Raw genomic sequence first — 58,321 nt, forward strand, 5'->3', positions numbered from 1 at the left:
GAGGTTACGTGTTGTACGAAAGCTAGATTTTCATGTACAAGGTGGAAGTACAGTCTTGAAGAGAAGGTAACGAATGTTAGACAACATGGACAGTTTCAAATAACTAGATAAATACTATTATTACTTGGTGTTGTATGAGAAAAGGGGCGGACTTCAGAAGGTGCATTGTATTTTTACTTACGGAGGTATAAATTAGTATTGCAGTACTCACATGGTTGATAGACTGCTGATATTCAAATTTTATCAATTGGAACGGAAGAACTTTTAAAGTATTTCTCGTGGGATGATCGTGTATGAGAGAGTTATTAAGCATTCGGGCGGTGGAGATGGAATCAAATATGGTGATTCGCGTGTTCTATGGATTTGGAGATTGGGAGTTCTCCAGGAGCGGATTGTTTCATGGTAGTGGACTGTGAAGTTGTGTCTGGAGCTAGCCATATGATAGAATGGGTTATGATTCAGTCATTATGGATTTTTGGAAGAATTTTTATCTAATTGTGGGTAACCCGAGTTGATTTGGGAGTCCATAGGTAGGCCCAATTAAGATGTGTATTCTACACCGAGCCGGAATGGTTGGCTCCATACTGCTATTATTGAGGGATGTGTCATTTGGTTGATGTTGAACTTATTCGTGTTCTCAAATGACCTGTGAGTTATTCCTTTATGCTACAAGGAGTTGTGATTCATTGGTTATGTGCACAGATGGTGCGGTTCTATTTGAGCTTTATAGCGGAATTTGAGTGTGATGAGTAATTGGGTATTGCATGATCGATAGCGTAATGGTTATGTCCTTTCAGGTTTTTGTGTGGTATTTTTGTCATTTGCCTCTCCGTCGTTATTAAATTGGAGCAGGGTGGCTCGGAGTATATAATATGAACCTCGTGTTAGAATCGGGTGATGGTTCTATGGTGTATGATGAATTTTCAGCGTTTCGTTGTGGAAGTGCTTGTTAATCTGGCGGGGCAGTTATCTCATTTGAGTCATTTTCCATGACTGGGTACATTTGAATTGTTGCGTATTAGTGCACGGATGGCACGAGTTGTGGCTCCGAGTTATATTGGTGCGGTATGTCCGTGGAGCAGTTATGTTTAATAAAATAAGGTCATTGGACTGGAATGGGTACTATCAGGCTTGATTATGATATATACAAAAGGGTTATGGTTTTGGTTGGGCAAGAGAGCTCCATGGCTAGTTGATCTGATGAGTGGTTATGAGTTTTTGATTGTTTCTTTCATCATTGGCAGTATATGAAGGTTTTGGAACGAGGTTTGGCTTGATATGAGGTTTTATACTAGTACTTGGTTGATTTGGAGTAATTACTGTGATCGGGAATGGTGCTACGAGCATGCAAGTTATGTAATATGCTGGGTGATTATATCTGTGGTTATAGTTATAGCTCGATACAACTTATTCGGACTTATACAGTGTGTAAACGTAAGATTCGTGTCTTGAAAGAAATTTTTAAGGTTGGAAATTAAAACTCCAAGGGTTATGGGCTAAGGTTAAATTAATGATTTTCAGTTGCATTGTGTAGTCAAGCCTATGTGGGATAGGGTGACTTGGGTTCACCCCCGGGTACGTGTGTGGTAAGATGGAAAAATGATTTGATGGCTTGGAAACAACTCTTGGCACATTCGAGGACGAACGTATGTTTAAGTGGGGGAGAATGTAATGACCCGGCCGGTCGTTTTGAGTATTACAACCCCCCTTCCCCCTTTACTTCTCAAATTGTACTTTACAGTTGTTGTGTGAATTGCCAGGGTAATTGGTTCGGGTCCGGTGAGGTTTTGGAATGAATTGGAATATTTAGTTTCAAGGTTTAAAGCTTAAGTTAAAATAGCAACCGGATGTCGACTTATGTGTAAACGACCTCAGAATTTATTTCTGATGATTCCAATAGCTCCGTATGGTGATTTTGGACTTAGAAGCGTGTCCGGAAAATTATTTGGAGGTCCGTAGTGGAAGTTTTTTTGAATTTTTAGGAAGTTTAACCTGGGGGTTGACTTTTTGATATCGAGGTTGGAATTCAGTTCTCAAACTTTTCATAGCTTTGTTATGTCATTTATGACTTGTGTGCAAAATTTGAGGTCAATCGGACGTGAATTGATAGGTTCCGGAGTCGTTTGCAGAAACTAGAAATTTCAAAGTTCATTAGGTTTGAATTGGGGTGTAATTCATGGTATTAGCATTGTTTGAAGTGATTTGAGGGTTCGACTAAGTCCGTATGATGTTTTAGGACTTGTTGGTATATTTGGTTGAGGTCCTGAGGGGCTCGGCTGAGTTTTGGATGGTTGACGGATCATTTTTGGCCTTGGTGAGATTGCTGATATTTGTTGTTACATTTTTCAGATTTTTCTCTTTCGCGTTCGCGAGTGGGCCCTCGCGTTCGCGAAAAGGAATTTGTGGCAGGCAGGATTTACTCTTCGCGTTCGCGAGGGGGTCTCGCGTTCGCAAAAAAAAGCTGGGTTGTGCATCGCGTTCGCGTATGGCGTATCGCATTCGCGAAGGGAAACATACTGGGCATGGGTTTTTGCCTTCGCGTTCACGAAGGGCAGCTCGCGTTCGCGAAGAAAGGCTCCGTTAAGCATCACGTTCGCGAGTAGTGTCTCGCGTTCAAGAAGAACAAATGTTGGGAAGCACATTTTGTGCTTCGCAAACGCGAGGGACCTGTCGCGTTCGCGAAGAAGAGAGGTCTGGACAGAAAGTTTAAGTTCAGAAAATGGGGCTTCGTCCCATTTTCCATTTTTAACGATTTGAAGCTCGGATTGAAGCGATTTTTGGGAGATTTTCAGAGGAAACAACGGGGTAAGTGTTCTTAACTCAATATTGGTTAAATTACCCGAATCCATGGTTGTTTTAATCATTTAATTGGTGAATTAAGTTGGAAAAGTTTGAAAACTCTCTTAGTCTGAAGGCCGAGTTGTGGTCGGATTTGAGTAATTTTGGTATGGTTGGACTCGTGGTTGAATGGGAGTTCGGATTCTGTGAGTTTTATCGGATTCCGAGACGTGGGCCCCACGGGTGATTTTGGGGCGTAATTTCGAATTTTGTGAAAATATTAGTATTTTGATATGGAATTAATTCCTATAAATTTTGTGGGCTGAATCAAATTAATTATGACTAGATTCGAGCCGTTTGGAAGTTGATACACGCATAATGGGATTTCTGGATCATTGTTTAACTTGCTCGACATTGGATTCGGCTTGTTCGAGGTAAGCAACTCTTCTAATCTTGGAGTTTAGGGTATGAACCCTGAATATATATATTTTGTGAATTGTTGGGAGGTGACGCACATGCTAGGTGACGGGCGTGTGGGCGTGCACTATAGAAATTGTGACATAATTATTTCTGTGGAATTTGATAGTTAAAGAATCTTGGCATTTTCCATGCGGTTTTATGTGTTAAAGAAATTGAGCTGAAAAGTATATTAAAAATTATGTTGAGGCTATGTGCCAGTATTATTGGGACCCACATAGGTCATATTGCTGTGAATTATTGTGTTAAATTAAAAATTCATACTCAGTCATATTCATTTCATTGCATATCATAACTCAGTTTTATAACTCTATTTTGATGCATATAAATGTTTTGGGCCGAATGCCCTGTTTTACTGAAATGCCCGAGTGGCTTGAGAGATTTATGACTGAGTGAGGCCGAGGGCCTGATTTGTGAGGATGAGGGTGGATCAGCGCTGCCCGCCTGCAGCATATTTATGACTGAGTGAGGCCGAGGGCCTGATTTGTGAGGATGAGTGTGGATTGGGACTGCCCGCCTGCAGCATGCTTTATTATTATAGCATGTGAGTTGTCCGTGCAGCACGTGAGTTGTCCGTGCAGATTATAGCGCTTGAGCTGAAGGAGCCCCTCCGAAGTCTATACACACCCCCAGTGAGTGCAGGTACCTACTGAGTGCGAGTGCCGAGTGCTTAGTGACTGGGAGGCATGAGTGATTGTGAGGTATGCCCGAGTGGCAAGAGTGATTGTGAGGTATGACCAAGTGGCACGAGTGACTGTGAGGTTTGCCCGAGGGGCTGTATATGAGTGATGTTCTGCCCGAGGGGCTGTTTATGATTTTTAACATTGAGTTGCATCGCATTGGCAAGTACACATGACATACATGCATAAAGATGTATTTTCTCATGCTGTACAACATCACATCATTCATGAGTTTTCACACATTGTTGACAGATGGGCATAGTGATGCATTTGTTTTACACGGGTTATCCGGAAGAAAAATGAAATATCTTATTTATTATTGACAAGATTTTGGGAGAAATTTATTATTTTCAAACTATTTATATTATTGGAAACTTCGGCAAACGATTTGGATTTTCACTGAGATATTTGGAAGGAAAAAAAAAACTACAATTTTTGAAATCATTATTTGGCTGAGTATTTTATCCCTGAGTTATTTATGGTATTATTTGCTTTATGTTGTAATGAATTGTTGTGGACTATTGGTTTTGGACCCGACCTTGGTGGAAGCTCGTCACTACTTTCAACCTATGGCTAGGTTTGTTATTTACTCAGTACATGGGGTCGGTTGTACTGATACTACACTTCTGTACATTGCGTGCAGATGTTGGCTGATGTTGTTGATGTGCTCGATGGTTGCGGGACTTGAAGATGTACCTGCGTTCCTATTGTAGCTGCCTTTTGTTCAGGGTAGCCTTAGATTTATAAAAGCTCTATTTATGTATTATTCAAACAGACTATGTATTTATTTCATTTTCGCTTTGTATACTCTATTCTTTGAAGCTCATGATTTTTACTACCAGTTCTTGGGGAATGTATAAGGTTAAGATAATTATTTACTTAAATTTCTTTAATAATTATTATTGGGATTGGATAGTTGAAAGTTGGCTTACCTAGCGGGTTTGTGTTAGGTGCTATCACGACTAGTTGGATTTTGGGTCGTGACAATACCCATTCTACGGTCCATTATGCGACCGCAGACCTGCTTTCGGAGGGTTAATCTTTCTATTTTCATAGTCCGACCCCATTTTGATAAATAAGCTTTGGGGCTTATTTTGGGGTAAGTTTCTGATAGTTTTAGAGAGAGGTAAGAGCATTTTAGAGAGAGAAGGAGGGAACCTAACATTCTAATCATCCAATCTTCAAGAATCAAAGAAGCTAATCACAAGATCTTCATCAAAGAAGTAAGATTTAACCCCTAGTCTTCAATTTCGAGTTTGGGGTAAAAGATTGGTGATTGGGAGTATGATTCTTGGGTGTAAGAGTATTATATATATATATATATATGCTTGTACCAATAAGGTTTGTGGAGAGATTGTTGAGATCAAATAAGTAAATATTGGGTTGTGGAATGAAGGAAATCTTGTAAAAGAACCTTGTAACCAAATTTGTACACCTAGTGTTTGATAAAATGCTCAAATGAGCTGAAACCATGAAAATCTTCCTAATTATGGTTCACTTTTGTTATGTTTATAAATAGATTGAAGTTGCTAGGATTTTCGAAACCTCGTAGTAATGTAAGGAAGGCTCAAGAAAGATTGGAGCCGTCCGGAGGTCAATTCACGTGAGAAAGCTATTTTGGAATATCGACCTAACTTCAAAAAGGTAAGTGTCTTGCTTAACCTCGAGTGGGGGAATACTCCCTTAGGAATTGAGTCTTATTTGCAATTTGTGTAATTGAAAACCATGTACGCAAGGTGACGAGTAGGTACTTGATTTATATGTGCAAATTTTATTGAGTTAAAGTCTTGAGCATATTGTGTAGTAAATTGGATAATTGTTGGCATATATTTAATCATCTATTTGTCGTCCCTAAATCCTTGTTGTTGACTCTGTTGTTATATGACAAGTTGATGTGATTGTTATTTGATTATTTATGAAATTCCATGAATTTACTGGTTTGATAAATATTGGAATTTAATTTCATTTTGGATTTTTCCCTCTGCAAATAATTAATTAAATGAGCTTAAGAAGAGGTGATTATATAATTATTGAAAATTTGGAGTTAATAAAGACCTTGCTTTATGTTGAGTAATTTCTATCTCTGTTGATTATTTTTGGGTGTTGTACACATTGTGTGGAGCCTTCAACTATTTGTTGTGAAATTAATTGACTTGGTTGTAGCCATTGGGCAAATTATGATATGAATTGATTTTGTTATGTTGCCGTGATAAATTCCCGTATAAATTGTTGTGTTGTGTTAATTATTATTTTGAAGATATAAGGGTGGCATTTCACCGTTGATATTATGTGGGTATAAGGGTGGTATTTCACTGTGGTTATTTTTGTTGGAATATTGTCTGGGCGGAGCGATAAGGGTGAAAATAGGAGCGATAAGGGTGGAAATAGGAGCGATAAGGGTGGCTATTGATATTGTCTGGGCGGAGCGATAAGGATGGCTATAGGAGTGATAAGGGTGGCAATAGGAGCGATAAGGGTGGCTATTGTCAGGGACGATATGTGATGATGTCGGGTTGATGATTTTCATGTGATGTTGTGATATTCTTGTATTTATTTTTATACCCTGTACAATTTTTTTTTGTTGTTGGTAAATTGATGACAATCTGATTTATGTTGAAATTGAGAGCATATGGCTATTGCCAGGCGGATTGTAAAATGAAATGTGAGCAAGAGGTTCCGTGAGTAAATAATGAGGATATTGGCACGTGAATTGTCCGTGCAGTTGTGATATGAATTGTGGGCACGGGGTGCTATGATTAAATGATAATGATATTTGGCACATGAATTATCCGTGTAGTTGTGATATGAAATGAAGGCACGAGGTTCCGGAAAAAATATGATGATTTAATTATGGGCACGAGGTGCCGCAAAAATATAAAAAAATGGGTTGAGACCCGTGTTTACGAAAAATATGGAAATGGGTTGAGACCCGTATTTTTATAATTATGAAACGAGGTGTCACATGGTGACTTTTTAATTGAAAGAATTATATTCAAAATATTTATTTGAAAGGATTTTTTATGTAGAAGGTATTATATGAAAGAATTATATTTGAAAGGTAATTGTTTGAGAAAATTATATTTGAAAGAGAGTTATTTGAAAGAATTATATGTGAAAGATATTTATTTGAAGGATTTGATTTATTGTGTGTAATTGTATTTATTAATTGTTAAGCGATATTAATGGTATTCTTGTTGTCTGCTGTGCATATTACTGGTTGTTTTATGTTGCCCTTATTGTTATCTGCTTCCTATTATTTTGTATGTTATATTGCACAGGCTATTAGACTAGTGAGTGTCTTGACTGTACCTCGTCTCTACTCCACTGAGGTTACTCTTGATACTTACTGGGTACTGACCGTGGTGTACTCATACTACACTTCTGCACATTTTTGTGCAGAGCCAGGTATTGGAGTTTTTGGGCTTGAGAAAAGTTAAAGCGGGATCATAAGGATTCAAGGTAGAGCTGCTTGGTCGTCGCAGTCCCTTGCAGTCTTTTTATTTCATTGTACTGTTAATTTTTAATCAAACAGTATTGTATATTCGGTCCTCTTGATCATTCCATGTATTCAGTTAGAGTTCGTGACTTAGTACTACCAGTCTTGGGAGCTTGTACATTCATATTTGTTCCGCTGTTAGTTTTGGTTACTTATTTAATTTTAAAAAATGGCTCTAAAAATATAATTGAAATCGTCTTACCTAGTCTTAGAGACTAGGTGCCATCACGATGCCTGTGGTGGAATTTTTGGGTCGTGACAGCAGCTCCTCTCTGCGAGACTGCGACACGAACTTCTCCACAAATAGAACGGAGAATTCCTGCCATGTAAGTGGTACTGTACCAACTGGCATGCGCATCTCATAAGCCTCCCACCATCTGAAGGCAGCCCCAGAAAACTGAAAAGTAGTGAATGAGTCCCCGCTGGTCTCCAGAATACCCGTTGTCAGAAGCATCCGCTGACACCTATCCAGAAAATCCTGAGCATCCTCTAACTCAGTACCGCTAAATAGTGGAGGTCGGAGCCTCTCAAACCTCTCAAGTCTCCTCTGCTCATCATTTGCCATAACAGGAACTACCGGGGCCTGAGCAGCTGCAACCGGCTGGGCTGGTAGTGCCCCCAGTATCTAAAGTCCTTGTACTACCTGGTTTGGGGTATGGACAACAGGGGTATGAGTACCTCCCACGGCCTGAGAAGTGGCAGGTACGGCCTAAGCCGAAACCACCTGAGCAACACCAGTGGAAGCTGCCAATATCTGGGCCAAAGTCTCCTGAAGGCCTGGAATCTCAACGGGCACAACTGGTGCCTGAGCTGGTCCTGTCGGCTCAACTACATCTGAAATCTGCTCCTAACCTGGAGCAACTGGTGGTACTACTGGTGCGGGTCCAACTGTGGTACGAGTTACACCTCGACCTCTACCTCGGCCCCGGCCTCAACCACGGTCCCGGCCTCTCGCGGCCCTAACTGATGGCACGGGTGGTTGACTGTCTGATCCGGTAGTACGTGTCCTCACCATCTGTGAGAGAATAGAATAAAAGAAATTTAGTTTCCGGAATCAACAAATTCGCATGATAGAATACAAGAAAGTGAAATTTTCCTAAGGGTTTTGTAGCCTCTCGAAGATAAGTACAGACGTCTCCGTACCGATCCGCAAGACTCTACTAAACCTGCTCATGACTCGTGAGACCTATGTAACCTAGGCTCTGATACCAACTTGTCACGACCCAAAATCCCAACCTGTCGTGATGGTGCCTATCTCAAAATTAGGCAAGCCGATAATCTCCATAAACCACAATTTCTCTTTAAGTTTAAAAATACAATAATTAAATACAATACAAAAATCCCACAAAAACTGATACGAACACTCCCCAAAACCTGGTGTCACTGAATACATGAACATCTAATATGAATACAAGTCTGGAAAATACGGTCCATAATAGTCTAAGACCAAATACAGTAAATAAGAAGATATGGAGGGAGAGGCAAGGTCTGTGAAACACGGAAGCTACCTCAGAATCTCCGGAAAAATCAACTGCGCGAAAGAATCAACACTCGCTATGTCCGGGAATACCTGGATCTGTACACGAAGTGCAGGGTGTAGTATGAGTACAACCAACTCAGTAAGTAACAATAATAAATAAGAAACTGAAGATAATGACGAGATACACAGTTACAGTTCATTTTCAGTAATTTCAACAAGGAATAGACATGCTTTCAAATCCGGCAGTTTAAGTCAAATCAATTTTATACAGTTCAAGTTCATGTAATTCGAATATAAAATCTTTTAGAAAATTTTACAACAATGACAGATAGCAACTAAGTGCAACAAAAAATGAAAAGCAAGTACAGTCTCTTAGGCAACAGATACTCAACTCGTCACAACAGCTCAACCACTCGGCTCTTAGCCCTCAGCACTCACACTCAATAGGTACCCGCACTCACTAGGGGTGTATAGACTCTGGGGGGCTCCTAAATCCCAAGCGCTATAATCTGCACGGCCAACTCACGTGTTGCACGGACAACTCACGTGCCATAGTATCAATATCTGGATCCGCACGGCCAACTCATGTGCTGCACGGACAACTCACGTGCTATAGTATCAATAACTGGATCCGCACGGCCAACTCACGTGTTGCACGGACAACTCACGTGCTATAGTATCAATATCTCACAATCAGGCCCTCGGCCCCACTCAGTCATAAATCTCTCCAGTCTCTTAGGCTCTCAATAATCATGAAATCAGCCCAAACAATAATGATATGATACATCAATAATGAATAATAGAGACTGAGATAAAATAAATAAGTAAACTATGATTGAGTACCAAACAACAATTTAGCAGATAATTCAATGTATACACGACCTCTGTGGGTCCCACCAGTACCAACATATAGCCTAAACATATTTTCTAACATGTCTTACAGTCAAATTTCCACAACACATAAAGAGCATATATCTAACAACAAGTTATTCAACTTTACAGTTTTACGGGACGGACCAAGTCACAATTTCCTTGGTGCACACCCACACGCCCGTCACCTAGAATATGCGTCACCTCCAAAATAATCACATGATATAAAAATCCGGGGTTTCATACCCGCAGGACCATATTTAAAACTGTTACTTACCTCAAAACATGAAATTCTTTACACTGCTATGCCTTTGCCTCGCAAATCGGCCTCTGAATGCCTCGAATCTTATCACAAATAATTCGTTTCAGTCAATAAAATTTACTAGAATTAATTCCATATGAAAATATAATTTTTCAATAAAAATCCAAAATTTAGCTCAAAAATCGCCCGTGGGGCCCACGTCTCGGAACCCGACAAAAGTTTAAAATCCGAAAGCCCATTCAACCACGAGTCTACCCATACCAATTTTACCAAAATCCGACCTCAACTCGACCCTCAAATCAACAAATTTTATTTCTAAATTTCTAAGTTCAAATCTCCGATTTACACTTCAAAAACATGTAATGTAGTCAGATTATTCGATGATAATTCAATATAATGGAGTAGAAATGATCACAAGGGATTTACCTCAAGTTTTTCTTGAAAATCTATCAAAAATCATAACTCCTCAAGCTCCAATTTGTCAAAAATGACAAATGGGACGAAGTCTCCTGCTTTATACTTCTGCCCAGACAGCCCTCGGTACTGCCTCGATCTTGGCCTTCGATCATGGTACTCGATCCTGGGCCTCGATCCTGGCCCTTGACCCTGGCCTTCGATCCTGCCTTCGATCATGGCTTCGATCGTGGCCCTCGATCATAGCCCTCGATCTTGGCCTTCGATCGTGGCTTCGATACTGGGCTCGATCATGGGAGATTCTGAGCTCGATTCTAGGAGATTCTGGCCTCGATTTTGGGCGAAGAAATTTGCAGCATAAGGAAATTGCAGCAACTATTTTAGTCCGCTTTTTGATCCGTTAACCATCCGAAACTCACCCGAGGCCCTCGGGACCTCAACCAAATATACCAACAAGTCCTAAAACATCATATGAATTTAGTCGAGTCTTCAAATCACATCCAACAATACTAAAAACACGAATCACACATAGATTCAAGCCTAATGAACTTTGAAACTTTTCATTTCTACAAACAACGTCGAAACCTATCAAATCACGTCCGATTGACCTCAAATTTTACACACAAGTTATAAATGACATAACAGGCCTATTAAAATTTTCAGAATCGGATTTCGACTCCGATATAAAAAAGTCAACCCCCCGGTCAAACTTCCCAAAAATTTAATTTTCGGCATTTCAAGCCTAATTCCTCTACTCCAAAAAATTTTCGGACATGCTCCTAAGCCCAAAATCACCATACGGAGCTATTGGAACCATAAAAATTCAGATCCGAGGTTGTTTACACCTAAGTCCACATCCGTTCAACTTTTCTAACTTAAATTTTCAATTATGAGACTAAGTGTCTCGTTTCCTTCGAATTCCTTCCGGACCCGAATCAACTAATCCGGTAAGTCATAAAACAACTGCAAAGTATAAATTGAGCAGTAAATAAGGAAATGGAGTTATAATACTCAAAACAACTGGTCGAGTCGTCACATTATTCAACCTTCAAAATTAATGGATATGATAACATTTTAGTATTTTACCACATACGTAAAACCTTGAGATCAACCTGAAGACAATGTTGAGCCGTTCACGAGTTTGGCATATTGAGAAAATTGCTTGTTTTTTAATCTCTTTCCCTTTTGAAATTCTGGGGAAAATTACTTAATGCATTCTACACACACCTGGTTAAGTAATTTGTCTTGGGAGATCTCGTTTCTTAATAAGCAAGATTACATTTTCTTTTCTTTTCTTTTGTTCTTTTTGTTTGTGCTGGTCAAAATATAGAGTTCGAAAGGGTTGGGTTGATTTTATTAGTATTCTGTATTCGAAAATATATTCAAAACCAGTATCAATGAAAAAATCAGAAATGTAGAAGAACAGAAATTAATCCGAGCCCACTGAATTCGCAGTGTTTTCTCAAGGAACTTAATCCCCTCCTAGTACCCGAGTTTCCTTAAGGAACTTAATCCCCTCCTAGTACCCGAGGTTTAAGATTATTTCCTTTCAGGATAGAACGGATAACCTCACTGGTATAGCGGTACTTCAAACCCCAGTTACCAACGAACTCAAAGAACGGTAGCAAATCACACTCCTGTTAAATGGCTATTTACGCAAAATCGAAGGGAAACTTTAAATTACCGTTACAAATCGGTCGATTTGGATTAAATATTAATATTTAACAAATAAATTTGGTCCAAAAATTTAATCAACCAAATCATTTGACCGAAGTCGAGCGAGCGACGACGATGACAGTGCGAGGCTTGCAATCTTCTCAACTCTTTAAGAGATAGAAGAAGTATAATCATATATATATATATATACTCAACAAATGAACTCCAATATGAGACAATATTCCTTTGTAAAGAAGGAAAAATCAAAATTTTATTTTTTCCTTCCATTTCCCATCACTTTTAAGCTAAACCAAGCTTAAAAATCCTGCAACTCTTACGTAGTGAACTTATCTATCGTAACAATAAAATGATGCGAATATTCTTTCTCACATAAAGTAATTGAATTTTTATAGTAAAGCTATGAAGTTGATCAAAGAAAAAAGCCATGAAGTTATTCTTTAATTATATTAAAGTAATTGAACTATGTCTGAATTGCTTAGAAAATAGAAACGTGACAAAAAATAGTTGTATAATTGTAACATTATAGTGTGTAAAGTTTAATTACTTTAATTTGATATAAAAACGTTTTGTGGTTTTAAAATTATTGTCAGCAAAATTTCGTGATCATACGTGAATGCAACCCTTCCAAGTAATTGTGTCGACTTGTCAATTAAGCAAATGTCGACTAGTCAATTAAGCAATGTTAAATTTCATAAACTATCGATTAATAATATTCAACTATAAGTTGTAATAAAATACTGATCAAGTCTGCTACAACATTGTGTAACATACGGATATCTCGAAAAATAAATGTGTATATCCAAAAAAAAAAATAAAAAAAATAAAATATATATATATATATATATATATATATATATATATACTAGTTTCTCGTCACGTGCGTTGCACGTGTATACCGAGTCATATATACATGATTTTATAAATTAATATCAATAAAATTTAAAAACAATTGAGGAAAACATTATACATGAAAGAATAAAATATAAGTTTGTGTAAATAATCAATGTGTATCGTCACTTATTTCTCGAAGTCAAAATGATTGAATATTATCTAAATCTATAAAGATGAACAATCAAATTTTAATTAAATACATATGATTTTTTTACTCATTTTGATTTTATGATAATCATGTAATGAAGTATATACTTCATTATATATGATACTCTAGTTGTATTTTCTTTTCTACCGTTCCAAATGATAATTATATTGGATCGCCATTGTTTTCTTCAAAAAATTTGGCGTTCTCGATTATTATCTTAGTGTTTATCTCTTTATCTTCAATTTCGATTGCACCAACCTTTTCAACTTCATGTGTCTTCTCTTTAGTTAAATGTCTTGTAACTTGATCTCCTCAATTTTTTGTTTCAATTTTTATAAGCAATGTGAATTTTTTTTATTCTTACTCAACACCAATTTGCGATATAATTAGAATTCTTCTTTTTGTACTAAAAAAGTTAGTAGGTTATTTTAAAAGGATCATTACAATATAAGGAAAATATTATTACTTGATATGTTTTGTAAAATAAATATTAAATGAAAAGGTGATGTAACATTTTGAGAGATTGATTGTATACGTTTTAGTATCACAACCAAACAAATATCGTATAACTTCAAAGAGTATAATATTACTCCTCCTGCTCTAATTTATGTGATGATGTTTGTCACAACCCGAAATTCCCATCTTCGGGACCGTGATGGTGCCTAACATTTCACTTGCTAGGCAAGCCAATGTTAGAATATAATTTTTCATTTTAACACAATTTTAAATTAATTAATAACAAAGAAACAAATGCGAAAATAAAGTCTAAAATAAAGTGAATATTCCATAATAATCACGATATGTAAATACCATCCCAGAACTGGAGTCACAAGTGCACGAGCTTCTAGAATAATACAAATAAGGGTCTGAATAAAAAAAACACACAGCTAAAATAAAGTAGACGGGGACTTCAGAACTGCGGACGCTGTGCAGTTATACCTCAAGTCTCCTCTGGGTAGCTGTAATCAGAGCAAGTCTATGGTACGCCGCTGGGACCAACTCCGAAATCTGCACAAGAAATGCAGAGTGTAGTATGAGTACAACTGTTACACCCCCATATTTTCGTACGTGAAAATATGCCATAAGTGAGTTGATGAAAACTCAGGAATGAGATGTTACATCCTGCATTTTCATATATTAAAATTTCGTCGTAAGTTAATCGACGTAAGTCCGGGAATGAGATTATTTTGAGGTTATTTTGGGATTATAAGCATTATGCTATTTCGAAAAAGTGATGAGTAAATTCGTGAAGGTGGGAGGGTAAGCAAATCGAAGAAAATGAATTTCGTCGAAGTTTGACATTTTGGGATAAAATATGGCCCGAGCTAAAATATCTGGTATTTATGAACTAGTGTCGTACAAGGTACCATATGACCATAATAGTATGATGTATAAGGGTGTATTAAAAATAAATAGTATTTTAAGTAATTTGAGATAATTCTTAATTATATGAGAAATTGGTTAATTATTGGATAATGAGAGATTACCTAGTTAATAAAAGAATTATTGGTTGATTAATTAAGCACATTTGGATAAGCATTGGCAGCAAGTAGAGGAGGATTGGAGATGACTTGACTTTGAGCAATCTATTAAGATAACACATGGAAAGAGAAGGCTTAATACTTATCCCTACACTTGCCTTGAATTAATACAAAATTCATTTGGAAAGTGGGTGATACAAAATGCTAAATGCAAAGAACTTTTATCTTGAATGAATATCAAGAATTCATTTTGTAAGTGGGTTATTCAAATGCAAAGAACTCTTATCTTGAAGGAATACCAAAGTTCATTCGGCAAACGAATTATACAGAATACAAAGCCAAGGACGATAGTCACTCCATATTATAATAGCAACGGGATTTTTTGATTTTAAGGGAGTACGGTATAATCCTTCTCAAGAATATCACACAAATTTTTTTTTCTACTCCAGGTATGTTAAGGCTATCCCTTCTTTCTTTTGGCATAATCCAAATGATACAAATGAAACGAGCAAAATACACAACTTCCATAAATGACTCTATTCATAAAAATATTAGGGGTGTCTATATTCTTGATTTCCCATGTGAATTATTATTATATCTTTTGTTCATTGGTCTCAGAAAAATATGTATTTGATAAAGTTTATCCGACAGGCATATTGATTTTTATGGCATTCTGAAAAAAAAAATAATTAACGTATTTCTTATGCATTTATACATGTACATTGACCCATGACCAGATGGCGTTATATACGCGTATATATATATATTATATTTATATGGGATATGGGGAAAAGGTTACAGCGATATATACGCACCACCACCTGATCAGCTGGTATACGTTGATGATTTGCCCACAGTGGCCGAGATGATGTGATGGGATGCCCTCAGAAGGTTGATGATGTTATGAACGCATATACCTATGCATGGTATGACATTTATACGCATATGCATGGCATTGTAAATATTATTTATTCACAGAGTTATTCAGATTTACATGTTGAGTCTTTTACTCCATGTTCCTCATGTCTATTATTTACTGATTTTCATTCCTTACATACTCGGTACATTATTTGTACTGACGTCCCTTTTGCCTGGGGACGCTCTGTTTCATGCCCGCTGGTCCTAATAGACAGGTTGAGAGTCCTCCAAGTAGGCTATCAGCTCAGCGGAAGGAGTTGATGCGCTCCATTTTGCTCCGGAGTTACTTATGTGGTCAGTATGATTAGGACATGTACTGATTAGTATGGTGGGGCCTTGTCCCGACCTTTATGATATTTCTGTACTCTTAGAGGCTTGTAGACATATGTCGTGTACATATAAGATTGTACGGCCTTGTCGGCCTATGTTTTGAGTTTATAAATGATCATGTTGGCCTATTAGGCCCATATGTCACGTGTATATGATGATGTAATAAGAAAGGTACGTTACGTTGGTACTAGGTTGAGTAAGATACCGGGTGCCCGTCACGGCCCATCGGTTTGGGTCGTGACAACAACCGACCCCATGTACTCTGTAAGTGCCGAGCCTAACCTTGACGAAGTAGTTATGAGGCTAAGGCTGAATATCCCAAGATTAAATAATAATAATAATAATAATAATAATAATAATAATAATAATAATAATAATAATAATAATAATAATAATAATAATAATAATAATAATAATAATAATAATAATAATAATAATAATAATAACAACAATAATAGGAATAGTAGTAAGACCGGTAAATAATATCAATAATTGAAGTCAATTCAACAGTCATAATCCCCCAATTTATTTACATTGCGACGGGCAACCCGCTCCAACAATATAACATTTCAATTAAATTCGTTGCGGCGTGCAACCCGCTCCAACAATATAAACTTTAAATAAATCTGTTGCGGCGTGCAACCCGATCCCCCAATATATTCATTTTCATTTCCGTTGCGGCGTGCAACCCGATCCCCCAATATATTTTAACAACGCTTAAATATAATTAAAAAAAAACTCCAATAAATACCACGTTCAATGAGAAACTATTAAGCATCAAGGCATACAATAATTATAATTTATTTATGAAATAAATAATGACAAGTAGCAATTAATTATGAAAATCAGGGAGAAAATAGGCAATTTCATATTTAATATGCTAAATATCAAGTAGCAATTAAGACACATAAATCAAATAAACATGTAACAATTATTGCATGAATTCAGGAATTAATAATTGACGAGGAATATGAGAGAAACAACTATTATAACAATTAATTCGTGTCTTAAAACAATCTATGATGTTTAAATAATTATGCAAACAATTAATTTGATAAAGTATAGGCACTCTTCACCTTGCATATACATCGATACACATGAAATTCATGTAGCAAATAATTCAAGGGTTCTATTCCCTCAAATCAAGGTTAACCACGATACTTACCTCGATTTGCAACCAACTCAAGATTCCAATAAACTTTTCCTCGCTAATTCATGTCCGGAATCCTTAAATCTAGTCATAAATAATTCAATATACTCAATACAAATCGTAGGAATTAATTCCATATGAATTAACTAATTTTCAATATTAAAATCTGAAATTCATCTCAAAAATCATCAGTCGGGCCCACGTCTCGAATCTCGAAAAACTTATAAAATTCGAACACGCATTCCGAGATGAGTCCAACCATATAAAAAATATCAAATTCCGATGTCAAATGGACCTTCAAATCTTAAATTTTCGTTCTCGAAAGTTTTACAAAAATTTTAAATTCTTCCATCTAAATCTGAAATAAATGATGAATATAGACTTAGATTTATGAAATATAATTACTATATGATAAAGAACACTTACCCAGCTCGAAATCGTGAAAAACTCCTTTGAAATCGCCCCTAAACCGAGTTCTATACACTGTCGCGTTCGCGAAGGGCAGCCCCCCTCCACTTCACGTTCGCATACAGCCCTTCGCGTTCGCGTAGGGTAAAATCCCACTGTGATGACCCAAAATATCATCTTTAAATTTAATAAGTAATTTTGTATTTTAAAACCTCGAAAAGTACCATTTATCATTCATCGACTTGCGTGCGCAGTTCGTACAATTTTTCGGAAGGTTTTTATGTGAAAAATGGATTAAAATGTGAAATAGAGCTTTAAAACTCAACTAAGTTGACTTTGGTCAACATTTTGAGCAAACGGATCCGGATCAGTGTTTTGACAATTTCGGTAGGTCCGTATCGTGATTTGGGACTTGGGCGCATACCCGAAATCGAATTCCGAGGTCCCTAGCCCGAGATATGGAATTTTGATGAAAAATTAAAAGCTTGAAAGCTTAATGATTTCTCAGAAATTACTGATATTGGATTTATTGACCTCGGGTCCGTATTTTGGTTCCAAAGCCCGGTATAGGTCCACTATAATATTTATGACTTGTCTGCCAAATTTGGTGAGAATCGGAGTTGATTTGACGTGATTCGGACGTCCGGTTGTAAAAATATAGGTTTTAAAGTTTTCTTGAAAACTTCCTTTGATTTGGTGTCCGATTCGTAGTTTTAGGTGTTATTTTGGCGATTTGATCGCGCGAGCAAGTTTGTATGATATTTTAGGACTTGTGTGCATGTTTGGTTTGGAGCCCCGAGGGCTCGAATGAGTTTCGGATAGGCTACGGGATGTTTTGGACTTTGAAAATCTGGTATTTTGCTGCAGCAGGTGTTCTGGCATGTCCTTCTTCGCGATCGCTAAGGTACTCTCACGAACGCAAAGAGTAAACTGGGCAGCTGAAGTTTTCTTCTTCGCGAAAGCGAAGGCTTGGTCACGAACGCGAAGCGATGGAGGCATTACCCTTCGCGAACATGACCAGCTCCTCGCGAACGCGTAGTGTTAGGCACACCTGGGGGAGGGTTGAACATTCCTTCATCGCGAACGCGAGCAATGCCTCGCGAACACGAAAGCCACGGGCTTCTACTCATCGCGAACGCGACAGGCCCTTCACGAACGCGAAGAAGGCCTGACCCCTATGACTTAAAACAGAACCAAAACGGGATTTTTCTCATTTTTCACAAACCCTCAATTATAACTCGGCTTAGGGGCGATTTCAAAGGAGTTTTCCACGATTTCGAACAGGGTAAGTGTTCTTTATCATATAGTGATTGTATTTCATAAATCTAAGCCTATATTCATCATTTATTTCGGATTTAGATGGAAGAAATTGGAATTTTTGTAAAACTTTCTAAAAATGAAAAATTAAGATTTGAAGGTCCATCTGATATCGGAATTGGACAAATTTTGTATGGTTGAACTCGTATCGGAACGGGTATTCGGATTTCGTGAGTTTTTTCGGGATTTGATATGTGGGTCCCAGTGCCGAATATTTTAATGAATTTTGGATTTTTATCCGGAAAATTTATAAATTCATATGGAATTAATTCCTATGATTCGTATTGAATATATCGAATTGTTTGTGAATAGATTTGAAGCTTTCGGAGGCAAATTTAAAAGGAAAAGTTGTGGTTGAATAATTGATTAGAATTTCCAAAGCGAGGTAAGTGTCGTGGTTAACCTTGACTTGAGGAAATAGAACCCTTAAATTATTTGTTATGTGAAATGCATGTGAACGACGTATAGGCGAGTTGACGAGTGTCTATACGTTGTCAAATTAATTGTTTGCATAATTACTTGAAAAATCATAAATTATTTTAAATCATAAATTAATTATTATAATAATTTGTCTCTCCTATTCTTTGCCAAATATTAATTCTTGAATTCCTGCATTAATTGTTACATGCTACTTGAATTATGTGTCTTAATTGCTATTTGACATTTAGCATATTAAATATTAAACCGCCTATGTTCTCCTTGATTTCTATAATAATTTGCTATTTGACATTATCTGTTTCATGAATAAATTATAATTATTGTATGCTTGTTGTCTTATAATTTCATATTAATTGTTGCATTTATTGGAAAAATTCCTTCTATAAGAATTGGTAAATGAATATACTGGAGGAGCGGGTTGCACGCCGCAACAGACTTATTAAAAGTCTATATTGGAGGATCGGGTTGCACGCCGTAACAGACTTATTAAGAGTCTATATTGGAGGATCGGGTTGCACGCCGCAACACACTTGATTAAGAGTCCATATTGGAGGATCGGGTTGCACGCCACAACAGACTTGATTAAAAATGAATATATTGTGAGAGCGGGTTGCACGCTGCAACAGAATTGAATGTGAATATATTGTGAGAGCGGGTTGCACACTGCAACTGAATTGATGGAAATGATAATTGGTTATGACTACTGAGTTGGCTTCAATTATTATAAATGAGTTACTTGATTTATTTCTATTATTGTTGTTGTTTCTAATATTGCGTACAGGTAATGTAAGTGACCCGCCTTAGCCTCGTCACTACTTCGTCGAGGTTAGGCTCAGCACTTACCAATACATGGGGTCAGTTGTATTGATACTACACTCTGCACTTCTTGTGCAGATTTTGGAGTTGGTCCCAGCGGCGTACCGTAGACTTGCTCGGATTTCAGCTATTCAGAGGAGACTTGAGGTATAACTGCACGGCGTTCGCAGTTCTGAAGTCCCCGTCTACTTTACTTTAGCTGTGTGTTTGTTTCCAGACAGCTTTATTTTATTCAGACCTTTATTTTTATTTATTCTAGAAGCTCGTGTACTTGTGACACCAATTCTGGGATGGTATTTAGACACTGTTATTTTTATGAATTATTCACTATATTTTAGACTTTACTTCCACATTTGTTCTTTGTTATTAATAAATTTAAAAATTGTTTTAAAAAATAGATAATATTATTCTAATGTTGGCTTGCCTAGCAAGTGAAATGTTAGGCGCCATCATGGTCCGAAGGTGGGAATTTCGGGTCGTGACAGTTGGTATCAGAGCACTAGGTTACATAGGTCTCACGAGTTACGAGCAAGCTTAGTAGAGTCTGAAGGATCGATACGGAGACGTCTGTACTTATCTCTCAGAGGCTATGAAGTTTAGGAACAATATCACTTTTTCTTATTCTGTCGTGCGATTTTATTCTATCATCGATGATTGAACCATTCTACTCTTATTCTCTCGCAGATGGTGAGAACACGTAATACCTTTACCGATGGACAGGGACCAGAGCCCCCGGTGGCAACTATGGCCAGGGGTAGAGGTCGAGGCCGAGGTCATGCTAGAAGCCGAGGCAGAGGCCGAGGTAGAGCTCAGTCCAGAGCTCGAGCAACTACACCTATTTTAGAACCTCAGGTAGACCTTCAGGAGGAGGTCCCAGTTCAGAATATACCAGTTGGACCAGTTCAGGTCCCGGAAGGATTCATAGCCACTGCAGTACTTCAGGACGCTCTAGTCCGTTTGGAAGGTCTTATGGAGGGTGTAGCCCAGAATGGTACATTTCCAGTGGCACCAGCCGTCTCACAGGCTGGGGGAGGAGCACAAACTCCCACTACTCCCGCTCCGGAGCAGATGGCTCCCCAGAATCAGGCTCCAGCAGCCCCGCTAGTTGGGATAGTTCAGCCGGTTGTTGTGGTACAGACCGGTGATAGGCCCGCCATGTCTTTTGAGGCCTTATTGAGACTGGATAAGTTCACTAAGCTCTTTCCAGTTCACTTTAGTGGTACACCTTCTGAGGATCCACAAGATTAACTTTAACGCTGCCATGAGGTGCTGCGAAACATGGGTATAGTTGAGACCAATGGAGTTAATTTTGTTGTATTCCAGATGACGGGTTTTGCCAAGAGGTGGTGGAGAGATTATACATTGACCCGGCTAAATAGATCACCTGCACTTACCTGGGAGCAGTTCTCTCAGCTATTTCTAGAGAAGTTCCTCCCTATCATACTAAGAGAGGAATTCCGCAAGCAATTTGAGTGTCTACAGTAGGGCAGTATGACTGTTACTCAGTATGAGTCCCGTTTTGTAGATTTGGCCCGTCATGCTCTCCTTTTACTACCTACGGAGGGAGAGAGAGTGAGGAGGTTTATTGAGGGACTCACTTACCCTATCAAACTTCAGATGGCCAAGGAAACCGTAAATGAGATTTCTTTTAAGGCGGCTGCTAATGTCGCCAGGAGGATCGAGTGGTTCTTGCACAGGAGAGAGGGCAGAGGTCTGATAAGAGGCCTTGTTAGTTTGGTGGTTTCAGTGGTGCCTCGTCTGGAGGCAGGGGTAATTTTGGTATGGGTCATCCTCCCAGACCGTTTCATTCAGCACTTCATGCATCTCCCGGTGCTTCAGGGAGTCACGGTCCTATTATGCCTTACTCTGGGCAGCCAGTATTCAGTGCACATTCAGCTCCTATCAGTGCACCACCACTCCAGAGTTACTACAGTGGTTATCCAGCCCATTTAAGTCAGCTTCAGCTTTAGCAGCCACGGCATCAGGATGGGTGTTATGAGTGTGGGAACATTGGTCACATCAGGAGGTATTGCCCTAGATCGGCGAGTAAAAGATCTCAGCAAGATTCTCGTGCCATCATACCGACATCGGTTGCTTCACCGCCTGCTCAGCCAGCTAAAGGTAGGGGTCAGGCAGCTAGAGGTGGAGGTCAGGCTATTAGAGGTGGAGGTCAGGCCATTAGAGGTGGAGGTCAGACCGTTAGAGGTGGAGGCCAGCCAGTCAGAGGCCGTCCCAGGGACGCAGTTCAGAGTGGTGGGGCCCATCCCCGATTTTATACTTTTCCAGCTAGGCCTGAGGCCGAGTCATCTGATGTTGTGATCACAGGTATTATTCCAGTTTTCCATAGAGATGCTTCAGTTCTATTTGATCCAGGATCTACTTATTCCTATATGTGCTCCTATTTTGCTTCATATTTGGTTGTGCCTTGTGATTCTCTGAGTGCTTCTGTGTGTGTATCTACATCGGTGGGAGCCTCTGTTGTAGTAGATCATGTCTATCATTCGTGTGTGGTTACTATTGGTAATCTTGAGACTAGTGTGGATCTTCTACTTCTTGATATGGTAGATTTTGATGTCATCTTGGGTAAGGATTGGCTGTCCCCTTATCATGCTATATTAGATTGTCATGCCAAGACAGTGACCCTAGCTATGCCGGGCTTACCTCGATTAGAGTGTAAAGGAACTCCTGGCCATTCAGCCAGCAAGGTTATTTCTTATATGAAAGCTCGGCGTATGGTAGAGAAAGGGTGTCTAGCCTATTTGGCTTATATTCGCGATCCGAGTGTGGATGCCCCTTCTATGGACTCAGTACCAGTTGTTCGTGAATTTTCAGAAGTATTTCCTATAGATCTGCCAGGGATGCCACCCGACAGAGATATTTACTTCTGTATTGATTTGGCTCCGGGCACTCAGCCCATTTCTATTCCACCGTACCGTATGGCCCCGCCAGAGTTGAAAGAATTGAAAGAGAAGTTACAAGACTTGCTTGATCAGGGATTCATTAGACCCAGTGTCTCACCCTGGGGTGCACCAGTATTATTTGTAAAGAAGAAAGATGGCTCGATGCGGATGTGTATAGACTATCGGCAGTTGAACAAGGCCACTATCAAAAACAAATATCCGCTGCCAAGAATTGATGACTTATTTGATCAACTTCAGGGTGCCAAGGTATTTTCGAAGATTGATTTGAGATCTGGTTACCATCTGTTGAAGATTAGGGCATCTGATGTCCCTAAGACAGCTTTTCGGACTCGGTATGGACATTACGAGTTCCTAGTGATGTCATTTGGGTTGACAAATGCTCCAGTATCATTTATGGATTTGATGAATCGGGTGTTCAAGTCTTATTTGGATTCTTTTGTGGTTGTATTCATTGATGATATCTTGATTTACTCCAGCAGTCGAGAGGAGTATAAGCAGCATCTTCGAAGTGTGCTTCACACCTTGAAGAATAATAAGTTATATGCCAAATTTTCAAAATGTGAGTTTTGGTTAGACTGAGTTGCCTTTTTGGGACATGTTGTATCGGCAGAAGGCATAAAGGTGGATCCTAAGAAGATTGAGGTTGTTCAGAATTAGCCTAGACCTACTTCGGTTACAGAGATCCGGAGTTTCCTGGGTTTGACAGGTTATTATCGTCGGTTCGTGGAAGGGTTTTCATCTATAGCAAGCACATTGACCAGACTAACCCAGAAGGGTGTCCCATTCAGATGGTCAGACGAATGTGAGTTGAGCTTTCAGAAGCTCAAGACCGCTTTGACTACGACGCCAGTGTTAGTATTATCCACAGGTTCAGGATCGTATACGGTAAATTGTGACGCATCTCACATTGGGCTTGGTGCAGTATTAATGCAAGATGGCAAGGTAATTGCATATGCGTCGTGGCAGTTGAAAGTTCACGAGAAGAATTATCCTGTTCATGACTTAGAATTGGCAGCCATTGTTCATGCGCTGAAGATTTGGAGGCATTACCTCTACGGTATCTCGTGTGAGGTATTTACTGATCATCATAGCCTCCAGTATCTGTTCAAACAAAATGATCTTAATTTGAGGCAAAGAAGATGGATGGAGTTGTTGAAAGACTATGATATCACCATTTTGTATCACCCCAGAAAGGCCAATGAGGTGGCCGATGCCTTGAGTAGAAAGGCTGTGAGTATGGGCAGTCTTGCATATATTCCGGTTGGTGAGAGGCCATTAGCTGCAGATGTTCAGACTTTGGCTAATCAGTTCGTGAGGTTAGATGTTTCAGAACCCAGTCGGGTTCTAGCTTGCATAGTCGCTGGGTCTTCTTTATATGAGCGCATCAAAGAGAGGAAGTATGATGATCCTCACTTACTTGTCCTTAAGGACACGGTGTGGCACGGTGATGCCAAACAGGTTGTTGTGGGGGAAGATGGGGTTCTGCGAATGCAGGGTCGTATTTATGTGCCTAATGTGGATGGGCTTCGTGAATTAATTCTTGAAGAAGCACACAGTTCCAGGTATTCTATTCATCCAGGTACCGCCAAAATGTATCAAGATTTGCGGCAACATTATTGGTGGAGGAGAATGAAAAGGATATAGTTGGACATGTAGCTCGGTGCCTGAATTATCAGCAAGTTAAGTACGAGCATCAGAGACCTGGTGGTTTGCTTCAGAAGTTAGAAATTCCTGAGTGGAAGTGGGAGCGTATCACTATGGATTTTGTTGTTGGACTCCCACGGACTCAGAGAAAATTTGACGTAGTTTGGGTCATTATGGACAGGTTGACCAAGTCAGCCCATTTCATTCCAGTGGCAGTTACCTATTCTTCAGAGAGGTTAGCTGAAATTTACATTCGTGAGATTGTCCGCCTTCACGGTGTGCCCGTGTCTATTATTTCAGATCGAGGAACGCAGTTTACCTCATATTTCTGGAGGGCTGTACAGCATGAGTTATGCACGCTGGTGGAGTTGAATACAGCATTTCATCCACATACAGATAGACAGTCAGAGCGCACTATTCAGATATTGGAAGATATGCTTCGCGCTTGTGTTATAGACTTTGGAGGTTCTTGGGATCATTTCTTACCACTTGCGGAGTTTGCTTATAATAATAGCTACCAGTCGAGCATTCAGATGGCTCCATATGAGGCATTATACGGAAGGCGATGTCGATCGCCAGTTGGTTGGTTTGAACCGGGAGAGGCTCGGTTGTTGGATACCGATTTGGTACAGGATGCCTTGGATAAGGTCAAGATTATTCAGGATCGACTTCGCACAGCTCAGTCTAGGAAAAAGAGTTATGCCGACCGTAAAGTTCGTGATATTGCATTCATGGTTGGAGAACAAATATTGCTCCGGGTTTCACCTATGAAAGGTGTAATGAGGTTCGGAAAGAAGGGCAAGTGAGCCCTAGGTATATCGGACCCTTTGAAATTCTTTAAAGGGTGGGTGAAGTAGACTACAGGCTTGCATTACCACCTAGTTTATCAGCGGTTCATCCGGTGTTCTATGTGTCTATGCTCCGAAAATATCATGGTGATCCTTCCCATGTGTTAGATTTCAGCTCAGTCCAATTGGACAAAGATTTGACTTACGAGGAGGAGCCGATGGCTATTCTAGCCCGGCAGGTTCGACAGTTGAGGTCAAAGAGTTATCCTTCAGTTCGGGTGCAATGGAGAGGTCAGCCGGTATAGGCATCTACCTGGGAGTCCGAGTCGGACATGCGGAGTAAATATCCACACTTATTCACCAGCTCAGGTACTTTTTTTTCTAACTCCGTTCGAGGATGAACGGTTGTTTTAGAGGTGGAGAATGTAACGATACAAAATGTCATCTTTAAATTTAATAAGTAATTCTGTGTTCTAAGACCTCGAAAAGCACCATTTATCATTCCTCGACTTGCGTGCATAGTCTATACAATTTTTCGAAAAGTTTTTATGTGAAAAATAGATTAAAATGTGAAATAAAGCTTTAAAACTCAACTAAGTTGACTTTGGTCAACATTTTGAGCAAACGGACCCGGATCAGTATTTTGACAATTTCGGTAGGTCTGTATCGTGATTTGGGACTTGGGCGTATGCCCGGAATCGAATTCCAAGGTCCCTAGCCCGAGATATGGAATTTTGATGAAAAATTAAAAGCTTGAAAGCTTAATGATTTCTAAGAAATTACTAATGTTGGATTTATTGACCTCGGGTCCGTATTTTGGATTTGATAGCCCGGTATAGGTCCACTATAATGTTTATGACTTGTCTGAGGAATTTGGTGAGAATAGGAGTTGATTTGACGTAATTCGGACGTCCGGTTGTAAAAAAATTAAGTTTTAAAGTTTTCTTGAAAACGTCCTTTGATTTGGTGTCCGATTCGTAGTTCTAGGTGTTATTTTGGCGATTTGATCGCGCGAGCAAGTTCGTATGATATTTTAGGACTTGTGTGCATGTTTGGTTTGGAGCCCCGAGGGCTCGGGTGAGTTTCGGATAGGCTACGGGATTTTTTGGACTTTGAAAATCTGGTATTTTGCTGCAGCAGGTGTTCTGGCATGTCCTTCTTCGCGTTCGCGAAGGTACTCTCGCGAACGCGAAGAGTAAACTGGGCAGCTGAAGTTTTCTTCTTCGCGAACGCGAAGGCTTGGTCGCGAACGCGAAGCGATGGGGGCATTACCCTTCGCGAACGCGACCAGCTCCTCGCGAACGCATAGTGTTAGGCACACCTGGGGGAGGGTTGATCATTCCTTCATCGCGAACGCGAGCAATGCCTCGCGAACGCAAAGTCCAGGGGGAAAACCTTTGCGAATGCGAAGGAGGACTCGCGAATGCGAAAGCCACAGGCTGCTACTCATCGCGAACGCGACATGCCCTTCGCGAACGCGAAGAAGGCCTGACCCCTGTGACTTAAAACAGAACCAAAAAGGGATTTTTCTCATTTTGTACAAACCCTCAATTATAACTCGTCTTAGGGGCGATTTCAAAGGAGTTTTTCACCATTTCAAACTGGGTAAGTATTCTTTATCATATAGTGATTGTATTTCATAAATCTAAACCTATATTCATCATTTATTTCGGATTTAGATGGAAGAAATTGGAATTTTTGTAAAACTTTCCAAAAACGAAAAATTAAGATTTGAAGGTCCATTTGATATCGGAATTGGACAAATTTTGTATGGTTGAACTCATATCGGAACGGGTGTTCGGATTTCGTGAGTTTTTCCGGGATTTGAGATGTGGGTCCCACTACCGAATATTTTAATGAATTTCGGATTTTTATCCGAAAAATTTGTAAATTCATATGGAATTAATTCCTATGATTCGTATTGAATATATCGAATTGTTTGTGAATAGATTTGAAACTTTCGGAGGCAAATTTAAAAGGAAAAGTTGTGGTTGAATAATTGATTGGAATTTGCAAAGCGAGGTAAGTGTCGTGGTTAACCTTGACTTGAGGGAATAGAACCCCTTAAATTATTTGTTATGTGAAATGCATGTGAACGACGTATAGGCGAGGTGACGAGTGTCTATACGTCATCAAATTAATTGTTTGCATAATTACTTAAAAAATCATAAATTATTTTAAATCATAAATTAATTATTATAATAATTATTTCTCTCATATTCTTTGCCAAATATTAATTCTTGAATTCCTGCATTAATTGTTACATGCTACTTGAATTATGTGTCCTAATTGTTATTTGACATTTAGCATATTAAATATTAAATTGCCTATTTTCTCCTTGATTTCTATAATAATTTGCTATTTGACATTGTCTGTTTCATGAATAAATCATAATTATTGTATGCTTGTGGTCTTATAATTTCATATTAATTGTTGCATTTATTGGGAAAATTCCTTCTATAAGAATTGGTAAATGAATATGTTGGAGGAGTGGGTTGCACGCCGCAACAGAATTGATTATAATGAATATATTGGAGGATCGGGTTGCACGCCGCAACAGACTTATTAAAAGTCTATATTGGAGGATCGGGTTGCACGCCACAACAGACTTATTAAGAGTCCATATTGGAGGATCGGGTTGCACGCCGCAACAGACTTGATTAAAAATGAATATATTGTGAGAGCGGGTTGCACGCTGCAATAGAATTGAATGTGAATATATTGTGAGAGCGGGTTGCACGCTGCAACTGAATTGATAGAAATGATAATTGGTTATGACTGCTGAGTTGGGTTCAATTATTATAAATGAGTTACTTGATTTATTTCTATTATTGTTGTTGTTTCTAATATTGCGTACAGGTAATGTAAATGACCCGCCTTAGCCTCGTCACTACTTCGTCGAGGTTAGGCTCAGCACTTACCAGTACATGGGATCGGTTGTACTAATACTACACTCTGCACTTCTTGTGCAGATTTTGGAGTTGGTCCCAGTGGCGTACCGTAGACTTGCTCGGATTTCAGCTATTCAGATGAGACTTGAGATATAACTGCACGGCGTTCGCAGTTCTGAGTCCCCGTCTACTTTACTTTAGGTGTGTGTTTGTTTCCAGATAGCTTTATTTTATTCAGACCTTTATTTGTATTTATTGCACTTGTGACACCAATTCTGTGATGGTATTTAGACACCGTTATTTTTATGGATTATTCACTATATTTTAGACTTTACTTCCGCATTTGTTCTTTGTTATTAATAAATTTAAAAATTATTTTTAAAAAATAGATAATATTATTCTAATGTTGGCTTGCCTAACAAGTGAAATGTTAGGCGTCATCACGGTCCGAAGGTGGGAATTTCGGGTCGTGACACCCACCCAGCCCGTTCACTCTTCGCGTTCGCGGTTGTGCCTTCGCGAACACGAAGAAGGAAACCAGATGACAGCTGAAGCTAAATAAAAACCAGATTTTCTAAGTTCCAAACCACTCGTAGCCTATCCGAAATTCACCCGAGCCCTCGGGGCTCCAAACCAAATATGTACACAAGTCCAAAAATATCATATGGACTTGCTCGCATGATCAAAACACCAAATTAACGCCTAAAACTATGAATCAGACTCCAAATCAAATAAAAGTTTTAAGAAAACTTTAGAATTTTTATTTTAACACCCGGGTGTCCGAATGACGTCAAACCAACTCCTTTTCTCACCAAATTTAGCAGACAAATCATAAATATAGTAATGGAGCTATATCGGGTTCCGAAACCAAATACGGATCCGGTATCAACAAAGTCAAAACATTGGAAGTTTGAAAGTTTGATCGGGGAGTTGACTTTTTGATATCGGGGTCGGAATCCAGTTCTGAAAATTTTCACAGCTCTGTTATGTCATTTATGACTTGTGTGCAAAATTTGAGGTCAATCAGACTTGATTTGATAGGTTTCGACATCGAATGTAGAAGTTGAAAATTCTAAGTTTCATTAAGCTTGAATTGGAGCATGATTCGTGATTTTAGCGTTGTTTGATGTGATTTGAGGTTTCAAATAAGTTCGTATGATGTTTTAGGACTAGTTGGTATATTTGGTTGAGGTCATAAAGGCCTCGGGTGAGTTTCGGATGGTTAACGGATCAAAAGTTGGACTTAAAAAGCTGCTACAATTTTCTTCTGCTGTAACTGCATAAATCGAGCCCAGACATCGAGCCGAGGATCGAAGGCAAGGCTTGAGAGCCATGATCGAATCGAAGGCAGGCTCGAGAGCCATGATCGAAGGCAAGGCTCGAGAGCCATGATCGAAGGCAAGGTTCGAGAGCCATGATCGAAGGCAAGGCTCGAGGGCCATGATCGAAGGCAAGCTCGAAGGCCACTGATCGAGGCCCAGGATCGAGGTCCATAAAGATCGGACCCCATGATCAGACTCCCCATGATCGAGGTCCAGGATCGGACTCCATGATCGAGGTCAGCCTCGACAGATCTGTAAGTTATAAAAAAAACAGGGGGGCTTCGTCCCATTCGTCATTTTTAACAACTTGGAGCTTGAGCAGAGGCGATTTTTGATATATTTTCAAGGAAAAACATTGGGGTAAGTGATTCTAACTCGGATTTGATCAATATAAACGAATATATCATTGTTTTCACCACTTAATTAGTGTTTTGAAATAGAAATTTGAGAAAAATTTAGAAATCTCATAGAAACGAATTTTTGAAATTTCGATGTCGATCCGGAGTCGAGTTTGAGTGAAACTGGTATGGTTGGACTCGTAATTGAATGGGTTGTCGGATTTTGTGAGTTTCTCCAAATTCTGAGACGTGGGCCCCACGGACAATTTTTGAGTTAATTTCGGAGTTTTATTGAAAAATATAGTATTTTCTTATGGAATTGATTCTATAATATTTGTTGACTGTATCGAATTAATTATGACTAGATTCGAGTCAACCGGAGTTGGAAAATCGAGGAAAAGACATATTACTTGATTAAATTGGAGCAAGTCGAGGTAAGTGACTTGTCTAACCTTGTGTGGGGGAAATTCCCCCTAGGATTGATAATTGTAATGTGTGAAAAGTTGTGTACACGAGGTGATGAGTGTGTACACGGGCTAAATATGAAAGATTATGTTTTAAATTATGTAGATCATTGTTGCGCATTAATTAAATTATTTCATTTTTTTATATTCTTCATTATTGATTTAATGTTTATATTTTAAATTTGCTTGACCATTTCCTGCTAATTGTTTTATCTGTTTAGTTGGAACTTGGTTTCTTTTATTCTGTGCATTATTTGAAGGTTGATTTTCTTTAAATTAAATATTATTAATATGAAGTAATTAACATTTTTATACTTGATATTGAAGCAACGTATTAAAGATTTTAAAGTATTATTTTCCTGAATTATTTACTCCTGAATATTTTTATAAGATTTTCGTACTCATTGTGATGGAGCAGTGAGCTCTTTATTGTGAAAAAATATTGTTGTTGAATTATTTTGGAAAATTAAATTATTTGAGCACCTGAGGTGCAAATTGTGATATATTGTGATATTGATACGCATGCGGTGGTATAAGGTCTGGGTATTGAAACGCATGCGGTGAGATAAGGGTAGCTTGATACGCGTGGCTAGTAGGGGGAACTACTAGAAGTCATGCGGTGTGATAAGGATGGCTAAATCGCGGGATGCTATTTCGGAAAAGATGTTTTCTTTAAAATAAATTGTGAAGGCTCCCGTGGTGAGATAAGGATATGAGATATTGTGAATTTGTTTATGATTTGGGACTACGAGGCGGTACCTCGGGAGTGCCCTTGTTGATATTGATTTATGGCCGCAGTTGCCTTTGATTATTGTTGTGATTTTCTTAAAGTTGAAAAGAATTCTGATTTGTTTCCACGAGGTATTTATTTGCCATTATTTGATGTAATTAAATGTAACATACTACTTGATTCATTTCCATTATCATTTTATCTTATAATATTGTTTAAACATTTTACCATGCTATTATTTATTCTCCAGTAGGGCCTGACCTGACCTCGTCACTACTCTACCGAGGTTAGGCTTGGCACTTACTGGGTACTGCTGTGGTGTACTCATACTATGCTTCTGCACATCGTTTTGTGCAGATCCAGGTACATCTTATCAGACCACACATCAGTAAACTAGTTGTACGAGGAGACTTCGAGGTATATCTGCCAGTATCCGCAGACTCCGGAGTCCCCTTCTATCTTATAATGTTGTATTCCTTATTTGCTTTAAACTCTGATGTATAGAGATATAGAGAATAAATTCTTAAAAGCTTGTGACTTATTTCTACCAGGTTTTGGGAGTTAAAATTGTTTGAATTGTAGTTTATTTATTTCAGATTTAGATTTTTATTCCGCATTGATAGGCTTACCTAGTCTTAGAGAGTAGGTGTCATCACGACATCCTACGCAGGGAATTTGGGGTCGTGACAAGTTGGTATCATAGCACTAGGTTCATAGGTGTTATGAGTCACAAGCAGGTTTAGTAGAGTCTTGCGGATCGGTACGGAGACGTCTGTACTTATCTTCGAGAGGCTATGGAACTGTTAGGAAATATTCACTTCTTTGATTCCTTATCGTGCGCCTTTGTTGATTTCAAAGTTCTAAACAATTGTCTTTCTATTCTCTCACAGATGGTGAGGACACGCACAATTGGATCTGATGATCAGACAACTACGACCCCCGTGGGAGCCGCAAGAGGCCGGGGTTGGGGCAGAGGCTGAGCCAAAGGCCGAGGAAGACCACGTGGTGCAGCCAGAGCACCTGCACGAGCTGCTGCACCAGAGCCACCAGTAGCTCCAGTTGGAGAGCAGGCACCTGATACGCCTGTTACTACTCCTGCACTTCAGGAGACTCTTGCCCAGTTTTTGAGCATGTTTGGCACTCTAGCTCAAGCAGGGTTAATTCCACTTGCTCCTGCCACATCTCAGGCCGGGGAAGGAGCACAGACTCCCGCCGCCCGTATTCCAGAGCCACGGGCCCAAGTTGACCATGCCCCAGAGGTTATACCAGTGCAGCCAGTTGTCCCAGTTCATCCTGAGATTAGGACAACAGTTTCAGGGAGGGGAGCTCAGGCTCGAGAGGTATAAGAAGTATCACCCTCCCACTTTCAGCGGTTTAGCTTCAGAGGATGCTCAGGGTTTTCTGGAGGAATGTAACCGTATCCTTCGTACTATGGGTATTGTGGATTCCATTACGGTTTCTTTCACGGCATTCCAGTTTAGAGGAGTAGCCTACCAGTAGTGGCGGGCATATGAATTGGATAGTCTGGCTGAGGCAGCTTCACTCACTTGGACTCAATTTTCAGATATGTTCTTAAGGGAGTATGTTCCTCAGAGACTTAGAGATGCATGGCGCGCAGAGTTTGAACAGCTGCGCCAGGGTTCTATGACCATGTCAGAGTATGCGGCCCGATTCAGTGATTTGGCCAAGCATGCACCAGCCTTAGTTGCTACTGTTCGAGAGCGGGTTCGCAGATTTATTGAGGGTCTTCACCCTAGTATCAAATATAGTATGGCCCGAGAGCTAGAGATGGACATCACATACCAACAGGTGGTGTCAATTGCTAGGAGATTGGAAGGTATGCGGACTCGGGAGAGGGAAGAGCGGGAAACTAAGAGACCCCGGGATTTTGGAACATATAATAATTCTCGTGCCCCAGTGCAGCCCGTCATGGTAGAGGTTAGGTGAGCCGTCCTATTCATTCAGTACTTCCAGCTTCCAGTGGTATTCCGGCTACTCCTAGACCTTAGGTTCCATATTATGCACCGCCAGTGTCTGTTGTACCTCCTGTACGGGGTGCTTTCAGCGGACAGTCTAGTTGATCAGACCCGAGCCAGTCCCAGCAGCCACGTCCTCCGAGGGCTTTTTTGAGTGTGGTGACACTCGTCATATCATGAGGGATTGCCCCAGATTTAGGAGGGGTGCACCTCCACGGATTTCTCAGGCCCCACCTATTCCACATGGTCCTCAGGCTTCTCAGGCCATGATTACTGCACCAGTTGCCACTCCACCTGAACAACCAGCTAGAGGTGGAGGTCGTACAGGTAGAGGTCGCCCTGAAGGGGGAGGCCAGGCCAGATATTATGCCCTTCCTGCTAGGACAGATGCCTTTGCATTCGATTCTGTTATTACAAGTATTATTCTGGTCTGTCATAGAGATGCATCAGTCTTATTTGATCCAGGCTCCACCTATTCTTATGTGTCATCTTATTTTGCCCCGTATTTGGGCGTATCACGTGATTCCTTGAGTTCTTCTGTTTATGTATCTACACCCGTGGGTGAATCTATTATTGTGGACCGTATGTATCGGTCGTGTTTAATTGTTATCAGTGGTTTTAAGACCAGATCTAATTTATTATTGCTTAGTATGGTGGATTTTGATATTATTTTGGGCATGGACTAGTTATCGCCCTATCACGCTATTCTTGATTGTTACGCCAAGACAGTGACGTTGGCTATGCCAGGTCTACCGCGGCTAGAGTGGAGAGGTACCTCGGATCATGTTCCTAGTAGGGTTGTTTCATTTCTTAAAGCTCAATGAATGGTTGAGAAGGGGTGTGATGCATATCTGGCCTATGTGAGAGATGTTAGTATTGATACTCCTACTGTGGAGCCAGTTCCTATAATAAGGGATTTTCCCGATGTATTTCCAGCAGATCTTCCAGGTATGCCACCTGACAGTGATATTGATTTCGACATTGATTTGTTACCGGGTACTCAGCCCATTTCTATTCCACCATACCGTATGGCCCCAGCAGAGTTGAAAGAATTAAAAGAACAGTTATAGGAATTGCTGGATAAGGGTTTTATTCGGCCCAGTGTATCACCTTGGGGTGCTCCTGTCTTATTTGTAAAGAAGAAAGATAGTTCTATACGGATGTGTATTGATTACCGCCAGCTGAACAAGGTTACAGTGAAGAACAGGTATCCATTGTCACGTATTGATGACCTATTTGATCAGCTTCAAGATCGACTTGCGTTCAGGCTATCATCAGTTGAAGATTCAGGAGCCAGATATCCCGAAGGCTGCTTTCAGGACTCGGTACGGTCATTACGAGTTCCTTGTGATGTCTTTTGGGCTGACCAACACCCCAACAGAATTTATGCACTTAATGAATAGTGTATTTCAGCCATATCTTGATTCTTTCGTCATTGTGTTTATTGACGACATTCTGGTGTATTCCCGGAGTCGGAAAGATCATGAACAGTACCTGAGGACTGTGCTTCATATTTTGAGAGAAAAGAAGTTATATGCAAAATTTTCAAAGTGTGAATTCTGACTTGATTCAGTGGGATTTTTGGGTCATATAGTTTCGTGCGAGGGAATCAAGGTAAATCCGAAGAATATTAAAGCAGTGCAGAGTTGGTCCAGACCGTCCTCAGTTACGGAAATCCGGAGTTTCCTTGGTTTGGCTGGGTATTATCACCGATTTGTAAAGGGTTTCTCTTCTATTGCTGCATCTATGACCAAATTGACCCAGATGGTGCTCCGTTCAGGTGGACCGAAGAATGTGAGGAGAGCTTCCAAAAGCTCAAGACAGCTTTGACTACAGTCCCAATATTGGTATTACCTACAGGTTCAGGGTCTTATACTGTGTATTGTGATGCATCGCGTATTGGTCTCGGCGCAGTATTAATGCAATACGGTAGGGTGATTGCCTACGCGTCCAGACAGTTAAAGGTGCATGAAAAGAATTATCTTGTACACGACCTTGAGTTAGCGGCTATTGTTTATGCCTTGAAGATTTGGCGGCATTATTTGTACGGTGTCCATTGTGAGGTCTACACTGATCACCGGAGTCTACAGCATCTGTTTAAACAGAAGGATCTTAATTTGCGAAAGCGGAGATGGTTAGAGTTGCTTAAGGATTATGATATCACTATTCTCTATCATCTCGGGAAGGCCAATGTAGTGGCCGATGCCTTGAGTCGTAAGGCGGAGAGTTTGGGCAGCTTAGCCTATTTACCGGTAGCAGAGAAGCCTTTAGCCTTGGATGTTCAGGCCTTAGCCAACCAGTTTGTTAGGTTGGATATTTCCAAGCCTAGCCGAGTTTTGGCTTGTGTGGTTTCTCATTCTTCTCTTTATGATCGTATCAGGGAGCGTCAGTATGATGACCCACATCTGCTTGTCCTTAAGGATACAGTTCAGCACGGTGATGCCAAGGAAGTCACTATTGGAGATGACGGTGTATTACGGATGTAGGGCAGACTATGTGTACCCAATGTAGATGGCTTGCGTGAGTTGACTCTCCAGGAGGCTCACAGTTCGCGGTACTCCATTCATCTGGGTGCTGCAAAGATGTATCAGGACTTGAGACAGCACTATTGGTGGAGGCGGATGAAGAAAGATATAGTAGGGTATGTAGCTCGGTGTCTAAATTGTCAACAGGTGAAATATGAGCATCAGCGACCGGGTGGATTGCTTCAAAAGCTAGAGATTCCAGAATGGAAATGGGAGAGGATCACTATGGATTTCGTTGTTGGGCTCCCACGGACTCAGAGGAAGTTCGATGCAGCTTGGGTGATTGTGGATAGATTGACCAAGTCAGCTCATTTCATTCCTGTGGTTACTACTTACTCTTCGGAACAGCTGGCTCAGGTCTATATTCGCGAGATTGTCAGACTCCATGGCGTACCAGTACCTATCATCTCTGACCGGGGTACGCAGTTTATATCACGGTTCTAAAGGGAAGTACAGCATGAGTTGGGTACTCGGGTAGAGTTGAGTACAGCATTTCACCCTCAGACGGACGGGCAGTCCGAACGCACTATTCAGATACTGGAGGATATGCTTCGTGCGTGTGTGATAGAGTTTGGAGGTGCTTGGGATCAGTTCTTACCACTTGCGGAGTTTGCTTACAACAATAGTTATCAGTCAAGCATTCAGATGGCTCCGTATGAGGCCTTGTATGGTAGGAGGTGCCGGTCTCCAGTGGGTTGGTTCGAACCGGGTGAGGCTAGACTATTGGGTACAGACTTGGTTCAGGACGCCTTGGAAAAGGTTAAGTTGATTCAGGATCGACTTCGTACAGCCCAATCTAGACAGAAGAGTTATGCGGATCGAAAGGTTCGTGATGTTGCATTCATGGTTGGGGAGCGGGTATTGCTCCGGGTTTCGCCTATGAAGGGTGTGATGATGTTCGGGAAGAAGGGCAAGTTGAGCCCTAGGTATATTGGGCCTTTTGAGATTCTTGATAGAGTTGGAGAGGTGGCTTACAGACTTGCACTACCACCTAGTCTTTCTGCAGTTCATCCGGTATTCCATGTTTCTATGCTTCAAAAATATCACGGCGATCCGTCTCATGTGTTAGACTTCAGTTCGGTCCAGTTGGACAAGGATCTATCTTATGTTGAGGAACCAGTGGTTATTTTAGATAGACAGGTTCGAAAACTGAGGTCAAAGAACATTGCTTCCGTGAAGGTTCAGTGGAGGGGTCATCCGGTCGAGGAAGCGACTTGGGAGACCGAGCATGATATGCACAGTTGTTATCCACACTTATTCACCAGCTCAGGTATTTTTTTTTTCTAACTTCGTTTGAAGACGAACGTCTGTTTTAGAGGTGGAGAATGTGATGACCCAAAATGTCATCTTTAAAATTAATAATTAATTCTGTGTTCTAAGACCTCGAAAAGCACTATTTTATCATTTCTCGACTTGCGTGCGCAAAACGTAAAATTTTTCGGAAAGTTTTTATGTGAAAAATGGATTAAAATGTGAATTAGAGTTTTAAAACTCAACTAAGTTGACTTTGATCAACATTTTAAGCAAATGGACTCGGATCAGTATTTTGACAGTTTCGGTAGGTCCGTATCGTGAATTGGGACTTGGGCGTATACCCGGAATCAAATTCAGAGATCCCTAGCAACCGAGTTAAGATTATTTTAATGTTGGCTTGCCTAGCAAGTGAAATGTTAGGCGTCATCACGATTCTGAAGGTGGAAATTTCGGGTCATGACAGCACACCATAAACTGAGTCTCTTTGATTCAGTTTTACCATGCTAAACATTTAAATAAAAAATTAAAGAAGGGATTATGAAGCAACAGAAGTAAAGAAAAGCAATGGAGAAACAAAGAGAAGTAAGTTGGTAAACACAAATTAAAGTAAACGGTCATCAAGGGAGCAAAGTAAAATTCATGTCCAAATTCGAATTAATTCAGAGAACATAACCCACGTTATTTTTTGTGAACAATGATTGACATAAAAATCATTAGGAAAACAAAACCAAGGGACTTACAAATTGTTTTTGCGAGAGATAAATATCGGCTGCGATTTTGCGGTAAAAATAGATGATGAAATAGTATTGGCGCCAGAGACCTGATAAGCAAGGAGATTGTGGAAAAACTATGAATAGGAGAAGACAAATTGAAAAACATAAGAATTTGGTGAAGCAGAGTTCAGATTCCATACCTGTTGCTTTAGTAGAGAAAGAAAAGATTGAGAGGAAATTGCCATGGAGTTTGAATTTTAAAGAGTACAAAATCAACTGGTGCAACTGTTGGGAAGATGATCGTTAATATTTCAGAGAGAAGCGCCTATCGCCGAGGTTGCGTCTGTTCACTGGGCAGTTCACGTGAGGGTTTTTCTTTTTTAAAAAACATTTTTTAACAGAAGGGCAATTTGGTACAAATTTATTAAGAAAAGGGTAAAATAGTAATCTAACTTTTAACTAAATAGGTTCCTGTTTTTAATATATTGTTGTAGATTAGCTAGAAAATATCAATTTGGTATTATCTCATTTCCTTAGCTAGACATTTCGAAATCTAATTAAGGAACACCCTTATTTTTTAAATTTATATGTCTATAGGCATTTAATTTTAAAAAGAAAAACAATAAACACACTATTAATAATCTGCCTTGATTGCAAATTTACGAAATCTAATTACCTCATACAAATGAGGAAGAATCATAAATGTAACAGATCCTCTTATCAGGAAAAAACTTTAGTGATGAGAAAGTTTGACTTTACAGATAGGAAATTATTTGGGAAAAAGAACTTAAAATGGAGGACAAGAAATAGAAAAGGGCAAAAATTCATAGAGTTACAAAATCTGTCTGCGTTCACACTACCTGGCTAGCAAAATGAAATGACAACTTAGTCCATTCTAGCACCAACCCGCCGGTCAGAATTTTAACGTCATGAGTTTTGAGTTTAATATGGAATTCTAAACGCATATTTAATTTAATTTATATTTGTTATTCATACATGTATATATGGTTCGACCTCTAAACTCCGGATTCTACCAAATTCACTAACAGCTTGTTTGGATGGTTGTTACAACTCCGGATTCTACCAAATTCACTAACAACTTGTTTGGATGGTTGTTACCTACTATGTTGTATCGTATTATTACTTTAAATATAATGTTTGTTTTGATGGTTACTTTAAATATAATCGTGTCGTATTGTTAAATCCATCGTTACGTAACGAAGAAAAATGCAACTTTATGGAACGAACGATTTGGTGTGGTCGCGTCGTTACCTTTTTTTTCCGTCTTGCCCTTTCTTATTATTAAATAATCTTATTTTATCTTTTACCCTACCTTTTTATATAATAATTAATCTACCTTATACCTGACTTTTTCTTTATAATATTGCAAATTTATTCTTCATATTATTGGTGCATGACATCATGAAATGACGGCAAACATACAATCTATCCAAATATTATATACATCAAAATAATATTATATAATAGTATACGATACATTATGAAACGATATATAACAATCATCCAAACAAGTTGTAATCTAATATTTAGATCCGTCACTTTTTCAGATGAAGGGTAAAATTGGAAGAAAAGTACCACATTTCATTGCTGTTGAAATGTAACGGACTGTTAGAGAACTTTGTCCCATCTGTCTTTATGTTCTTCTAAACAAACAAAAATTGGCTAAAACAGTTGTATTTATTAAGTACTTCCATTGTTCTCTTGCATTGGCTATATGTAAAATCCTAGTAGTAGTTTTCTGTGCCTTTCTTCTATATTTTTCTCTTTTAAATACCATTTTCAGAAAAATTGAAACACTTTTGAGAGGACAAAATTGGAAAAGAAAAATCAAATGAGTAGCTCTGGGTCATCATCTCTTGAATCAATTGAGCAGGTATGTTATATGTATATATAGGTGTGTAGCATTACCGATTTCCTTTTTTTTTTAATTCCTCAGAAAAAAAAATGCGTATTTTATTTGTAGTATACAAGTATATGATGGACTTTACATTAGAATTTTAATTCATTCGAAATAAATTGTATATGTTTTCTTTGATTGTTGAGGAAATTTCGTGAGGTCTGAATATCATTATGTGTGATAGGCTCTTAAATGATAATGTATAAAAGGTAAGAATTGTTCAAGAAACTGAATTTGGTCCATACTATGTAGAGTTATATTATGACTGAAAATAAAAAATGAGACTCTCAAATTAGTTGTCATGTTTCGCTTTTCGAAATATAAATTATTTGAACTTAGACCAATATTTTAAGATGTATTTTTATCATATTGACACGAGAAGAATTATAACTAGTAATACTTTTCGTATTGCTTTTGAAAACTAATTTCTGATTGTAAAATATTGAATTTAATTCAATTTAGTTTCAATGATTAATCAAACTGGCTCTCGAAACACGAAACATGACAATTAATTTGGGATAGAAGGGGTAAATAGTTGTAATAATTGATAAAATTTGTCGGAATTTGATTTCATCATCTTGTTTTGTGCATTGGGTCTTTTTAAAACCTAAATCTATTGAAGAAATTTTTTAGACTTAATTTCGTGAGAGAAATAGTTTTTGACAGTATTGTAAATTGATTTCAATAGCACGATTTTTAATCATTCAAAGTTGGGTAAAAATCACAAATAGCCTGATTTACAACAGGTAATTAGAAAATAGCCAACGTTCTAAAAGTAATCGAAATTTAATCAATTTTTCATGTAAAGATAAAATCTGAACAAAAATACCCTTAAAATACGAAAAAAAAATCCAGCATAATATGCTGGAGTTCGAATTTTTTACATATGATTCCAGTATAATGTGCTGGAATTTCATAATATGCTGGAGTTCCAACATAATATGCTATAAATTTATACACAGGAACTCTATAATCCAGCATTTATGCTGGAAATTTCCACGTTTCAACTAAAATAGTGCATGTTTTTCAATGACTTTGTAAATAATGTTGACTATTCTTTTATTACCAGCCCCAAAACTGGCTAGCCCGTGTTATTTTTACTTCAAAGTTTCATTAATTTGAGGGGAGGCAGCTGCACCTAAAATTTCTTGGGATTTCTGTAAAGTCCATTTGTAAGTCCAAAGAGTTCTGGTTGGGCTATAGGAATCCATAATACATAGAATTTTAATTGAGTTATCAAACAATTAATCTTTCAATATATCATTAAATTTGAGTTTCAGTTAATTTTCAAGTTATACTAGAAAGTCTTTTCTTGATATCTAATTCTTTCCTGTTAGATATGTCTTTACAAAATAAAAGAAATTAATAACTAGATCGTAACAATTCTTGAGAAGGAGACGCGTATTATAATATCAAAGAAATTAACAAATTTGGCAAGAAAAAAAATGCCAATTTTTTAGACTATATGTTTTGGCAAGTACTAATTTTAGAAAGGAATGTCTCATTTGCTTGTCATATTTGGAGAAAAAGAAAAAAAAAATTCGTCTTGTTAGTATGTGTAATGGTTCTTGATTTTAACTTATAATTCTACTTTGACGATATGAACAATTTTTTCTATCGGAATCTATTGTATATTAATATAAAACTTATAAATGTTGTGTAATTCTAGATGTTCATTCTACTAATTTTTCACATTAAAAGGAGCATTTTTTTAAAGGAAAAAAAAAAGAGTATTTCCGTGAATCTAGAACATATAATGAAATGATCATTCTACCCTAAATCCTTTTGTAAAACCCTCTTGTTATGTCTTTAATATATATGTGTGTGTATATATATATGGTATCTCCAAAACTTTCCCTTCAATCAAGGATACATAAAAAAAAAATCTAATGTACATTTCTAATGATAAATTGTATGTATTCTCTACATATGTGCGGTTATGTATGGTCATCTTAACCCAATTTATATACATCATTTGATATTCTTAGAACTTAGCCAAGTACCAAAAGAGTAGTAAAGTCTTAGTTTCTCTATATAATGATGCCATTAATTTGATTAGCTAAAAGACTTTCTGAAATTCGATCAAATCGATCTGAGATATATAATGATTATATTTAATTTGTAGGAGGAATTCTGTGTTGAAGCTAGGAGGAATATGCCAGGATGGCTTGGTCCATTTTTAAAGAGGACATTTTTTGGGTCATGTTTGGTACATGAACTCCAAAAGAATGAATTGAACAGGTATTGCATTACCTGTGATTTAGCATTATGCAGGTATTGCATTTCTTCAGACAAACACAACGACCACAAGCTTCTAAAGATTTATCGACATGTTTACAAAGATGTTGTTCCCCTCGATGAGATGGAGATTCATATTGACTGCTCCAAAATCCAGGTAATTTTCTAACAATTTATTCTTGAATATAATTATAATAATGATGACATAAGTTGAGTTTAAATGGAGAAATGATAATTCATATAGCCAACTTCAACTTATTTGACACTGAGGCATAATTATTATTGTTGATTCGTGAATATAACAGAGTTTTGGTTGATATTCTTTGGGAGGGAAGAAAAATGGGAGGTTTTGTCTTTTTTTTTCTCCCTTCCTTTTTTCTTCGCTAAAGAGTGATTTAATTTAGACTAAGGCTAGATTGTCAAGATGCTCCTTTTCTAAGACAACAACAACAACCCAGTATAATCCTACTAGTGGGGTCTGGGGAGGGTAGCGTGTACGCAGACCTTACCCCTACCCTGGGGTACAGAGGCTGTTTCCGATAGACCCTCGGCTCTCTCCCTCCAAGAACTCCCCACCTTGCTCTTGGGGTAACTCGAACTCACAACCTCTTGGTTGAAAGTGGAGGGTGCTCACCACTAGAGCAACCCACTTTTGTCATGCTCCTTTTCTAAGCTTTACAAGAAAGATTAACAATTTACTATTGTGGGTTCTTTTTAGCTTATCATCTCTATATGAGATGTTACTGACCGATAAACTAGTTAGAAGAAATAATTTCTTATGACAAATGGTTGAGCTTAAATGAAAACTGAGAATTCAATTCATATATATACATTAATCGACTCCAACTTATTTGAAACAGAGGCATAATTGTTATTTGTTTGTTTATTACAGCCATACAAATGCAACAAGAAATGGGTTATCTCTTTGAATCCGCTGCCACATTGTGGGTCAGGCTCTCAAATTGTTGGAGATGCTACTTGTTATATTTGCAAAAGGAGATTGAATGACCCTGACCAGTATCGCTTCTGCTGTATTGCCTGCAAGGTAAAACTAAACTTTGGCTTCATAAAACTTATGGATCGTTACACAAATAATCGGCTGAATTCATTGTTTATTTTTCCTAGTCGGACGGTATACATAGTTGAATATAGACATATTATACATTGAATTATACATGTGTTATACATCCGCCAGCTATTTTTAATTTAAGCAATTGGATGGATGACTATTTAGGTTAATTCTTCAAAGTTGTCGCACCATTTGCTGTTTTCCAAATGCATATGTGGTTCCAGTTCCACGGTTCTTCATTGCATCTACTTATTTTTTTGTTGCAAAGATTTAGAAGTTGGACATGCACGTTCTATTAATTTGTCCCATATAAAAACAGAATGAGTTCCTATACAAGGGAATTTATAATGAGTTTCTTAAGTTATACCGACAAACAGTTAGTATTAGTGTTTCATCAATTACATACTGATCTTCACATTATATCTCCTCTATACAAACTGAGAAGGATGATAGTGTAATGATTAGGTTCAAGTAATATTAATGAAAATTGATTATAAGGATTCTTGCCAAGGCTTTTATAAAGTTTATTACTATTGATAGGATGTATTTTTTAAGTGTTTAGTGATTAGGGTAATTAGCTCGGGATGTACATCTCTACACTTATGTAATGCTCAAGCAAATTCAGTTGAATGGGGGAAGATAAGATGATTGTGTGCCTCAAAGGCTCGCCATAATTTATTGTCATTTTCCATGACCAAATTGTTGTGACAGGTTAAACTATACAAATAGTGTAAGAAAATTTTATACTGTCAATGCACATAAATAATGTACTTATATATATATGACGGAATTTGCAGGTAGAAGCCTTATCTAGGAAGAGAAACGAAGCGCGTTGCGCGCTACGTGCAATTAAAGCTTTTGAAGCAATTCAGAATGGCGAGATCAGGCGCAAGCGCAGGAGAAAGGGATTTCCTCACAGAGCTCCTATTCAATAACAGTTGAATACCTAACTATTTTAGCTCTCTTTCCCATCTACCTATGGGTAGTTAGGAAAAGAAATGTTGGTTTTTTCCTTCGTCTTTTTTATTTTTGGTTAACTTAAAACTGTCATTTATGGGGCTACTCAAAAAACATGATACCTCTATGCTTTGAGCTAAATTTTTTAAGACTGGAACCTTATAGTCTGTTCGGCCAATTTTCTTGAAGACTAAAAGCACTTTTTTAATTAAAAAAATGTATTTTTTCCTAAAGATTTGAGGTGTTTGGTCAATTTCAGAAATAGTTTTTCTGTTATCGAAAAGAAGCTAAAAATTTCTACTTCTTTCAATAAGCAGAAGCACAAACCTAAATTTTTTAATTAGTTTTGCATGTCATTGTGGTAAAAATATATGTATACGAAGGCACAGTCTCTCTTCCTATACGTGTTCGATTTATAAGCAGAGTGATTATTTACAAAATACTCAACAGGTATGTACATCAGGGGCGGCCTTCCCTAAAGCAAGTAAAGCAACTGTTTTAGGTCTCACATTTATAGGGGCCCTTTTTTTTTGTTTACACCCAATAGGCTATATATAAGTTTAAAAAAAAGTTCCGTAAGGTAAAAAGGTTTGATTTCTTTCTTTAACAAATATAGAGAAGGAGGATTTGTAACTGCTATGATTTATGCCAAAAAAATTGCATTTGAAATGAATATAGAACCCGAATTTCGTAAGAAACATGTGATATATTGAAAAAAATAATTTGATGAGAATGTTGATAATGAAATCTCAAAATCTCTCGAAAAGTCCTTTAGAGTTGATTACTTTTTATATATAATAGACAAGGCTATTTTTTTTATAACAAAATAGATTTAAACAATTCGAAGCATAAAAAAATATTTTTGATTTTTTATTTAGTGGTTAAAAATTGAGATCACTAGATGATGAAAATTTGAAAATCATTGCCTTAATTAATCTTGAATGTTCCTTAAAGCATAATAACCAATCCAATATTGATGGTTTATATTTATTTTCTGAATTAAAATTGTTAAGAAAAATAATACAATTAGAAGATAACAGTTTAATTGATATACTCAATCAAATAAAAAGATTTGATTCTTTTCCAAATGCATATATTGCTTATAGAATAATGTTAATAACTCATGATACCGTTGCTACAACGGAAAGAAGTTTTTCAAAATTAAAATTGATAAAATCTTACCTAAGATCAACAATGTCTCAAGAGAAATTAAATGGATTAGCTATATTGTCAATTGAGAAAAACTTATTAGGAGAAACTGATTATAAGAAAACTATTAATAACTTTGCATCTAAGAAAAGCTAGAAAAATAGACTTTAAATTTAAAAAAAAATTAAAAAAAGTTAACGCCCCTCGTAAAGTTTGGCTTTAGGCCACAAAATTCGTCGGGCTGCCCCTGATGTACGTTATATACCTTCGGGATATGCAATTCACATGTTGTATACTAGCGAGGTATCTCAAATCTTATTGTTGTAATTTGTAAAATATGAATTGTATACTCTAAAAATATACGGTATGTATATATAACTGCGGCTGTATAATTTTTTAAGGGAGAAATTTTATAAAAAGTACAGGCGGTAAATATTTTATTTTGCTAGAATAATCTTTAAAAAGAAGGGGAGTCTTGGCGTAACTGGTAAAGTTGTTGTCATGTGACCAGGAGGTCACGGGTTTAAACCGTGAAAACAGCCTCTTGCAGAAATACAGGGTAAGGCTGCATAGCGGGAGCTTAGTGCATCGGGCTGCCTTAATAATTTTTAAAAAAAATAGTTAGTATTAGTTTAAGAAATCGAAAAAAATATGGAACAAAACCTAATAAATTAATACTATATGAATAAAATAAAATCATACAGAATAATAGTATCTTGAGAATGTTTTATAGTAGAAAGCTAATTAGGATGGACTTACTCATCTGAAGAATGAATAGTAGAAAGCTTATCAATATTGTTGTTTCTCCTGCGAGCGTAGGCCATCGAATGAAGGAATTTGGTATTAAGCAATTTTTTTTTTTTTAAAGTTTTTTTTTTCAAAGTTGAAGTGTTTGGCCAAACTTTTAGAGAAAAAAAAGTATTTTTTAGGAGAACTAAAAGCAATTTTGGAGAAGTAGAAAAAAGTAACTTCTTCCCGGAAGCACTTTTGAGAAAAATACTCTTAGAATTACTTTTTTAAAGCTTGGCCAAACACTAATTGCTCTTTAGAAATAATTTTCAAATTAATTAGCCAAACACAAATTGCTTTTCACTAAAAGCACTTTTGAAAAAAACACTTTTCATAAAAAAAAGTACTTTTTAGAATAAACTGATTTTTTCAATTTGGCCAAACAAGCTATTAGTTAGCCGTAGAAATCTAGATCTCTTCGAACTTCATCGGAAAATATGATTTTTTGTCAATTACCAAAATTGGTTGTTTACAACAATCATTTAGTTGTATGACTACGAAAACTATTTTAATCAGGAAAATAACAAAATCAAGAAAAATAATCTAAACGAAGCAAACTCTTGAATAACTCACTCATTTGCACTATAAACCTAGAGCTGTCAATATAGGCCGGGTCAGGTTAGTTCAGCTTAGCCCATGTGGGCTTAAGCAACTGACGGGCTAGGCTGGGCTAGCCCACTATTTTGATAGGCCCTATAAGGCCGGCCCAACATTTTTTTTAAATATAATTTTATATTTTTTCTTTAAGTTTTAACCTAAAAAGGATGAATATTTAAAAGTTAAAAAATATCTTATTGGAAAAATTTCGCAAAACTTATAACTTTTTATACTGTTCCAATATATCACGAATAAACATTAAAAAAAGTAAAAGACAAGACTATATTTCATTTACTAAAAGTCAAAACTCAAAACAAACTATTCAAGAGAACGTCCATGACACTTATGGGATATCCAACACATCATCTTCATCAAACACATTTGAATCCGCTTGTGACAAGGTTTTCTTTACATCTTCACTTTCATCTACATCTACAATTCATATGCAATATTAATTAGTTAAATATTAAGAATAATTAAATCTTAAAAATTAATAATATTCAAATTCACATAAAAAAATATTACCAGTTTGAGTTTGGGAAAAGTCGTGCAGCCAATTTTGAGTAGTAACAAGTGTTTGGACATTTTCATGATGGATGCAACTTCTGTACTTTATCAGAACACGCCCACCAATGCTAAATGTTGATTCCGATGTTACAGCGGTAATAGGAATACTACGTACATCACTGAAAGATCAGGATATTTTCTAGAATGGTCCTTCCAATACATGACAACATCATCTCTTGAAACTTCTTAAGATCTGATTCTTATAAGTAAAGATCCAATTCTGACTTTCCATCGCTAGAGGCAGTATACTTTTTATATTTTATATATTTTAAATAAATATTTTTATTAGGCCCACGGGCCAGCCCAACCCAACCTCATTTAAGCCTTACAGGCCACGAACTTACTCGGGCTGGGCTTAAAAGTCTAGATGGGCTCAACCCATATTGACGGCTCTAAGTAAACCTCATGTTTTTGTCAGCATATTGCATCACTTTTTTTATTTTCTTTTTTAATCCATCGCACACCGTCCCATCCAAGAGGATCAATAGCTTTCCCTCAATTGAAGGTGGAGATACTCAACCACCAGTGCAAACCTCATTTGTCTATCAAGAAAGGATTATAGAGTGATGATAATATATTTAAAAGCCACTGCAAAGAGTTACATTTCGTCAAAACACCTTTCCCCCCTCCCTTTGGCTTGCAACCCTTAACGCGGTTGAGAATCACAAATAAACATTAAATATACAACTGCCTGAATACATGAATCAACAGATAAACACAACGGCCAGAGCTTTACACTTCAAGCAGCATTTTGAACCCAAAGTCAAACCATGGAGAGATAAAAGATTATACTCATGATCAATTTTTCTGATGAACTGCAACTTGATGTATGTCCATATCCTTCAGCATAACTGAACGCCCACATGAATCACAAGGGGCAGTTCTTGATCCACAGACACTCTCGTGCTCTGTAAGTCCTCTTAACCGATCCCTTGCATCTGCTGCGGAACTCCCTGCTTGCACCATGTCTCCACAAAACCGGCACGTTACCAGCCGCAAGGGACACTCCATAGATTGATGTTGAACCTGTTACCAAAAACTGTTAGATTAACAACCCAAGAATAGTTACAACAACAACAAAAAAAAAACCAGTGTAATCCCACAAGTGTGATCTGAGAAAGTAGTGTATACGCAGACCTTACCCCTACCTTGTGAAGGTAGAGAGGTTGTTTCCGATAGACCCCCGGCTCAGTAAAAGCACAGTCACAGCATTGTTGAAAAGAGATGTAGTAATGGAAACCCAAGAATAGCGTATAATAAATAAAAGAAATAACTTTACCATCTTTTCTTTTGCAAGGACTATTCCACAAGGGCAATGCAGCGGCACATGAAATACTTTCTTGTGCTTCTCAATTTCTTCTTTCTGAAATGCTAACCCACATTCTTGACAGTGGACATGGTTCTTGGCCTCATCCCTCCTTAGAACAACCCCACAACCAGTATGCTGACAGACAACATTGTGCCTGCTACAGTAGGCTTCATGCAGCGCTATACTCCTAGAAGGTATGAAATGCTTACAATTCCGGCATCCTACCGTATCTGCATCAGCAGATAATGTGGAAGACACAGCATGCTGTCCGCTCTTTGACTTATATGTGTCTCGAATGTTAACAGACACCTTATACTTGGTTGTGCCCTTGAAACCATAAATGCCAATACTGTATGTACCTGGTCCAAGGCCCAGATCCCTGGAGCTAAGGACCAAAGATTTTGAACCAATGTCATGAGATGACCAACCATGCTGGTGCTGTGTGGGGAACAGTAATGGATGTTTAGAAACATAGAGGTCAGTATCTCCATCTTGGGTATCTGATTCTACCTTTATCTCAACTTCAACATCCCCCAAAGATATAAATCCCCAATTAACTTCGTCTAGTATGAACTTGTAGTATACATAGCTTCCTTCTGTGACCACCCCAGCATCTACCTCCCCAAATATGAGAGGTTGCAATACACACTGATTTGTGCTCTCAGCTGTCCGATCTGCGCCCATTACATCAACTTCTATATCCGTTTCCAAAACGGATACACTCGAAGAAGGTTTCAGTTCAAGAACACGTAAATGGTATGTCAGAACACCATGATTGACAGTCAGTATATTGCCTTCTGAAAGCGTGGCATGCTGACGAAGGCTTGTTTCAAGAACTGCTTTGTGATTAGGGATATCAGAAAATCCTGGTTCAACTGGCTGAAGTTTTGCATAAGTTCCTTTTGGTAGCCAGACATAACACACTTCAACCATAGGAGCCATTGGAGAATCTGCAGGAAATAAGTTACTCCATATATGTGGAGGAAGCTCTACAGCACCGTCATCGGCAGTGAACTCCAGGACTCCAGCATGTGTTGTCCGATTATTCTGCTCTGCATCCTTCAAGTCCGAAGGAGAAGATTGGCGAACTACAGAAACCCTGAAGTGTAGGGGTCCCTTGTCAAAGGCACCCTGATCAGACAATTCAGTGAAGCAAGATGGTGGCAACTTAATTTTATCTCCGGCACCCTCATAAGGTACAGCTTCCAAAATACGGGAAAATGCAACTCCTCGTCCAGCTAACAGTTCTTCTTCAATTTGCTGGGTTGCCTGAAAAAACAATCCAAGAGTTAGGCGTTCTCCAATATTAATTTCTTCAAGATAGCTTGAGCATCAACAACAGGTTTTAATAGAGATGATGGAGACAGCTAATTTCTCTTTGTATAAGGAAAAGTAATTTTTTAATCACATTTACCACTACACCAGAATTTAGCCAGCTAATTTCTTCTTATGGATAGCCAAGAAAAGATGAGCTTGCCTATTTAGAACCCAATTTGACAACAGATTACAATGGTCTAGATATGTAATCAAGAAAATGAAATGAATGCATGAACTGGCCCCAACATTCATAAATTTATCGCAACTCTATGATGCAGATAGAATAAACATAGCAAATAGCTAAAACCCCATGATCCCTCAACCAAAAAGAATACAACTTGAACAAGAGAACAAATATAACATACACGAAATGAATCAGTCTGTCTGTATTCACAACCCATATCAACAGGACATTTATTCTCAGCCTCCCTCTGTCGCTAACTCGAGAATCAGCTAATGCTTAGTGCTTATAACTTTCCGGGGCGAGGAAATAATAGACGTCATAAGAGCACTGGTATTCAGAAGATTCCAGCTAAATTTATTGGGTGCAGCACTTTACACAAATCCCCGAGTGTAAAGTCAATGAAGCAGGAGTGAATCCTTACTTGATTGATTCAAACACATCTTTGCCAAACGCCCTTACCCTGAAAGGATTGATTCTATTTTTTATTTGTATATTACACACATGAAGCACATTGTGCCATTGACCTAGGAATCTGAAAATATTGCTTTTCTTTGAAGTTAAGACATGACTAGCAATCTGGTTTGAGTACACATGGCACTTTGAAATATCCATACCTGTAGCAGGCTTTCATCATGTGGCTTAACTAAGCAGAAGTGAGAAATAAGTCAGGATACAGTTTTGAGAAGATAACGTGTTATAAAAAGCTTTTTCCTGTAAAGGCAGACTATTCACAGCTGAAGAAAGGAAGCAGAAAACAAATAACAATCATAAGTGTAATAATTCTTGCCGTGTTGACAATTAATAAGTAGAACTAAAAAAGGACAAACAAATTTCTAGATTATAAAGTGGCTCTCCCAATGGGAACGATAGTAGTTACACTTACTAAGAATCCTAGTAAAATGTGCTTGCTTTTTATACTTCATCAATTAAAAAACTAATAAGTAATAAATGACGTGATTACAAAGGCCTGCTAATATCTACTCTTCTTCATTGTTGAACAGATGTCCAACAAATTTGCCATGTCTTTTATATCTTAACATGGAAAATTCCCTGAGGCCGTTTGGTTCAGGGGTAAGGTGGGATATCCTGGTAAAGAATTTGGGATAAAATTTAACCCCTGTTTGCTTGTCAGTATTAGCTATAACTTTATACCACATGACTTGGGATTATTTATCCCACCTGTAAAATGACCATGTTACCCCCACAAGCCCTTTACTAACGATTCTAAAAATAGTGAAATGGCATGACAATTCTGGTATAGGATTAACAAGTGATTTATTTACTTCAATTGCATATTGGATTATTCTGAGGATTCTTATTCGGATTTTGAATTGGATTTGAAATCATTCCCTTCTTTCTTGATACTTTGGATTCTGTTCGTCACAGAATTTGGATGTGAATTCGCCGCCGGCAAAAGAATACGGCCAAAGTTGTCACTGGACCTTGCTAATATCCGTATGTATTTTTTAAATAAATGATTCACTTAAATTTAAATCACTAAATAATCCAAGGTTAAAATTGGAAGCTAAAAATTCATCCAACTTCAGACCAAACATATGCTTATTTCATCCAATGAACCAAACAAAACAATAGCACTAAATAATCAAGGGATTACTAATCACACGATTATAATCCCGGGATAAGTGTGTCGGCGAACCAAATGACCCCTTAATATAAGAAGTATTTGGTATAAATTAAAAGCATAATACACTTGTGGTAGTTTAACTAACCACATAAACAAATTCAACAGGTAACTTGTAATACCCCGATTTTTTTTATATACCTATTAATCATGAAATTGGAGAATCAATTTTTATTTATAGTTATTGGATCAAACACTAAGCTAGTGGCAGGGAATTTATTATAATATATAAAATAGCATACTAAATAAGTGGCTAATTTTTCAACTCTACTTATTTAGTTGACTTTAGTTAAGAGTATTAAACGAAAAGGAGGGGGGCAAGCTCATTCTCTTGATCTAGTTGCTGCCACATTTTAGGACTTTAAAATAGGAAAATTTTGGTTTCTTAGTTCATTATTATATAATGGAGAATAACGGCGAGCACTTACGGTGGAAAGGGACAAGGGATTGACTACGATTTGGTTGGAGAGATTACTGGGTGGAATGTTTGAAAGGGACAAGGGATTGACTACGATTCGGTTGGAGAGATTACTGGGTGGAATGTTTTGTGGAGGAGCTAAATAATCAAATATTCCATCAATTTTCCTACAACAGTATATTGCATTCAATTTGCAGAGAAGTGACTATTGTTTATACTTTTATGATAGATTATGCCAATGATTGGCACAAATGATTATAGTAATGCTTGATCTTTATGGCAGTTAAGGCAGTTTTGCACGGCTCCTGAAGCCACTGTTAATGCTTGAACTTTATGGCACAAATGATCACCTTCTGAAGCCACTGTTAAGGCAGTTTTGCACGGCTAAAAGTACCGTATTTGACCTTAATTCATGTACATAATTTAACTTGACTGAGGTTTCACTTCTCGAAAATTGTGAAAATTGTTCACCTAAACTAATTAGGACGTATTATTCGATATTTTGGTAAGTAAGACTTTAAGCTTTAATGCTTGCTTTTCAAAACCCGTTTTGAAAGTATTTTATCTGCATGGTCCATGTGTTGGGACGAGCGTGTGCTTGGCAGAATTGGTGGTCTTTGACTAACCGCAAATATATTATTTTGTGAAAAATATTGAACTTATTTAATAAGTGATTTGTGGTGTGGCATGGCTTCGTGCCACGGCTTCGTGCCACGGCGTTGGGGAGTTTCGTATCATTCATTCGCTTAACGTGACATATATATTAAGGGCATACATACCCTGCCATAATATGTTAGACACATACATATATTGTTGTAATATATTAGGGACCTATACATGCTGCCATAGTATACTTTAGGACATTCTGTATGTCCCAAAAGTATATATATCACGGCAGCGAAGGAATGATATGCGACCTCAACACCATGACACGAAGCCACAACACACCACAAATCACTTATTAAATATATAAGGTCAGTATTTTTTACAAAATAATACATTTGCGGCTGGTCAAAGACCACCAGTTCTGTCAAGCACACGCTTGTCCCAACACATGGACCAGACAAACAAAATATACTTTCAAAACGGGCTTTCAAAAGCAGACATCAAAGGTTAAAGTCTCGCTTACCTAGAAAACTTTCTTTCTTTTTTTTTCTTTTTTGATAAGGTTACCTAGAAAACTTTCACCTATCCTGAAATGCCAAAATCCACCAAGGCCCCTAATAGCCTGAATCTATCCATAATATGGAATAATATGTCTTAACTAGTCTAGGTGAATAATTTTCATAATTTTCGAACAAGTCTAAATCAAAGCCAACGCTCGATCAAATTAATCAAAATATGTACACAAATTAAGGTCAAACGTGATACTTTTAGCCGTGCAAAACTGCCAAAGCAGTGGCTTCAAAAGGCCATCACATTGACCTATACCGTACTTTCTCAATAATGCTAAATCCTATAATTACCATATGATTATTTCTTTCCTAATCAAGCCATCACCATTACTTTAATAAAAAAAAAAAAAAAAAGTCGAAACAGTAGCTTGAGCAAACAAATTATTTAATGCTAAATCAAATACATGTGTACTCATTCTTAAATCTCAATCTTAAATACTCCCTCCGTTTCAATTTATGTGAACCTATTTCCTTTTTAGTCCGTGCCAAAAAGAATAATCCCTTTCCTTATTTGGACACAATTTACCTTTATGCAATGATTTATTGCCACACAAAATATATGCCTTATTTTACACCACAAATTCAAAAGTCTTGCTCTCTTTTCTTAAACTCCGTACCCAGTCAAATGGGTTCACATAAATTGAAACAAAGAGAGTATTAAGTTTTACAAGCTCAATCATCACTATAATAATTTGTGTCAATCATTGGCATAATCAACATAAAAGTATAAACAATAGTCTCTTCTCTACAAATTCAATGCAATATACCACCGTAGAAAAATTGATGCAATACCTAATTATTCAGACTCCTTTTGGTTTAATACTCTTAACCAAAGTCAGCTAAATAAGTAGAATTGAAAAATAAGCTACTATCCACTTATTTAGTACATTATCTTATATATTATAATAAATTCTCTTCCACTAGCTTAGTATTTGCCCCAATAACTACAAATAAAAATTAATTTTTCAATCTCATGATTAATAGGTATATATAATAAAAATAAGGTTATTATATAACTTTTTTTGAAAAGGTAAATGCTTTATTGATAGAAGGTACCAAGATGGTACAAGTAGTACAATAACAAAGGGAATGCAGATCAGAACATAAAGAACATAAATATTACATCTACTGTCTGCCCCTAGCAAGTCCAAGAAATCCATATACTCATTTGTGCTACCAATAAGACTACCCTTACACCATAAGAAAAGATTCTGCAAACATTTGTTCTTAATTCTAGAAATATGGTCTCTTTGTCCTTCAAAACAAGCTTTATTCCTCTCCAGCCATAAGATCCAAAATATGCATATAGGAATAGTATTCCAAATCTGCTGCAAGCTTTTCTCAATCCTCTGCCCTTGCCAGCACTCGAGTAGGCCCCTTATGCTATTACATAACTGCATTGATGAATCGACCCCATTTTTTCCTGTTACGCCTTCTCTTATCATCCTTGTTCTAGGGAGGAGAAAACACTTGGAGCGGGTCTACCATAAGAGGCAACAATCCTATATACATATTCTGTTCATCAAATATGTATATAACTCCATGAAAATGGTTATACCATACAAAGTTCATACCTTACTTGTATACCTATTTTTCGTGTGTTCGTGATCCCAACTTAGTTAATTCTCTTTTTTTAAATGAAGCCACTAAATGTTGGAAATTGCATTGTTGACTTATTAATACTCAAGCATGGGAATTGAGCAACCTTTTAAGTGATTACGACGAAAAATTAGACATATATCAAACCAACCTTAGATCAAATGGTTGTTCCACAAATCCTTTAATGATTGAAGTGCATCAGGCTTCCCCTTTAAGCCATAATTCTTTACATCATTTTGTGTAACAAACTTAGCGAATAGGCCCACCCTTTACCCACAAGTTAACTCAACTTTTTTTTGCAATAACTCGGCTAAAATAGGGTTCAAACCAAGGCAGTCATTGAAGCTATTTTGCCAACATAAGGTCGCAAAGTGGAAGTATCACCCCAAATAGTTTTAAATGCCTAGCAGGAATAACTACAATATGCTATTGCTCCAATGGTATCGACATTAACACAGAAAGATAACTTCACTCCAAACGTATCCCTTAGAAACCATGCATTGTCCTACTTCTCACCCGCAAAATTAAGAGATTTTCTTTCCCACTTCACCAATATCGTCCTGTAGATTTTTCCGCGCCCTCAAACCTAATATAATTGGGAAAGGACAACTCCAACAATGACTTGCTCTTTTAACCCTATCCTGAAGCCCAGCTATAATGTCATTTATAGCTTGTTTGGCCAAACTTCTAAAATCAGCTTATTTTGAAAAGTCTTTTTCTCAAAAGTACTTTTCAAAAAACTGGCTTTAATTGTGTTTGGCTAATTAATTTGAAAAGCACTTTTGAGCAGCAATTAGCGTTTTTTAAAAAGTATTTCTAGGTGTATTTTTCTCAAAAGTACTTTTCAAAGGTGCTTTTTGGAAGAAGATATTTTTTTCTGCTTAAAAACTGTTTTTGCTTCTACTCAAAAGCATTTTGTTCCTTCTAAAAGCTTGATCAAACCCCTTAACTTTGGGGAAAAAGCACTTTTGGCCAAAACGAAGCTTGGCCAAACAGGCTATTAGGCACCTTTCAAATTTTTCATCTTCTTTGCTTTGTAGCAAACAAATTTCACATGAAGGAAACATGCTATGAATCTCACTCTCCCTCTGTATCTTATCTTACTGAAGGCCAATCCATGGCAAATCCAAAAAAGATCAAACTTTATCTTTACAGAATTCACGAGTCACTAAATTTGATACATGAGATGATGCAAAGTGCAAAAGCCCCTTTCAGGTAAAAGTACACATTTTCAAGTTCCCAAGGCTTTGATCTAGTTGCAAGAGGGCAGCTCGTTGCGAGTTGAAAAGCATGGTATTTAATTAGAGAATGTAGAGGGACAAGCCCATTATCCACCTGAGTTTCGAACCGTGAGCATCTGGCCCTCAGGGATTTCTCGGTTATAAAACATACACATTCTCAAGTCTACTGTTTGTTAAGTATTCTTGTTTAGTGGAACTAGTAGCTCAAAATGCAAACTTGAGATAATAAAGAGCAACTTAGGACTATCTAACAATTAATCAAATTAAAACATCTTTCTTTTTAATGAATAACAACCAAATTAGAATTATGGTCTAAGAAGATCAACAAGCTAACACCCAATTAAGAACTATTTGCAAATTTGACAAATAACCCATTCCCAGATCAATCAATAACTCAAAAATAAAAGCAACCCAATAAAAATATAATCAAATAAAATTAGACCTTAGCTTGGGCTTGAGCAGCATCAAGGCGGCGAGCACGTTGAACAGCTTCAATAGCTTCACGTTGACGAACGGCTTCTTGTTTGGCTTTTTTCTCTCTTTCCAATTTCAATTTAGCTTTCTGCTTCCTATCCTTTTGCTCTTTCTCCAGCTTCTCTCTCGCTCTTCTCAACTCAAAATCCATAATTTGTTTTTTGCTTTACGAAATTTCCTAATTTCTCTTCTATTTGCAATGTGATGGATTTTGTTGTATGATTTTGATATATAGGACAAGTGGTCGGTCCAAGGGAAGGTGTAAATGGGAGAATTCCTCCTTGATTTTCCGATGTGTTGATGGAAAAGGCAACTTTTCTTTAACCTTAAAACTTGAATTCTAAAGATCGAGAATAATCTGGGCCTTTCTGGATGAACCCGAATTTGATAGCCTGCTAGCCCAAACATATTAATCAGGCCCGATAATTATGGAAAATGATATTGTATAGCCGATCTCAAAATAATAGCCGAAAAATATATTTTTTTATAATTTTATATTATATATATATACAAAAAATATATAAATTTTATATATTTTTATAGCTAACGGATATAAATAGCTTCTGCCGAGAGCTAAAAGTAATATTTGCGCAGTAATTATCTCTTGTTCGTGTCTAGTGGATTTGTTAATAAATTAATAAATATAATAAAAATTAATCGCTCCCAAAAATAATAGCCAAAAAATATATATTTTTTGTATGTATGTATTTTACATACATATAGTATATAAATTTATATACTTTTTAGCTAGCAAATGCAATTAATTTCAGTCGACTCACCAATTTTATATTTTTCCATAAATTAAATTTTGAGTTGAAATTACAACAACAATAACAACAACAACAACAAGCCAAGTGAAATGGGGTATGGGAAAGGTGAAGTGTACGCACACATTACCCCTACCTAATGAAGGTAGAGAGATTGTTTTCGAAAGACCCTCAGCTCAAAAGATGTAAAAATGAAGCAATAAACAGACAGTAGCAACAACCAGGTAAGTAGACATGGGAACAAATGAAGATACGTGCAACAACAGATATCTATGAATACGACACTATAAAAATAGATTCACTCTTGCTGAAAATAATGACACAATATGAAATAGCAAGGGGCTAGGCATATAAAAATACAAGACTAGGACTAATACTACTAGGATGCCTAGACGAAACTCTATACTACCTATCAACCCACAACCCTAAACCTCAACCTCCACACCCTCATATTGAGGATCATGTCCTCGGTAAGCTGAAGTAGCGTCATGTCCTACCTAATCACCTAACCCCAGTATTTCTTAGGCCTCCCTCTACCCCTCCTCTGACCCGCCATCTCATACTTCCTAACCGGGGCATCAGAGTCTTTCCTCTTCACATGCACGAACCATCTCAACCTCGATTCCCGCAACTTATCTTCTACAGGAGTCACGCACACCTTGTCCCTAATATACTCATTCCTAATCTTATCTCCCATGGTATGCCCACACATCCATCTCAACATCCTCATTTCCGCCACTTTCAACTTCTAAACATGAAATTTCTTGATTGGCCAACACTCGGCTCCATACAACATGGCTGGTCTAACTACCACTTTATAGAACTTACCCTTAAGCCTAGGTGGTACGTTTTTGTCACATAAAACACTAGAAGCGAGCCTCCATTTTATCCATCCCACTCTAATGTGGTGTGCGATATCCTCGTCGATCTTCCCATTACCCTATATCACAGACCCAAATTATTTGAAACTATCTCTCCTCGGAATGACTTGTATATCCAGCTTCACGTTCACTTGAGTTGAAATTAGTTTGATTTTTGTTTTTCACAATAAGTTTGGCTCTTTCGATTTGATGTTCCGATTGGACTTTCAATCGATTTCTTCACATGTTCTCTCTTAAATTTATAGTAAACCAATTTCGATTTTCCCTAGCAATGTGGTGGGTTCAGCAATTGTGAATCCGATACTTGGATCAAAACATTCGTAGGACAATCAATAGCCATATTATGATACTCACTTATTAACACATGCGTGAGTAATCTTAATCTCTAAATAGTTTCCTAGCGGTGAGTTAGAAGAGTTTAAAAATGGTCTAA

At 37.7% G+C, this 58,321-nt stretch overlaps 2 protein-coding genes and 1 long non-coding RNA gene across 3 annotated transcripts; 1 reads left to right on the plus strand and 2 right to left on the minus strand.

The window, feature by feature from the left end:
* Positions 1 to 13,994: 13,994 nt before the first annotated feature.
* On the minus strand, positions 13,995 to 37,939 carry LOC142168730 (uncharacterized). Its single transcript, XR_012698663.1, has 4 exons — positions 37,798 to 37,939; positions 37,625 to 37,704; positions 17,068 to 17,136; positions 13,995 to 14,181 (listed from the first exon to the last, which is right to left on the minus strand). It is a non-coding gene; the product is annotated as an uncharacterized LOC142168730 (long non-coding RNA).
* Positions 37,940 to 39,449: 1,510 nt separating this feature from the next.
* LOC107786126 (protein RGF1 INDUCIBLE TRANSCRIPTION FACTOR 1-like) lies at positions 39,450 to 43,757 on the plus strand. The gene is made up of 4 exons (XM_016607562.1): positions 39,450 to 39,491; positions 41,641 to 41,910; positions 42,646 to 42,798; positions 43,620 to 43,757. Exons 1-4 carry the CDS (start codon positions 39,450 to 39,452, stop codon positions 43,755 to 43,757), a joined length of 603 nt encoding a protein of 200 aa, XP_016463048.1.
* A 3,685-nt stretch (positions 43,758 to 47,442) lies between these two features.
* Positions 47,443 to 56,542, minus strand: LOC107786128 (uncharacterized). The gene is made up of 3 exons (XM_016607564.2): positions 56,209 to 56,542; positions 48,161 to 49,459; positions 47,443 to 47,907 (listed from the first exon to the last, which is right to left on the minus strand). The coding sequence occupies exons 1-3, from the start codon at positions 56,389 to 56,391 to the stop codon at positions 47,680 to 47,682; spliced, it is 1,710 nt and encodes a 569-aa protein (XP_016463050.2). The 5' UTR covers positions 56,392 to 56,542; the 3' UTR covers positions 47,443 to 47,679.
* Positions 56,543 to 58,321: the final 1,779 nt, after the last annotated feature.

This window comes from Nicotiana tabacum, chromosome 2, assembly GCF_000715075.1.
Source record: "Nicotiana tabacum cultivar K326 chromosome 2, ASM71507v2, whole genome shotgun sequence".
NCBI classification, from domain to species: Eukaryota; Viridiplantae; Streptophyta; class Magnoliopsida; order Solanales; family Solanaceae; genus Nicotiana; species Nicotiana tabacum.

Excerpts from the sequence above, each read along its gene's own strand:
- LOC107786128 (XM_016607564.2), bottom strand. The coding sequence starts at position 56,391 with ATGGATTTTGAGTTGAGAAGAGCGAGAGAGAAGCTGGAGAAAGAGCAA. Across the intron at positions 49,460-56,208 it reads CTGCTCAAGCCCAAGCTAAG|GCAACCCAGCAAATTGAAGA; the intron begins GTCTAATTTTAT and ends TTGTTTTTTCAG. Across the intron at positions 47,908-48,160 it reads TCCTTGCAAAAGAAAAGATG|GTTCAACATCAATCTATGGA; the intron begins GTAAAGTTATTT and ends TTTTGGTAACAG.
- LOC107786126 (XM_016607562.1), top strand. The coding sequence starts at position 39,450 with ATGAGTAGCTCTGGGTCATCATCTCTTGAATCAATTGAGCAG. Across the intron at positions 39,492-41,640 it reads CTCTTGAATCAATTGAGCAG|GAGGAATTCTGTGTTGAAGC; the intron begins GTATGTTATATG and ends TTTAATTTGTAG. Across the intron at positions 42,799-43,619 it reads TCTGCTGTATTGCCTGCAAG|GTAGAAGCCTTATCTAGGAA; the intron begins GTAAAACTAAAC and ends CGGAATTTGCAG.